The sequence below is a fragment of the Bufo gargarizans genome, chromosome 3 (assembly GCF_014858855.1).
Source record: "Bufo gargarizans isolate SCDJY-AF-19 chromosome 3, ASM1485885v1, whole genome shotgun sequence".
In the NCBI taxonomy this organism is placed as follows: Eukaryota; Metazoa; Chordata; class Amphibia; order Anura; family Bufonidae; genus Bufo; species Bufo gargarizans.
Genome location: NC_058082.1, coordinates 100,983,979 through 101,056,067, shown reverse-complemented (window position 1 = coordinate 101,056,067; position 72,089 = coordinate 100,983,979). Strand labels below are relative to the sequence as shown.

The 72,089-nt window shown below is 42.7% G+C and overlaps 2 pseudogenes; both read left to right on the top strand.

The window, feature by feature from the left end:
• The first annotated feature begins 27,389 nt into the window (after positions 1–27,389).
• Positions 27,390–58,266, top strand: LOC122931411 (annotated as a pseudogene).
• Positions 58,267–64,362: 6,096 nt separating this feature from the next.
• LOC122931410 overlaps positions 64,363–72,089 on the top strand; it is a 23,955-nt pseudogene continuing 16,228 nt past the window's right edge.

Genomic DNA, 72,089 nt, shown 5'->3' with positions numbered 1-72,089 from the left:
GGAGCACAAGGCACATACGTGAATGACACAGACAGCCCATCGATTTCAATCGATATTGTGCAGTATTTCCTTTTCCCTGTGGTGGCGCTGCAGGGGAAATGAGCACTGGCTGCTCGATTCCCCACTGCGTGTAGCTGACTGCTGTGTGCCCCAGCATAAAATCCTGTGATTACCTTACGGATGGAGTAGAGTTAACACTCTTGTTTTCTGAGATTTCTGAGTTGTGTTATCTAATCTAAGCAAACACCTTCAATTGCTTGACAGGGTACTGGTTATACCCACTCGACCCCCCCTTTCTTTCACAGGCTGCCCTCCACACACCATCCTGCCTCTACTTCCCACTCCAACCTTCTTCCCTCCAAATAAAAACACTGACACCTGGATGGAATAAATTGGCCACAGCAGCCTTTTATTAAACAAACATACATATAAAATTAACCCCACATTAACCTAACCATGGGGGAGGTCCTTGAAGCCCAAAACCTTGGAAACCATGCCGGGGTGGCCGACCTTACCTCCAGCCGTTGCACCTTAGCTCGGAAGCACCACGGTTGACACACCCCAACAATTCCCGCCACAGCCGCCAAGCAACCATGGGAGTCCAGCCCCCAACGTGGGGCCCTCCCATCCTCGTCCTCTGATAAACCCACCGACTCCAAGGACCTCCCACCGCCACCCTAAGCCGCCGTGACAAGAGCCTCCCCTTTACATCCCTTTTCTTCTTTTTTGTTTTCTTTCTTTTTTTTTTAAAATAAAAACCCCCATTAAGTGCAAACCAACCCTCAACCCAAACTCCCACACTGACGCCTATTTCCCATGGGCCCCCCAGCCCCCCCCCCCCAAACAGAAGGGTTGGTGGGCGGGAGTCTGTACGCACCAAAATGGCCCCTCTCCCCTACCTCGCTCCCCCTTTTAACCCCTCTGGCTCCCCCCACCTAACTCAAACGCACCAATCCCTTACTACTCACAGGGAGGGGTCTCCTTAAACCACCCCCTGTCATGTTCGCCTCCCCCTATGCTGCGCCCTAAGTCCAGCTCCTTCTTTTCAATGGTTTTTGTCTCAAGATAACACGATAAGTAAAGATTTTGAGTTAACAGCGGGAGTGCTAACCCTGCTACATCTGTATATACAGATACTGTATATACCTGCTACATCTGTATCTAAGCAAAACTATTCTACCAAGAAACCAGAGCAGACAACAAATTCAATAACTGATTGATTTATGATTTGCGATAATGTTTGAACTTTACACTTCTGGCACTTTATTTGAGCAGTCCATTAATATTGCATGTTTTACATTGAATTACTTTTATAGCAGGTACATGAGCCCTCCTGTGTGCCCTTCTTTTGGTATCACATTTGAATTAGCACTGCTTTCCTTTCCAATTTGATTCTGACAACATCTATAGAAAGTTCACCGACTGCAGCCACAAAATGTCAGGAAGCCATTATGTCAAAATTTGTAATTCTCTGTTATTTAGAATAATATGGTCTTAGGATGATCATTAGCGGTCATGGCTGCAGTCACCTTTTGAACTTGTCAGTCTGAGAAACCAGTCAGCCTTTTACATTTAATTTGACATTTTCTAACTCATTTCCAATGCTTTTAGAGTAAATGAAATGAACGTTTCCTAGAAAATTCCAGTAAAATAGTTATCAATGATCAGCCCCCATCTCATTTATCATCCTCTTAGGCCGAGATAACACTTCAATTATTTGGTCGGTTATTTACATCAGTTATTGTGAGCCGAAAACAGGGTCAAAAACACAGACTAGGTGCAAATCATATAATTACACTTGATCTCTGAATAGGCTTCACTACTGGTTTTGGCTCACAATAACTGATCAAAATAACTGACCAAATAACTGAAGTGTGAACTCAGCCTCACTCAGTTTCCGTGTCAATTGCATATTTTTTTTGCGGAATAGATGAGGACCGTGTGCTGTCCGCATCCGTATGTCCGTTCCGTAGCCCCGAAAAAAATATAGAGCATGTCCTATTCTTGTCCGTTTTACGAACAAGGATCGGCATTGTTACAATAGATCCACACAAAAAAAAAAAAAAAAACAATGCAATATGGATGGCAAAAGAATGTAATCCGTATTTTTTGCAGATCAGTGTTTTGCGGACCGCAAAACACATACAGTCGTATGCATGTAGGGTTTCTCAACTCCGGTCCTTGGGACCCACCTACCAGTCATGTTTTCAGGATTGGCAGGTGTCAAGCATCAGCTGTCACTGGCTAACATCAAAAATACACAGGGGAGTACCTCTGTCTGCCTATATCATCAATAAATTGTTTATGGCCTTTCTCTGTTCATATATAGTACCTTGCAGAAGTATTCACCCCCCTTGACTTTTTTCGTGTTTTGGTGCCTCACAACCTGGAATTAACCACCTCCGGACCGCCTAACGCAGATTTGCGTTCCGGAGGTGGCAGCGCTGCGCACAGTCACGCATATACGCGTCATCTCGCGAGACGCGAGATTTCCTGTGAACGCGCGCACACAGGTGCGCGCGTTCACAGGATCGGAAGGTAAGCGAGTGGATATCCAGCCTGCCAGCGGCGATCGTTCGCTGGCAGGCTGGAGATGTGATTTATTTAACCCCTAACAGGTATATTAGACGCTGTTTTGATAACAGCGTCTAATATACCTGCTACCTGGTCCTCTGGTGGTCCCTTTTGTTTGGATCGACCACCAGAGGACACAGGCAGCTCAGAAAAGTACCAGAAAACACCACTACACTACACTACACACCCCCTGTCACTTATTAACCCCTTATGAACCCCTGATCACCCATGATCACCCCATATAGACTCCCTGATCACCCCCCTGTCATTGATCACCCCCCTGTCATTGATCACCCGCCTGTAAGGCTCCATTCAGACGTCCGTATGATTTTTACGGATCCACTGATACATGGATCGGATCCGCAAAACACATACGGACGTCTGAATGGAGCCTTACAGGTGGGTGATCAATGACAAGGGGGTGATCACGCATATAGACTTCCTGATCACTTTCCTGTCATTGATCACCCCCCTGTCATTATTGATCACCCCCCTGTAAGGCTCCATTCAGACGTCCGTATGACTTTTACGGATCCACTGATACATGGATCGGATCCGCAGAACACATACGGACGTCTGAATGGAGCCTTACAGGTGGGTGATCAATGACAAGGGGGTGATCATCTATATAGACTTCCTGATCACCCCCCTGTCATTGATCACCCCCCTGTAAGGCTCCATTCAGACGTCCGTATGATTTTTACGGATCCACTGATACATGGATCGGATCCGCAAAACACGTACGGACGTCTGAATAGAGCCTTACAGGTGGGTGATCAATGACAAGGGGGTGATCACGCATATAGACTTCCTGATCACTTCCCTGTCATTGATCACCCCCCTGTCATTGATCACCCCCCTGTAAGGCTCCATTCAGACGTCCGTATGATTTTTACGGATCCACGGATACATGGATCGGATCCGCAAAACACATACGGACGTCTGAATGGAGCCTTACAGGTGGGTGATCAATGACAAGGGGGTGATCACCCATATAGACTTCCTGATCACCCCCCTGTCATTGATCACCCCCCTGTCATTGATCACCCCCCTGTCATTGATCACCCCCCTGTAAGGCTCCATTCAGACGTCCGTATGATTTTTACGGATCCACTGATACATGGATCGGATCCGCAAAACACATACGGACGTCTGAATGGAGCCTTACAGGTGGGTGATCAATGACAAGGGGGGTGATCACGCATATAGACTTCCTGATCACTTCCCTGTCATTGATCACCCCCTGTCATTGATCACCTCCCTGTAAGGCTCCATTCAGACGTCCGTATGATTTTTACGGATCCACTGATACATGGATCGGATCCGCAAAACACAAACGGACGTCTGAATGGAGCCTTACAGGTGGGTGATCAATGACAAGGGGGTGATCACCCATATAGACGTCATTGATCACCCCCCTGTCATTGATCACCCCCCTGTAAGGCTCCATTCAGACGTCCGTATGATTTTTTACGGATCCACGGATACATAGATCGGATCCGCAAAACACATACGGACGTCTGAATGGAGCCTTACAGGGGGGTGATCAATGACAGGGGGGTGATCACCCATATAGACTCCCTGATCACCCCCCTGTCATTGATCACCCCCCTGTAAGGCTCCATTCAGATGTCCGTATGCGTTTTGCGGATCCGATCCATGTATCCGTGGATCCGTAAAAATCACACAGACGTCTGAATGGAGCCTTACAGGGGGGTGATCAATGACAGGGGGGTGATCACCCCATATAGACTCCCTGATCACCCCCCTGTCATTGATCACCCCCTGTAAGGCTCCATTCAGACATTTTTTTCAGACTTCTTCTCACGCTTTAGGACCCCTAAAATGCCAGGGCAGTATAAATACCCCACATGTGACCCCATTTCGGAAAGAAGACACCCCAAGGTATTCCGTGAGGGGCATATTGAGTCCATGAAAGATTGAAATTTTTGTCCCAAGTTAGCGGAAAGGGAGACTTTGTGTGAAAATACAAAAAAAATTAATTTCCGCTAACTTGTGCCAAATAAAATAAAATTCTAGGAACTCACCATGCCCCTCACGGAATACCTTGGGGTGTCTTCTTTCCAAAATGGGGTCACATGTGGGGTATTTATACTGCCCTGGCTTTTTAGGGGCCCGAAAGCGTGAGAAGAAGTCTGGGATCCAAATGTCTAAAAATGCCCTCCTAAAGGGAATTTGGGCCGCTTTGCGCATCTAGGCTGCAAAAAAGTGTCACACATGTGGTATCGCCGTACTCAGGAGAAGTTGGGGAATGTGTTTTGGGGTGTCATTTTACATATACCCATGCTGGGTGAGATAAATATCTTGGTCAAATGCCAACTTTGTATAAAAAAATGGGAAAAGTTGTCTTTTGCCAAGATATTTCTCTCACCCAGCATGGGTATATGTAAAATGACACCCCAAAATACATTCCCCAACTTCTCCTGAGTACGGCGATACCACATGTGTGACACTTTTTTGCCGCCTAGGTGGGCAAAGGGGCACACATTCCAAAGAGCACCTTTAGGATTTCACAGGTCATTTTTTACACATTTTGATTTCAAACTACTTTGCACACATTAGGGCCCCTAGAATTTTTTTTTTTTGTCACAAGTTAGCGGAAAATGATGATTTTTTTATTTATTTTTTTCTAACAAAGTCTCATATTCCACTAACTTGCGACAAAAAATTAAAAATTCTAGGAACTCGCCATGCCCCTCACGGAATACCTTGGGGTGTCTTCTTTCCAAAATGGGGTCACTTGTGGCGTAGTTATACTGCCCTGGCAATTTAGGGGCCCTAATGTGTGCGAAGTAGTTTGAAATCAAAATCTGTAAAAAATGGCCGGTGAAATCCTAAAGGTGCTCTTTGGAATGTGTGACCCTTTGCCCACCTAGGCTGCAGAAAAGTGTCACACATCTGGTATCGCCGTACTCAGGAGAAGTTGGGAAATGTGTTTTGGGGTGTCATTTTACATATACCCATGCTGGGTGAGATAAATATCTTGGTCAAATGCCAACTTTGTATAAAAAAATGGGAAAAGTTGTCTTTTGCCAAGATATTTCTCTCACCCAGCATGGGTATATGTAAAATGACACCCCAAAACACATTCCCCAACTTCTTTTGAGTACGGCGATACCAGATGTGTGACACTTTTTTGCAGCCTAGGTGGGCAAAGGGGAACACATTCCAAAGTGCACCTTTCGGATTTCACCGGTCATATTTTACAGATTTTGATTGCAAACTTTTTCTCACACATCTGGGCCCCTAGAATGCCAGGGCAGTATAACTACCCCACAAGTGACCGCATTTTGGAAAGAAGAGACCCCAAGGTATTTTGTGATGGGCATAGTGAGTTCATGGAAGTTTTTATTTTTTGTCACAAGTTAGTGGAATATGAGACTTTGTAAGAAAAAAAAAGAATCATAATTTTCCACTAACTTGTGACAAAAAATAAAAAGTTCTATGAACTCACTATGCCCATCAGTGAATACCTTATGGTGTCTACTTTCCGAAATGGGGTCATTTGTGGGGTGTTTGTACTGTCTGGCCATTGTAGAACCTCAGGAAACATGACAGGTGCTCAGAAAGTCAGAGCTGCTTCAAAAAGCGGAAATTCACATTTTTGTTCCTATAGTTTGTAAACGCTATAACTTTTACCCAAACCATTTTTTTTTACCCAAACATTTTTTTTTATCAAAGACATGTAGAACAATAAATTTAGCTAAAACTTTATATATGGATGTCGGTTTTTTTTTGCAAAATTTTACAACTGAAAGTGAAAAATGTCATTTTTTTGCAAAAAAATCTTTAAATTTCGATTAATAACAAAAAAAGTAAAAATGTCAGCAGCAATGAAATACCACCAAATGAAAGCTCTATTAGTGAGAAGAAAAGGAGGTAAAATTCATTTGGGTAGTAAGTTGTATGACCGAGCAATAAACTGTGAAAGTAGTGTAGTGCAGAAGTGTAAAAAGTGGCCTGGTCATTAAGGGTGTTTCAGCTAGCGGGGTTGAAGTGGTTAACATGGATTGTTTGAGGATTTGCATCATTGAACATGTCCACATCTTTGAAGATGTTTTTTTTTATTGTGGAGCAAACAACAAATAGGACAAAATAACAGAAAAAGTCAATGTGCATAACTATTCACCCCCCTAAAGTCAATACTTTGTAGAGCCACCTTTTGCGGCAATCACAGCTCCAAGTCGCTTTTGATAAGTCTCTATGAGCTTCCCACATCTTACCACTGGCATTTTTGCCCATTCCTCCTTGCAAAACTGCTCCAGCTTCCTTCAAGTTGGATGGTTTGAGCTTGTAAACAGCAATCTTTAAGTCTGACCACAGATGTTCTATTGGATTGAGATCTAGGCATCGACTAAGCCATTCCAACATATTTACATGTTTTGACTTAAATCAGTCAAGTGTTGCTTTAGCAGTGTGTTTGGGGTCATTGTCCTGCTGGAAGGTGAACCTCCGTCCTAGCCTCAAATCACACACAGAGTGGGACAGGTTTTGCTCAAGAAAATCCGTGTATTTAGCACCATCCATCTTTCCCTCAACTCTGACCAGTTTCACAGTCCCGGCTGCTGAAAAACATCCCCACAGCATGATGCTGCTACCACCATGTTTCACTGTGGCTGAAAAGTAAAATTTTAGCCTCATTAGACCAGAGCACCTTCCTCCATACATTTTGTGAGTCTCCCACGTGCCTTTTTGCAAACTCACAACGTGCCTGTTTGTCTTTTGCTGAAAGTAATGGCTTTCTTGTGGCTTCTCTGCCATAAATCTCAACTCCATGGAGCGTACAGCTTATTGTCGTCCAATGTACAGATACTCCAGTCTCTGCTGTGGAACTCTGCAGCTCCTCCAGGGATACCTTAGGTCTCTGTGCTGCCTCTCTGATAAATGCCCTCCTTGCCCGGTCCGTGAGTTTTGATAGGTGGCCGTCTCTTGGCAGGTTTGCTGTTGTGCCATGTTCATTCCATTTGGTTATGATAGATTTGATGGTGCTCCTGGGGATCATCAAAGATTTGTATATTTTTTTATAACCCTGACTTGTACTTCTCAACAACGTTATCCCTTACTTATTTGGAGAGTTCCTTGGTCTTCATGGCAGTGTTTGGTTAGTGATGCCTCTTGCTTAGGCGTTACAACCTCTGGCACCTTTCAAAAACGGTGTGTATATATAATGACAGATCATGTGACACTTAGATTGCACACAGGTGGACATCATTTCACTAATTATGTGACTTCTGAAGGTAATTGGTTGCACCAGAGCTTTTTATGGTCTTTCTAACAAATGGGGTGAATACATACGCACATACCAATTTTCTATGTTCAAACAATAGTTTTATTTATATATTTTTCTCATTTCACTTCACCAACTTAGATTATTGTGTTCTGATCCATCACATAAAATTCAGATTAACAAAACATTGAATTTAAGGCTGTAATGTAACAAAACACGAAAAAAGTCAAGGGGGTTAATACTTTTGCAAGGCACTGTAGTCGGTCCAACATATGGAGGGTGGAATTCCAACGGGTGGAAACGTCGCATATCAGCCTGGGGGATACAGTTCTGCCGCTGCAGCTCAAGGAGGGTGTGCTTTGCAGTGTACGAGTGGCTGAAGTGCATGCAAAGTTTCCTGACCATTTTCAGGATGTCTTGCAGATGGGCAGAACACTTCAGGAACCACTTTACAACCAGATTGAGCACGTGCGCCATGCAGGACGCATGGCTCAGCCCTCCTTGACCGAGCGTCAACACCATGTTCTTCCTGTTGTCGGTCACCATGGTTCCGATTTTGAGTTGTCGCGGAGAAAGCCAGGATTTAATTTCTTCATGAAGGATGTGGAGCAGTTCCTCTCCTGTGTGACTACGTTTGCCCAGGCAAACTAGGTGCAGACCAGCGTGACACTGCCGTGCCCTGCACATGTGGTATGCTGGAGGGGCACTGTGAATTGTCCCTGCAGTGGAGGCTGAGGACACGGTGGAGGACGAGGTGGACATTATTGCAGGACCAACAGCGTGAGAGCGTGAAGGCGGAAGTGGCGTTACGTGACCAAGTTGCTGGTGTGGCTGGGCAGGAATAGGAGCAGGAGCATCAGGACCAGCAGATGATGTGAAGGACATAAAGCTCCCTTCGGCTGAGGTGGTGGAGCCTTGACTGCATGCAATTGGGTGCGTGCCACTGGGTGATGCAGCGGTTGCTGCGGCAGGCTGGACCACCACATTAGAGCCATGCTTCTCCCAGGCCACTTTATGGTGACATGTGTTCACGCAGGGCCATGGTGCCAACATTGGCACCCTGGCCACGTTTCACCTTCTACCCACTAATCCGTCGAATGGCCATGTTCACCTCCTCCGGCTTCCTAAGAAAAAATTGCCACACCGCCTAGTATGACATTTTCCCACCCACACTCTGCGCTGACTTCCTGCTACCGCTGCCTCCGTGGACCCCTGCACCACTACTCCCCCAAGCACTTTAACTCCCAACCTCCCACTGCTGCCACCCTACTGACTCACAGCCACGCTACTACTCTGCTGGCTCAGCGACTGCCTCACGTGCAAGCTGCCACCCTCTTCTCCTGATGATGAAGCTCCTTCTTCACCAGGCTCCCAAGTGCGATCGGCTACATCATCATCATCCGCTACTGTCTGCAGTCACTGATGTCCCCTTCAACTGTCTCAGGGCCAGGAGCCTGACCGCTCGCAACACCTGTTCCCACACGACTCTTCTAATTACTACTTGCCCGCCTACCGGAGGAAGCTGCGGATGTCTCCTCCATGGCTGGGCAGTAGCTGCTGACTGTCCTCTAGTACAGTAGCTCATCCTCGCTGAAAAGTGGAGCCAAGCCTACGGCATATAATACTTCTCGCGCTGAAAATGATAGAGGAAGGTTCAGGACAGATGGGGGCACAGGGCCTGCTCTTAGGCCATGCCAGCTAAGCGTCATGTCCGAGGAACCCACAGACCCTTGGCTGGGGGTGTCTGATGTCACTTGCGATGAACTCGAAGACCGAGTCAATCATTCAAGCACTGCTGGTTAAAACACGACCGCTAGATGATATCGGGAGCTCAGGCCTCTCGTTGCAACTCCTGCTGCCACCCCCTCCTCTTCTGCTGCCTGCGACAGAAATTTTTTGCCTACTGTCTGTTCCCTTTAAAAGGTCATCTGTCTGTCTGACATACTGTATGATAGAAGAATATATTTTATTTTTCTACACCACAGAAATGTCTGAAGTACAATGTAACTTCACAGTTGAATGCCAATTTGACATATATTTTATCTTTTTTCCTATTTCTACACCACAAAAAAAAAAAACAATCACAATTCACCGCAGAACGGGTGATGTGATGTACATATATTTTCTTTTTCTACACCACGTAAATGGCTGTGGTACAATGTAACGTCACTGCTGAAGGCAATTAAGACATATATATATATATATATATATATATACAGTGGGATGCGAAAGTTTGGGCAACCTTGTTAATCATCATAATTTTCCTGTATAAATCGTTGGTTGTTACGATAAAAAATGTCAGTTAAATATATCACATGGGAGACACACACAGTGATATTTGAGACATGAAATGAAGTTTATTGGATTTACAGAAAGTGTGCTATAATTGTGCTTTAAACAAAATTAGGCAGGTGCATAAATTTGGGCACTGTTGTCATTTTATTGATTCCAAAACCTTTAGAACTAATTATTGGAACTCAAATTGGCTTGGTAAGCTCAGTGACCCCTGACCTACATACACAGGTGACTCCAATTATGAGAAAGAGTATTTAAGAGGGTCAATTGTAAGTTTCCCTCCTCTTTTAGTTTTCTCTGAAGAGTAGCAACGTGGGGGTCTCAAAACAATTCTCAAATGACCTGAAGACAAAGATTGTTCACCATCATGGTTTAGGGGAAGGATACAGAAAGCTGTCTCAGAGATTTCAGCTGTCTGTTTTCACAGTTAGGAACATATTGGGGAAATGGAAGACCACAGGCTCAGTTCAAGTTAAGGTTCGAAGTGGCAGACCAAGAAAAATCTCGGATAGACAGAAGCGACGCATGGTGAGAACAGTCAGAGTCAACCCACAGACCAGCACCAAAGACATACAACATCATCTTGCTGCAGATGGAGTCACTGTGCATCGTTCAACCATTCGGCGCACTTTACACAAGGAGATGCTGTTAGCGAGAGTGATGCAGAGGAAGCCTTTTCTCCGCCCACAGCACAAAAAGTGCCGCTTGAGGTGGGCTAAAGCGCATTTGGACAAGCCAGCTTCATTTTGGAATAAGGTGCTGTGGACGGATGAAACTAAAATGTAGTTATTTGGCCATAACAAGGGGCGTTATGCATGGAGGAAAAAGAACACAGCATTCCAAGAAAAACACCTGCTACCTACAGTAAGATATGGTGGTGGTTCCATCATGCTGTGGGGCTGTGTGGCCAGTGCAGGGACTGGGAATCTTGTCAAAGTTGAGGGACACATGAATTCCACTCAGTATCAGCAGATTCTGGAGACCAATGTCCAGGAATCAGTGACAAAGCTGAAGCTGCGCCGGGGCTGGATCTTTCAACAAGACAACGACCCTAAACACTGCTCAAAATCTACTAAGGCATTTATGCAGAGGAACAAGTACAACGTTCTGGAATGGCCATCTCAGTCCCCAGACCTGAATATAATTGAAAATCTGTGGTGCGACTTAAAGAGAGCGGTCCATGCTCGGAAGCCATCAAACCCGAATGAACTAAAGATGTTTTGTAAAGAGGAATGGTCCAAAATACCTTCAACCAGAATCCAGACTCTTATTGGAACCTACAGGAAGCGTTTAGAGGCTGTAATTTCTGCAAAAGGAGGATCTACTAAATATTGATTTCATTTCTTTTTTGTGGTGCCCAAATTTATGCACCTGCCTAATTTTGTTTAAACAATTATAGCACACTTTCTGTAAATCCAATAAACTTCCTTTCACTTATCAAATATCACTGTGTGTGTCTCCTATATGATATATTTAACTGACATTTTTTATCGTAACAACCTACGATTTATACAGGAAAATCATGATGATTAACAAGGTTGCCCAAACTTTCGCATCCCACTGTATATATGAGAAGAAAAAGACTCCAGCGTAATTTGGATTAACTTGATTTCTTTTTATTGTATGGTACTGCGGCTTTAAATGTTACGTTTTGGCCATGTGGCCTTCTTCAGACTAATGCCGCTGGTGATGAGGAGAGATCTATTATATACAGTACAGACCAAAAGTTTGGACACACCTTCTCATTCAAAGAGTTTTCTTTATTTTCATGACTATGAAAATTGTAGATTCACACTGAAGGCATCAAAACTATGAATTAACACATGTGGAATTATATACATAACAAAAAAGTGTGAAAGAACTGAAAATACAGACGTGGACAAAATTGTTGGTACCCTTTGGTCAATGAAAGAAAAAGTCACAATGGTCACAGAAATAACTTTAATCTGACAAAAGTAATAATAAATTAAAATTCTATAAATGTTAACCAATGAAAGTCAGACATTGTTTTTCAACCATGCTTCAACAGAATTATGTAAAAAAATAAACTCATGAAACAGGCATGGACAAAAATGATGGTACCCCTAACTTAATATTTTGTTGCGCAACCTTTTGAGGCAATCACTGCAATCAAACGCTTCCTGTAACTGTCAATGAGACATCTGCACCTCTCAGCAGGTATTTTGGCCCACTCCTCATGAGCAAACTGCTCCAGTTGTGTCCGGTTTGAAGGGTGCCTTTTCCAGACTGCATGTTTCAGCTCCTTCCAAAGATGCTCAATAGGATTGAGGTCAGGGCTCATAGAAGGCCACTTTAGAATAGTCCAATTTTTTCCTCTTAGCCATTCTTGGGTGTTTTTAGCGGTGTGTTTTGGGTCATTGTCCTGTTGCAAGACCCATGACCTGCGACTGAGACCAAGCTTTCTGACACTGGCTAGTACATTTCTCTCTAGAATTCCTTGATAGTCTTGAGATTTCATTGTACCCTGCACAGATTCAAGACACCCTGTGCCAGACGCAGCAAAGCAGCCCCAGAACATAACAGAGCCTCCTCCATGTTTCACAGTAGGGACAGTGTTCTTTTCTTGATATGCTTCATTTTTTCGTCTGTGAACATACAGCTGATGTGCCTTGGCAAAAACTTCGATTTTTGTCTCATCTGTCCACAGGACATTCTCCCAGAAGCTTTGTGGCTTGTCAACATGTAGTTTGGCATATTCCAGTCTTGCTTTTTTATGATTCGTTTTCAACAATGGTGTCCTCCTTGGTCGTCTCCCATGTAGTCCACTTTGGCTCAAACAACGACGGATGGTGCGATCTGACACTGATGTTCCTTGAGCATGAAGTTCACCTTGAATCTCTTTAGAAGTCTTTCTAGGCTCTTTTGTTACCATTCGGATTATCCGTCTCTTAGATTTGTCATCAATTTTCCTCCTGCGGCCACGTCCAGGGAGGTTGGCTACAGTCCCATGGATCTTAAACTTATGAATAATATGTGCAACTGTACTCACAGGAACATCTAGTTGCTTGGAGATGGTCTTATAGCCTTTACCTTTAACATGCTTGTCTATAATTTTCTTTCTGATCTCTTGAGACAGCTCTTTCCTTTGCTTCCTCTGGTCCATGTCGAGTGTGGTACACACCATATCACCAAACAACACAGTGATTACCTGGAGCCATATATATAGGCCCAATGGCTGATTACAAGGTTGTAGACACCTGTGATGCTAATTAGTGGACACACCTTGAATTAACATGTCCCTTTGGTCACATTATGTTCTGTGTTTTCTAGGGGTACCATCATTTTTGTCCATGCCTGTTTCATGAGTTTATTTTTTTACATAATTCTGTTGAAGCATGGTTGAAAAACAATGTCTGACTTTCATTGGTTAACATTTATAGAATTTTAATTTATTATTACTTTTGTCAGATTAAAGTTATTTCTGTGACCATTGTGACTTTTTCTTTCATTGACCAAAGGGTACCAACAATTTTGTCCACGTCTGTATGTCATATGCTAGGTTCTTCAAAGTAGCCACCTTTTGCTTTGATTACTGCTTTGCACACTCTTGGCATTCTCTTGATGAGCTTCAAGAGGTAGTCACCTGAAATGGTTTTCACTTCACAGGTGTGCCCTGTCAGGTTTAATAAGTGGGATTTCTTGCCTTATAAATGGGGTTGGGACCATCAGTTGCGTTGTGGAGAAGTCAGGTGGATACACAGCTGATAGTCCTACTGAATAGACTGTTAGAATTTGTATTATGGCAAGAAAAAAGCAGCTAAGTAAAGAAAAACGAGTGGCCATCATTACTTTAAGAAATGAAGGTCAGTCAGTCTGAAAAATTGGGAAAACTTTGAAAGTGTCCCAAAGTGCAGTCACAAAAACCATCAAGCGCTACAAAGAAACTGGCTCACATGCGGACCGCCCCAGGAAAGAAAGACCAAGAGTCACCTCTGCTGAGGAGGATAAGTTCATCCAAGTCATCAGCCTCAGAAATCGCAGGTTAACAGCAGCTCATATTAGAGACAAGGTCAATGCCACACAGAGTTCTAGCAGCAGACCCATCTCTAGAACAACTGTTAAGAGGAGACTGTGTGAATCAGGTCTTCATGGTAGAATATCTGCTAGGAAACCACTGCTAAGGACAGGCAACAAGCAGAAGAGACTTGTTTGGGCTAAAGAACACAAGGAATGGACATTAGACCAGTGGAAATCTGTGCTTTGGTCTGATGAGTCCAAATTTGAGATCTTTGGTTCCAACCACCGTGTCTTTGTGCGACGCAGAAAAGGTGAACGGATGGACTCTACATGCCTGGTTCCCACCGTGAAGCATGGAGGAGGAGGTGTGATGGTGTGGGGGTGCTTTGCTGGTGACACTGTTGGGGATTTATTCAAAATTGAAGGCATACTGAACCAGCATGGCTACCACAGCAACTGGCAGCGGCATGCTATTCCATTGGGTTTGCGTTTAATTGGACCATCATTTATTTTTCAACAGGACAATGACCCCAAACACACCTCCAGGCTGTGTAAGGGCTATTTGACCATGAAGGAGAGTGATGGCGTGCTGCGCCAGATGACCTGGCCTCCACAGTCACCGGACCTGAACCCAATCGAGATGGTTTGGGGTGAGCTGGACCGCAGAGTGAAGGCAAAAGGGCCAACAAGTGCTAAGCATCTCTGGGAACTCCTTGAAGACTGTTGAAAGACCATTTCAGGTGACTTGAAGCTCATCAAGAGAATGCCAAGAGCAGTAATCAAAGCAAAAGGTGGCTACTTTGAAGAACCTAGAATATGACATATTTTCATTTGTTTCACACTTTTTTGTTATGTATATAATTCCACATGTGTTAATTCATAGTTTTGATGCCTTCAGTGTGAATCTACAATTTTCATAGTCATGAAAATAAAGAAAACTCTTTGAATGAGAAGGTGTGTCCAAACTTTTGGTCTGTACTGTATATAAATATGGAAAATGAGGACGCAGCACACTAGCATTAGGGTGCAAAATCAGGCCAACACGAACTGGCACCAAGGTCCAATTCAATGGAGAAAAGTAAAAAAAGTCAGCAGCACTCCGATGTAATCAAAAAGTGAACGTGGTTTATTCACCCAGTGTCAAATAGCAGCGATGTTTCAACCGCTTATAGCTTGAGAAAGACCGCAATAAGCGGTTGAAACGTCGCTGCTATTTGACACTGGGTGAATAAACCACGTTCACTTTTTTATTACTTCGGAGTGCTGCTGACTTTTTTTTACTCCCCCCACAAAAAAAAAGTATCACAATTCACTGCAGAACGACAATTAAGATGTATTCTTTTTCCTATTACTACACCCCAAAATTAGAAATATGACAATCACAATTCACCGCAGAATGGGTGATAGGACGTAGGTATATTTTCTTTTTCTACATCCCGTAAATGGATATAGTACAATGTAACTTCACCGCTGAATGCCAATTATGACAGATATTTTCTCTTTTTTTTTCCCTATTTCTACAATACAAAAAAATATATACTGTATATATATGACAATCACAATTCACCGCAGAACATGGGATGTACAGTACGTATATTTTCTTTTTCTACACTATGTAAATTGCTGTAGTACAATGTAACTACACCGCCGAATGGCACTTATGACATATACAGTATATATATATATATATATATATATATATATATAAGCGATGAAAAGAAGGGCAGCACTCCAATAAATAAAAATGAAAAAACTTTTTTTCTTTATATATATATATATATATATATATATATTTATTTATTTTATTTTTTCCTATTAATACACTCCCCTAAAAAAGTAAAACAATGTAAAATCAAAGCAGAATGGCTAATAGGATGTAACTATCTTTCCTATTAATATGCCCCGTAAAAAAGGCTGTAGTACAACGTAACTTCACTGCTGTATGGCACTTATGACATATTTTTTTTCTTTTAATACACCCCCCCCCCCCCAAAAAAGAACTTGCACCCCAATCACAAACAAGGTTTGTTGGAGTTACTGATGTATCATATACAGACGTGGACAAAATTGTTGGTACCCTTTGGTCAATGAAAGAAAAAGTCACAATGGTCACAGAAATAACTTTAATCTGACAAAAGTAATAATAAATTAAAATTCTATAAATGTTAACCAATGAAAGTCAGACATTGTTTTTCAACCATGCTTCAACAGAATTATGTAAAAAAATAAACTCATGAAACAGGCATGGACAAAAATGATGGTACCCCTAGAAAACACAGAACATAATGTGACCAAAGGGACATGTTAATTCAAGGTGTGTCCACTAATTAGCATCACAGGTGTCTACAACCTTGTAATCAGCCATTGGGCCTATATATATGGCTCCAGGTAATCACTGTGTTGTTTGGTGATATGGTGTGTACCACACTCGACATGGACCAGAGGAAGCAAAGGAAAGAGCTGTCTCAAGAGATCAGAAAGAAAATTATAGACAAGCATGTTAAAGGTAAAGGCTATAAGACCATCTCCAAGCAACTAGATGTTCCTGTGAGTACAGTTGCACATATTATTCATAAGTTTAAGATCCATGGGACTGTAGCCAACCTCCCTGGACGTGGCCGCAGGAGGAAAATTGATGACAAATCTAAGAGACGGATAATCCGAATGGTAACAAAAGAGCCTAGAAAGACTTCTAAAGAGATTCAAGGTGAACTTCATGCTCAAGGAACATCAGTGTCAGATCGCACCATCCGTCGTTGTTTGAGCCAAAGTGGACTACATGGGAGACGACCAAGGAGGACACCATTGTTGAAAACGAATCATAAAAAAGCAAGACTGGAATATGCCAAACTACATGTTGACAAGCCACAAAGCTTCTGGGAGAATGTCCTGTGGACAGATGAGACAAAAATCGAAGTTTTTGCCAAGGCACATCAGCTGTATGTTCACAGACGAAAAAATGAAGCATATCAAGAAAAGAACACTGTCCCTACTGTGAAACATGGAGGAGGCTCTGTTATGTTCTGGGGCTGCTTTGCTGCGTCTGGCACAGGGTGTCTTGAATCTGTGCAGGGTACAATGAAATCTCAAGACTATCAAGGAATTCTAGAGAGAAATGTACTAGCCAGTGTCAGAAAGCTTGGTCTCAGTCGCAGGTCATGGGTCTTGCAACAGGACAATGACCCAAAACACACCGCTAAAAACACCCAAGAATGGCTAAGAGGAAAAAATTGGACTATTCTAAAGTGGCCTTCTATGAGCCCTGACCTCAATCCTATTGAGCATCTTTGGAAGGAGCTGAAACATGCAGTCTGGAAAAGGCACCCTTCAAACCGGACACAACTGGAGCAGTTTGCTCATGAGGAGTGGGCCAAAATACCTGCTGAGAGGTGCAGATGTCTCATTGACAGTTACAGGAAGCGTTTGATTGCAGTGATTGCCTCAAAAGGTTGCGCAACAAAATATTAAGTTAGGGGTACCATCATTTTTGTCCATGCCTGTTTCATGAGTTTATTTTTTTACATAATTCTGTTGAAGCATGGTTGAAAAACAATGTCTGACTTTCATTGGTTAACATTTATAGAATTTTAATTTATTATTACTTTTGTCAGATTAAAGTTATTTCTGTGACCATTGTGACTTTTTCTTTCATTGACCAAAGGGTACCAACAATTTTGTCCACGTCTGTAGTGCAAACAACCTAAAAGCAATTTGGATCCCCAATAAGTGCAGCAAGGTGTAGTAGAATCGCTCTTTTTGCACCCTGTTCTCCTTTTATAGTGTAGATGATGCCTCCCTATCCTTTCCCTACACCTTGACTAATATTTCCCTAAACTTGTAAATCGCTTTTTTAGCACAATGAAGTCTTTCCTGGCACTCCCCCTAGTGCCTGCGTACGTCTCTCCCTGCACTAAGTACACTGGAAAATGGCAAAATCCAAAATGGCTGAGGCTATTTATAGAGCTGTAACATCACAGGGGCTGGCTGCTGATTGGCTGCAGGCATGGCATTGTGGGTGATCCTTCGTTCTCAGAGTTCTTTGCTCCATGTCCTAACACGTGCATCAGCCATTTTATGAAAAAATGGGATTCGTTACCACGAAGCGTGATTACATAAGGAGTCGGTGTAAATCAAATTTTTCCTGAAATTCTGAACTAATTCCACTTCGTCAACTTCGATTCGCTCATCTCTAATTCCCTTTAAATCAGGGGTGCACAACATTTGCTGGTAGGGGGGACACACTGTCAAACTGAACCAATCCCAAGGGCTGCAAATAAAAATTAAGGGGATATTACCAACTGAAGCTTTTAAAGTATATCAATCATCTATACCATAAATGTCTGATTATATTTCCATGACTCCTATCTAATTGAAAAATACATGGAAAAAACATGTGAGCAACCATTAGACACAAACAGCATGTCTATGGTCAGATTGTTGGGGGCTGCACAAAATAATATTGAGGGCTGCATGTGGCCCCCGGACGGTAGGTTGTGCACCACTGCTTTAAAAACATAAGACATTCCTTGTGAAAATATTTATCAAAGACTAAAACTCCCTACAGAAAATTGCTCATGACGCAACAATGTGTGACTTGTGGTCTTCTAGGAAAGGTGTAAGGTGCACAACCCACAATTTTTGAAAAATAGCCATTTGTCTTACTGTGTGTACATGTTTGAAATTGTTTGTAAAAACTTAATAAAAATTATTTGATTAAAAAAAACTATCTCAAGCAACACTAGTGTGCACATGTTCTTGCTATCCTTTCAGTCACATATGATCATTTTAATTCTGGGCCCTCATAGGTACTTCGGGTTACTGAGAGGTAATGCCCTTATCTTTTATCAACCTTGAAATAGCATTGCAGTTTCTATTACTCAAAGTTACAAGGCTAAAAAGGGCTCGGAACACAAAAGTAAAAGAGATTTACATGCTCAGAACATTTCACAGACAAATTGCCCTCTATTGAATTGATATTTTAATCCGACATTACATTTGAATCCCTTTCTCATCTAAATAACTCTCTGGTTTCTTTTTATCTAGCAGATTAACATGTCGGATTGTATTCATACCAAATGCAACAATCTTAGCTAACGTTATCAGCGCTGTTTTGTCTTTCTGCTGCTTATGCTATTGCATTTCATGGCTGGTTGTAGAACCTGGAGTGAAACGGTTAATGTAATTGCTCTCTGTTTAAGAATTGCTCTATGAAAGGAAGATATGTCATCCTTACCATAGTCTCAAGACATCACAATGCTAAGATCAAATATGTAACGGTACTGATGACATGAAACAGATCACTACACTTTTTTGTAACACAGTAGCAGTTGGTCTTAATATAAGACACTTCTTGGGAGGAACGTAGGTAAAATATGGCTTGCCAATATTCAAACCTGCTACCATGCTCTTGCTGTGATATTTCTAAACATTAGCCCAAGCTGGCAGATACATCTATCTTGATGTATGGCAAGAGGCTGCCTTTCACAGATGTATGGACATAGATTTTTCCATCATGAATCCCTGCTAAGAAAGTGTAACGAGTCATTTAAGATTGGAAATTGTGTGATTAGCTTTTTTAATAGTAATTCCCATCATATATTGTTATAGCATATTGCTAGGATATGCTATAACATTATAATCAACGTGGTCTGACCTCCTGGACCTCACCAGTCCTGAGAATGAAAAAGGGTACGCTCCGACGGATCCAGTCATGGTGCACACCTGGTATTTAATCATGTAAGATGTGACTAAAGCACAAGGGAACTCTGCATCATAATTTTATTTCTAATTTCTACAAATTATTAGTTATCTTAAAGGTTTAAGTGCCCAAACACATAAGAGCAACGTTGGATAAATCTGCCAGTTTTGGTGGGCAAGGCTGACTATCTTACAGTAAGTCTATGAGAGTGTGCCAACTCAACTCTGACGATGATGTCAGGGAAAAGAAAAATTTGGTAGCTGCTTATTCCTCGCTCACTATTGAGAACACATGCACTGTGTAACGTGCAGGGGGCCCAAGGCAGACCTCCAAGACGTCTTGCAAACAGAACACAGGCAAGATTCAGACCAGGGACCAACAGAATACTTTATTACACATGTAATAAAAGAACATGACAGTAACATATATGCAGGTTAGGTAATAGTGGTAGCACTACCACAGAACCAAGTGCACCGGCAAACCAGAGGCAAAACCCAGAGGGCAGAGAGCCAGTGAGCCCCGTTCTTTACAGAGCCCCTGGTGGTGGGGATAAACTGAGCCGAGGGCTCACTGGTTGCACCTCCAGCAAGGTCCCGGTACACTTGGCCCCTACCTGCAAAGAACCACACTGGTGAAACCACCAGCAGAACAGACAACAGGACTGGAACCCAAGCAAACACATGACATGGATCAGACAATAAACAGAAACCAGCACAGAAGCAGATGCCTGGACCCCATGAAGAACAGAAGCATGGCAGTCTCAGGCAGAGCGGATCACAGACAAGAGAGCCTCCCTCCGGAGAACCCAGGGACCCAGTTAGGCACTGCCAAGCTGTACATGGAACAGCATCAGAAGCATTTTAGCACTGCCAGGCTATCAGACGCAGTTAGAGCACTGCTAGGCTATCAGACACAGTTAGAGCACTGCTAGGCTAGACATGGAACAGAGAGGATCCAGACAGACAAAAGAGCAGATGGCAAACCCCCTGGGTCAGCAGCAAGGGGCTACACCCAGTAAGGCACAAGACAGACTGACCTCCTGGGTGAGCAGCAAGCTTTTACACCCAGCAAGACACAAGATACTGAACACAAGCCCCACAGCTCACAGGTAGATATAGCTGCATAATGCGGACACTTGACAAGACACACCCAGGAGATGTTAACCCCATCAGAACAGGAGCACCAGGACCACAGAACACACAAGCTGTAGTACAGGACACTGCCCCTGGCAACCAGCATACACGGAGGCCACAAAAACTACACTGCAGCCAGCACGCAGTCCTAAGCAACCAGCATACACAGGAGTCAGCCTGCAGCCAGTACGCGAGGAGCCTGCAGCCAGCCTACACGGCACCAGAGACAGGAACACCACAGAGATACAGACACACATTCACGGGCATAGTTCACATAAGACACCACAGCCAGCACGCAGCCCCAAGCAACCAGCATAGAGGGCCTGCAGCCAGCCTACACAGTCACAACTGTCACAGTGAGTATGGAGTATGCATTTGTATGGGGGTTGGTGGAAAAAGGGTGTTGTATGTTGATTTTCAACATGCCTATATTTTTGTTATAGGCCACTATCAGAGGTGTCTGTTGGCTAAGCTTAAGAAGCTGTAAAAATTTCTAACCCTTTGAATATGGTGACCTGATGTAGTTTTCGTTTATTAAACTTCTTTATGTTTTTTTTTATTTTAGATATTTCTCTATGTTTTATAGAGGCTGGCTGTCATTGACGTTTCAGAAGATTAACAAAAATTCTCTTATGGGTTACGCTATGCAGGGGTGTAGCTATAGTAGTCTTATCGGTTTCCATTGAGACTGGGCCCCTAAGCCTGGGGAGCCCACCAATTGCTGCACCACCAATTATGTACCGTATTGCCATCCTCAGGACGGTGATACAGGCAAGCGAGTGATGTCTACCTGCCTCATTTTCGGTCTCATAGTCTTCAGGCCTAGTTCCAGAAGTAAGTATTTGAGTTTATTGTATTTTATTAGTCATCATGCTTATGAGCTACCACGGGGGGTGGGGGTGGGATCACTATAGGGACATCTACTGCAGGCACAAAATAGGGGCATTTTGTACTTGCACACATAAGGGGACATATTCTTGTACTGGCACACATTATGGTGGGTGCTATGGGCACACTGGGGGCAATAAAAGGGAGTATTTGTTGCTGTGGCCTCCGCACTGCAAAAAAGTAGTGCATGCAGATGCGGATCGCAGACCCCATTCAAGTGAATGGGCCCTCGATCTGCATGCAGCTGCCCCACAGTAGGTGCCCATGCATTGCGGACCACAATTTGCGGTCCGCAGCACTGCACGGAGCCCTTACGTTCGTGGGTATGAGCCCTCATCAAGACTAAAACATTGGTAAAGTAACCAGAGGACCAGTCGTCAATGTTTGGTTGGTGTGGAACCCTTCTGACCGTCAGAACAAAGGGTTCTTGGTGCTTACAGCCCCTTTATTATTTATCCATATACAAACCGGATTCCAAAAAAGTTGGGACACTAAACAAATTGTGAATAAAAACTGAATGCAATAATGTGGAGATGGCAAATGTCAATATTTTATTTGTAATAGAACGTAGATGACAGATCAAACGTTTAATCCGAGTAAATGTATCATTTTAAAGGAAAAATACGTTGATTCAAATTTTCACGGTGTCAACAAATACCCAAAAAGTTGGGACAAGTAGCAATAAGAGGCTGGAAAAAGTAAATTTGAGCATAACGAAGAGCTGGAAGACCAATTAACACTAATTAGGTCAATTGGCAACATGATTGGGTATAAAAAGAGCTTCTCAGAGTGGCAGTTTCTCTTAGAAGCCAAAATGGGTAGAGGATCACCGATTCCCTCAATGTTGCGCAGAAAGATAGTGGAGCAATATCAGAAAGGTGTTACCCAGCAAAAAATTGCAAATACTTTGCATCTATCATCATCAACTGTGCATAACCTCATCCGAAGATTCAGAGAATCTGGAACAATCTCTGTGCGTAAGGGTCAAGGCCGTAAAACCATACTGGATGCCCGTGATCTCCGGGCCATTAAACGACAATGCACCACAAACAGGAATGCTACTGTAAAGGAAATCACAGAATGGGCTCAGGAATACTTCCAGAAACCATTGTCAGTGAACACAATCCACCGTGCCATCCGCCGTTGACAGCTGAAACTCTACAGTGCAAGAAGAAGCCATTTCTAAGCAAGATCCACAAACTCAGGCGTTTTCACTGGGCCAGGGATCATTTAAAATGGAGTGTGGCGAAATGGAAGACTGTTCTGTGGTCAGACAAGTCACGATTCAAAGTTCTTTTTGGAAATCTGGGACGCCATGTCATCCGGACCAAAGAGGACAAGGACAACCCAAGTTGTTATCAACGCTCAGTTCATAAGCCTGCATCTCTGATGGTATGTGGTTGCATGAGTGCGTGTGGCATGGGCAGCTTGCATGTCTGGAAAGGCACCATCAATGCAGAAAAATATATTCAGGTTCTAGAATAACATATGCTCCCATCCAGACGTCATCTCTTTCAGGGAAGACCCTGCATTTTTCAACAAGATAATGCCAGACCACATTCTGCATCAATCACAACATCATGGCTGGGTAGGAGAAGGATCCGGGTACTGAAATGGCCAGTCTGCAGTCCAGATCTTTCACCTATAGAGAACATTTGGCGCATCATAAAGAGGAAGGTGCAACAAAGAAGGCCCAAGACGATTGAACAGTTAGAGGCCTGTATTAGACAAGAATGGGAGAGCATTCCTATTTCTAAACTTGAGAAACTGGTCTCCTCGGTCCCCAGACGTCTGTTGAGTGTTGTAAAAAGAAGGGGAGATGCCACACAGTGGTGAAAATGGCCTTGTCCCAACTTTTTGGGGATTTGTTGACACCATGAAATTCTGATTCAACATATTTTTTCCTTAAAATGGTACATTTTTTTAGTTTAAACATTTGTTCCGTGATTTATGTTCTATTCTGAATAAAATATTAGAAGTTGGCACCTCCACATCATTGCATTCAGTTTTTATTCACGATTTGTATAGTGTCCCAACTTTTTTGGAATCCAGTTTGTACGTTTTTTTCCAAGTGGCAGAAAATTAACTGCATCACCTCCTTTCTGAAGATCTGACCACCTCTAATGAGACACTAATAGCCCTTCATTTTCAATGTTTTTGTCCCAGAAAAGCCTTTAAATACATGTGGCGACAGACTGGATATGCATGAGTCCAATTACCTTGGATGAAAGCCATATACATAATGCTAAAAAATGCAGTAGGTGACATATTAGACTCATAAAATAAAATCTAAATCTGACATCATTAGATGATTAACCACAAACCTATCACAAATACTTTCTTCACGGTGCCTATTATGACATCATTATTCAAATAATGACATGTCACATACCTAACAATATGCCCCATGAGTAATATCACAAGAATAACATTAATAATTCACAGTAATATACCTTGTATGTGACATCACAGATTGACCTCACAAAGACTAACTGCACCTTACCCAATCAGGACATCACCACTTAAAAATCGCATGGAACACAAAATGCAGATGATGTGACAATAGAAAATTTCTATATCAGAGGAAACGTCACAGGTTGTAAGCGGTACATATGTGGTGCTATATTACCCTTGTTTTGTAGCGCTGTATGTAATGTTTTCCACGTATGTCTTTAACAGTAAGATTGGAGGGAAGGGGTTAAGTTGAGAATTTGGCATGCGGGATGCCTAAGGCAGCAGAACGGCTAGGTGCTCCCCTGCCCCTTGCCACAAAACACTGAGGGAAGGATGGCTTAAGCTGAACTCTTGCACCAGAGGCCATGAGCCTTAAGCTACGCCCCTGACGCTACATAATAAAACTCCAACCAAAAGCAACAAACATTTTCATGTTTCTATTATAGATTTAGAGGTTCTTCAATGTCACCAAACTATTTTAAGCATTATTATTATCTAAAAAAAGATTTTTCTGAAGCAAACTCTAATTCCAAAGCGAGCAGGAACATACAGGTCCTTCTAAAAAAATTAGCATATTGTGATAAAGTTCATTATTTTCTGTAATGTACTGATAAACATTAGACTTTCATATATTTTAGATTCATTACACACCAACTGAAGTAGTTCAAGCCTTTTATTGTTTTAATATTGATGATTTTGGCATACAGCTCATGAAAACCCAAATTTCCTATCTAAAAAAATTAGCATATTTCATCCGACCAATAAAAGAAAAGTGTTTTTAATACAAAAAAGTCAACCTTCAAATAATTATGTTCAGTTATGCACTCAATACTTGGTCGGGAATCCTTTTGCAGAAATGAATGCTTCAATGCGGCGTGGCATGGAGGCAATCAGCCTGTGGCACTGCTGAGGTGTTATGGAGGCCCAGGATGCTCCGATAGCAGCCTTAAGCTCATCCAGAGTGTTGGGTCTTGCGTCTCTCAACTTTCTCTTCCCAATATCCCACAGATTCTCTATGGGGTTCAGGTCAGGAGAGTTAGCAGGCCAATTGAGCACAGTAATACCATGGTCAGTAAACCATTTACCAGTGGTTTTGGCACTGTGAGCAGGTGCCAGGTCGTGCTGAAAAATGAAATCTTCATCTCCATAAAGCTTTTCAGCAGATGGTAGCATGAAGTGCTCCAAAATCTCCTGATAGCTAGCTGCATTGACCCTGCCCTTGATAAAACACAGTGGACCAACACCAGCAGCTGACATGGCACCCCAGACCATCACTGACTGTGGGTACTTGACACTGGACTTCAGGCATTTTGGCATTTCCCTCTTCCCAGTCTTCCTCCAAACTCTGGCACCTTGATTTCCGAATGACATGCAAAATTTGCTTTCATCCGAAAAAAGTACTTTGGACCACTGAGCAACAGTCCAGTGCTGCTTCTCTGTAGCCCAGGTCAGGCGCTTCTGCCGCTGTTTCTGGTTCAAAAGTGGCTTGACCTGGGGAATGCGGCACCTGTAGCCCATTTCCTGCACACGCCTGTACACGGTGGCTCTGGATGTTTCTACTCCAGACTCAGTCCACTGCTTCCGCAGGTCCCCCAAGGTCTGGAATCGGTCCTTCTCCACAATCTTCCTCAGGGTCCGGTCACCTCTTCTCACACTTTTTCCTTCCCACAGACTTCCCACTGAGGTGCCTTGATACAGCACTCTGGGAACAGCCTATTCGTTCAGAAATTTCTTTCTGTGTCTTACCCTCTTGCTTGAGGGTGTCAATGATGGCATTCTGGACAGCAGTCAGGTCGGCAGTCTTACCTATGATTGCGGTTTTGAGTAATGAACCAGGCTGGGAGTTTTTAAAAGCCTCAGGAATCTTTGCAGGTGTTTAGAGTTAATTAGTTGATTCAGATGATTAGGTTAATAGCTGGTTTAGAGAACTTTTTCATGATATGCTAATTTTTTTAGATAGAAATTTTGGGTTTTCATGAGCTGTATGCCAAAATCATCAATATTAAAACAATAAAAGGCTTGAACTACTTCATTTGGTGTGTAATGAATCTAAATTATATGAAAGTCTAATGTTTATCAGTACATTACAGAAAATAATGAACTTTATCACAATATGCTAATTTTTTTAGAAGGACCTGTATATAACCCTGCAGAGCATTCTACAAAATAGGATATTTTTATGTCATAAACTGACTTTAATGAATATTTTCTTCAGAGAAGATTCATTGGTGTTCCATAACTTAAAAGTGATGATGCTGACATAAAGCTGGCATATAGGCAAAGTGAATGAGTGAAATACTTAGGGAATATATAACATTAAATCCTTATTTGTCATAAATCCACAAACTGGAAGAGGAGGAGCATGTAAGGCAGGAGGAAGCACTTACCGCTACTTCCACTCATGTTTGTTGCTACAGATAGTGCCTTTGATGGGTTTGCTGACAGCGATGTTGACATGACCAGCATTCTGCCGGCCTAAATCAATGGCAGCTTGTATGGCTATATGGCTATTACTCCTGGCTATTACTTTTGGGTCCACCATTGCGGCTGCTGCCATTTCTGATGAGAGCATGTGCTCTCTGTAGTCAAGCCTAGTATCTGTTTTGCCCATGCCCAACATCTATTTTGCTGCTGCACTTAAAGAGATCTCTTTGTCTGTTTGGGTCTGCTATCCCTCCAACTTCAGCTTTGCAGCTTGCTGGGAAGGAGATCATTGACTAGGTCCTGTTATGTGGATAAGGCCTGTTTCTAGTTCTGTGATATCTCTTGTTGCAGGAGATGTCATCTGGACTTATGAATTCTAAAGCTTGACGGTCAAGGCTTTACCCTTCATTGTGTAAAGTGGGCTGGATAGGGGGCCCTCAACTATTAATTCTGAGCTCACACTGGGACTACAGTCTTTGGTTTCTGGTTTTCATCTGACAAAAAAAAATACTTACAAACCCCATCATGAGACCTGTTCAATGTACCCATTCAGCAAGTCTGAAAATGACCGTTAGAAACCCTGATAAAACCCTAGATAAATGCTCTTCCACCTGTTTGTCTGCTGTGAGGCAGACAGTCCACTCCAGCCTTTTCCCGTGCAGAGAATCCACCGACATCTGCCAGAATGCTGAAGTTCATGGAACATGGAAAGTCCACCCTGACATACTCGCTGGTGTGTAAGGCTGGCATTATTGCCTCTGCTCGTGCTGGTGAAACAAGGTTTACTGACACTCGTAAGGATGAGCAGGAGCGATGCATCACCATCAAGTCTACGGTCATCTCCCTTTTCTACAAGCTTTCAGAAAACGACTTGGCCTTCATCAAGCAAAGCAAAGATGGCACTGGTTTTCTCATCAACTTGATCGACTCTCCTGGCCATTTTGACTTCTCCTCTGAAGTCATTGCTGCTCTCCGTGTTACTGATGGAGCTTTACTTGTTGTTGACTGCGTCTCTGGGGTGTGTGTACAAACTGAGACTGTGCTCCACCAGGCTATTATTGCAGAGAGTATCCGCCCTGTGTTGATGATGAACAAAATGGATCGTGCTCTTCTGGAACTCCAGCTTGAACCAGAGGAGCTGTTCCGGACCTTCCAACGTATTGTCGAAAATGTGAACGTAATCATTTCCACTCACGGTGAGAGAGAAACTCGCCCAATGGGGAACATAATGATTGACCCAGTTCTTGGTACTGTTGGTTTTGACTCTGGGTTGCATGGCTGGGCTTTTACCCTGAAACAGTTTGCTGAGATGTACGTAGCAAAGTTTGCTTCAAAGGGAGAAGGACAATTATCACCATCAGATCGGGCAAAGAAAGTGGAAGACATGATGAAAAAGCTATGGGGTGACAGGTATTTTGACCCATCTAATGGCAAATTCAGCAAGTCCGCCACAAATGCTGATGGCAAAAAGCTGCCAAGAACCTTTAGTTGGCTAATTCTGGACCCAATTTTCAAGGTTTTTGATGCCATCATGAACTTCAAGAAAGAAGAGACTGCAAAGCTGATTGAGAAACTGGACGTTAAGCTAGACAGTGAAGACAAGGATAAGGAGGGAAAAACTTTGCTTAAGGCTGTTATGAGACGCTGGCTTCCTGCTGGTGACGCTCTGCTTCAAATGATCCCCATCCATCTGCCTTCACCTGTGACTGCTCAGAAGTACCGTTGTGAACTTTTGTATAGGGGACCTCCTGATGATGAAGCCGCCATGGGCATTAAGAATTGTGATCCTAAAGGACCATTGATGATGTACATATCCAAGATGGTGCCCACAACTGATAAGGGTAGATTCTATGCTTTTGTATGAGTGTTCTCTGGTGTTGTGTCTACTGGCTTCAAAGTTAGAATCATGGGACCAAACTTTAAAGCAGTCGTAAACTGCTGTATGACCAAACGGCAGGGCGCAGAAGGAAAGGAACGCAGTATGGTTTCTGGAAGGCAGATTTTGATGTCCTTTTTTTTGGCACCATGTCCCATTTGAAGCCCCCCTGATGCACCCCTAAAGTAGAAACTCCATAAAAGCGACCCCATCTAAGAAACTACACCCCTCAAGGTATTCAAAACTGATTTTACAAACTGTATTAACCCTTTAGGTGTTCCTCAACAGTTTATGGAAAATGGAGATGAAATTTCAGAATTTATATTTTTGGTAACCTTGTCTCACAAAAATGTTATATAGATAAACCAAAAATCATATCTAAAAATAGTCCCAACAAAACTGCCACCTTATCCTGTAGTTTCCAAAATGGGATCACTTTTATGGAGTTTCTACTCTAGGGGTGCATCAGGGGGGCTTTTAAATGGAACATAGTGTAAATAAACCAGTCCAGCAAAATCTGCCTTCTAAAAACCAAATGGCGCACCTTTCCCTCTCTGCCCTACTGTGTGCCCGTACAGTAGTTTACAGTCACATATGGGGTGTTTCTGCAAACTACAGAATCGGGGCAATAAATATAGCATTTTGTTTCGGTGTTAACCCTTGCTTTTTTACTGGAAAAAATTGATTAAAATGGAAAATTTTCCAAAATATTTAAATACTCATATTTCATCTCCATTTGCCAATAACTCTTGTGTAACACCTAATGGGTTAACAAAGTTTGTAAAATCAGTTTTGGATATCTTGAGGGGTGTAGTTTCTTAGATGGGGTCACTTTTATGGAGTTTCTACTCTAGGGGTGCATCAGGGGGGCTTTAAATGGAACATGGTGCAAATAAACCAGTCCATCAAAATCTGCCTTCCAAAAACCACACGGCGCACCTTTCCCTCTACGCCCTACCGTGTGCCCATACAGTAGTTTACGGCCACATATGGGGTGTTTCTGCAAACTACAGAATCGGGGCAATAAATATAGCATTTTGTTTGGCTGTTAACCCTTGCTTTGTAACTGGAAAAAATGGATTAAAATGGAAAATTTGCCAAACAATCTAAATTCGGAAATTTTATCTACATTTGCCATTAATGCTTGTGGAACACCTAAAGGGTTAACAATGTTTGTAAAAAGATTTGCTTCTAAACTTCTAAGCCTTGTAATGTCCCCAAAAACTAAAATGTCATTCCCAAAATGATCCAAACATGAAGTAGACATATGGGGAATGTAAAGTAATAACTATTTTTGTAGGTATTACTATGTATTATTGAAGTAGAGAAATTGAAACTTGGAAATTTGCTAATTTTTCCAAAAGTTTGGTAAATTTTGTATTTTTTTATAAATAAAAAAGATTTTTTTTTTTACTTCATTTTACCAGTGTCATGAAGTACAATATGTGACGGGAAAAAAAAAACTATCTCAGAATAGCCTGGATAAGTAAAAGCGTTTTAAAGTTATCACCACATAAAGTGACACTGGTCAGATTTGCAAAAAATGGCCTGGTCCTTAACCCCTTAAGGACACAGGGCGTACAGGTACGCCCTTGTGCCCTGGTACTTAAGGACACAGGGCGTACATGTACGCCCTGTGCATTTTCGATCACTGCCGTGCGGCTGGCAGTGATCGGAACCCGGCGCCTGCTCAAATCATTGAGCAGGCACCTAGGCTAAATGCGCGGGGGGGTCCCGTGACCCCCCCATGTCGGCGATCGCGGCAAACCGCAGGTCAATTCAGACCTGCGGTTTGCTGCGATTTCTGCAGTTTCTGATCCCCGCGGTCCCTGACCGCGGGGATCAGAAACTTTAGGATTAAAAATTGTTTCCTGTATCCCTCCCCCCTGCACCCCTGAGTTGTTCGAGCACGGTGGGAGGTGCAGGGGGAGGGTTGCGGGCGGTGCGGGCGGTGCGGGAGGCGGGCGGTGCGGTAGGCGGGATCGCGATCCCCCGCCCGCCTCCCATTGCGTAATCGTTGGCGTCTAGTGGGTATACCAGGGTGCCAGCACATTGCTGGCACCCTGGTATAAACGGCTGACATCGGTGATGCGATGTCAGCCGTTTAACCCTTTCCATACAGCGGTCCGTACGGACCGCTGTATGGAAACGGTTAACAGTAAGAGGGAGCTCCCTCCCTCTCCGATCGGGGGGCTGCTGTGCCTTTGCAGTCCCCCGAATGGAGAGGGAGAGAGCTTCCAGGCAGCCCCCCCAAGCCCCGTCCTTACCCTTCCCCGTCTGCGCAGTTCTGGCCACTACTGAGCAGACGGGGAAGGTTCCCATGGCAACAGGACGCCTTCTCAGGCGTCCTGCTGTCCATGGTGCTGAACAGATCTGTGCTGAAAGCATAGATCTGTTCAGTGTAAGTAAAATACAGTGCAGTACTATATATATTGTACTGTACTGTATTATGCAGACATCAGACCCACTGGATCTTCAAGAACCAAGTGGGTCTGGGTCAAAAAAAAAGTGAAAAAAGTGAAAAATAAAGTAAAAATCAAAAAACACATTTATCACTGATTAAAAATGAAAAAAATAAAATTCCCTACACATGTTTGGTATCGCCGCGTCCGTAACGACCTGATCTATAAAACGGTAATGTTACTTTACCCGAACGGTGAACGCCATAAAAATAAAAAATTAAAAACTATGATGAAATTGGAATTTTGCCCACCTTACTTCCCAAAAAAGGTAATAAAAGTGATCAAAAAAGTCGCATCTACGCCAAAATTGTAACAATCAAACCGTTATCTCATCCCGCAAAAATCATACCCTACCCATGATAATCGCCCAAAAACTGAAAAAGTTATGGCTCTTAGACTATGGAAACACTAAAACATGATTTCTTTTGTTTCAAAAATGAAATCATTGTATAAAACTTACATAAATAAAAAAAAAGTATACATATTAGGTATCGCCGCGTCCGTATTGACCGGCTCTATAAAAATATCACATGACCTAACCCCTCAGATGACCACCGTAAAAAAATAAAAATAAAAACGGTGTAAAAAAAGCCATTTTTTGTCATCTTCCGTCACAAAAAGTGTAATAGCAAGCAATCAAAAAGTCAGGTGCACCCCAAAATAGTGCCAATCAAACCGTCATCTCATCCCACAAAAAATGAGACCCTGCATAAGATAATCGCCCAAAAATTTAAAAAACTATGGCTCTTAGACTATGGAGACACTAAAACATTTTTTTTGTTTTAAAAATGAAATAATTGTGTAAAACGTACATAAAAAAAAAAAATTGGATACATATTGGGTATCACCGCGTCCGTGACAACCTGCTCTATAAAATTACCACATGATCTAACCTGTCAGATGAATGGTGTAAATAACAAAAAAAAAAACGGTGCCAAAAAAGCAATTTCTTGTTACCTTGCCGCACAAAAAGTGTAATATAGAGCAACCAAAAATCACATGTACCCTAAACTTGTACCAACAAAACTGCCACCTTATCCCGTAGTTTCTAAAATGGGGTCACTTTTTTGGAGTTTCTACTCTGGGGGTGCATCAGGGGGCTTCAAATGGGACATGGTGTCAAAAAAAACAGTCCAGCAAAATCTGCCTTCCAAAAACCGTATGGCATTCCTTTCCTTCTGCGCCCTGCCGTGTGACCGTACAGCGGTTTACGACCACATATGGGGTGTTTCTGTAAACTACAGAATTAGGGCCATGAATAATGAGTTTTGTTTGGCTGTTAACCCTTGCTTTGTAACTGGAAAAAAAAATATTAAAATGGAAAATCTGCCAAAAAAGTGAAATTTTGAAATTGTATCTCTATTTTCCATTAAATCTTGTGCAACACCTAAAGGGTTAACAAAGTTTGTAAAATCAGTTTTGTATACCTTGAGGGGTGTAGTTTCTTAGATGGGGTCACTTTTTTGGAGTTTCTACTCTAGGGGTGCATCAGGGGGGCTTCAAATGGGACATGGTGTCAAAAAAACCAGTCCAGCAAAATCTGCCTTCCAAAAACCGTATGGCATTCCTTTCCTTCTGCGCCCTGCCGTGTGACCGTACAGCGGTTTACGACCACATATGGGGTGTTTCTGTAAACTACAGAATTAGGGCCATGAATAATGAGTTTTGTTTGGCTGTTAACCCTTGCTTTGTAACTGGAAAAAAAAATATTAAAATGGAAAATCTGCCAAAAAAGTGAAATTTTGAAATTGTATCTCTATTTTCCATTAAATCTTGTGCAACACCTAAAGGGTTAACAAAGTTTGTAAAATCAGTTTTGTATACCTTGAGGGGTGTAGTTTCTTAGATGGGGTCACTTTTTTGGAGTTTCTACTCTAGGGGTGCATCAGGGGGCTTCAAATGGGACATGGTGTCAAAAAAACCAGTCCAGCAAAATCTGCCTTCCAAAAACCGTATGGCATTCCTTTCCTTCTGCGCCCTGCCGTGTGACCGTACAGCGGTTTACGACCACATATGGGGTGTTTCTGTAAACTACAGAATTAGGGCCATGAATAATGAGTTTTGTTTGGCTGTTAACCCTTGCTTTGTAACTGGAAAAAAAAATATTAAAATGGAAAATCTGCCAAAAAAGTGAAATTTTGAAATTGTATCTCTATTTTCCATTAAATCTTGTGCAACACCTAAAGGGTTAACAAAGTTTGTAAAATCAGTTTTGTATACCTTGAGGGGTGTAGTTTCTTAGATGGGGTCACTTTTTTGGAGTTTCTACTCTAGGGGTGCATCAGGGGGGCTTCAAATGGGACATGGTGTCAAAAAAACTGTCCAGCAAAACATGCCTTCCAAAAACCAAACGGCGCACCTTTCACTCTACGCCCCGCTGTGTGGCCGTACAGTAGTTTACGGCCACATATGGCGTGTTTCTGTAAACGGCAGAGTCAGGGCAATAAAGATACAGTCTTGTTTGGCTGTTAACCCTTGCTTTGTTAGTGGAAAAAATGGGTTAAAATGGAAATCTAGGCAAAAAAATGAAATTCTCAAATTTCATCCCCATTTGCCAATAACTCTTGTGCAACACCTAAAGGGTTAACAAAGTTTGTAAAATCAGTTTTGAATACCTTGAGGGGTGTGGTTTCTTAGATGGGGTCACTTTTATGGAGTTTCTACTCTAGGGGTGCATCAGGGGGCTTCAAATGGGACATGGTGTCAAAAAACCAGTCCAGCAAAACCTGCCTTCCAAAAACCAAACGGCGCACCTTTCACTCTACGCCCCGCTGTGTGGCCGTACAGTAGTTTACGGCCACATATGGCGTGTTTCTGTAAACGGCAGAGTCAGGGCAATAAAGATACAGTCTTGTTTGGCTGTTAACCCTTGCTTTGTTAGTGGAAAAAATTGGTTAAAATGGAAAATTAGGCAATAAAATGAAATTCTCAAATTTCATCCCCATTTGCCAATAACTCTTGTGCAACACCTAAAGGGTTAACGACGTATGTAAAATCAGTTTTGAATACCTTGAGGGGTGTAGTTTATAGAATGGGGTCATTTTTGGGTGGTTTCTATTATGTAAGCCTCGCAAAGTGACTTCAGAGCTGTAGTGGTCCCTAAAAATTGGGTTTTTGTAAATTTCTGAAAAATTTCAAGATTTGCTTCTAAACTTCTAAGCCTTGTAACATCCCCAAAAAATAAAATATCATTCCCAAAATGCTGCAAACATGAAGTAGACATATGGGGAATGTAAAGTCATCACAATTTTTAAGGGTATTACTATGTATTACAGAAGTAGAGAAACTGAAACTTTGAAATTTGCTAATTTTTCCCAATTTTTGGTAAATTTGACATTTTTTTATGCAAAAAAAAATATTTTTTTTAACTTTATTTCACCAGTGTCATGAAGTACAATATGTGACGAAAAAACAATCTCAGAATGGCCTGGATAAGTCAAAGCGTTTTAAAGTTATCATCACTTAAAGTGACACTGGTCAGATTTTCAAAAAATGGCCTGGTCCTAAGGTGTAAAAAGGCTGTGTCCCTAAGGGGTTAAGGTGAAAATGAGCCCGGTCCCTAAGGGGTAAATAATAAAGATTAAGTTTATACTATATGTGTGTAATATTAATTGGTTATCTATCTATAAATTAACTTGATCAACATGTGGGTAATATGTGTACAAGTACTGATCAAAGGGGCTCAATTCACTCAATGTCAGGCAAAATATAGACTCATACTCAGAATTATCAATGGCAGGGGAACCTACAGTCAGGTCCATAAATATTGGGACATCGACACAATTTTAACATTTTTGGCTCTATACACCACCACAGTGGATTTGAAATGAAACAAACAAGATGTGCTTTAACTGCAGGTTGAGGGTATTTACATCCAAATCAGGTGAACGGTGTAGGAATTACAACAGTTTGCATATGTGCCTCCCACTTGTTAAGGGACCAAAATAATTGGACATAATAGTAATCATAAATCAAACTTTAACTTTTTAATACTTGGTTGCAAATCTTTAACTACCCTAGTCTGAAGAAGTCAATTACAGCCTGAAGTCTGGAACGCATAGAAATCACCAGACGTTGGGTTTCATCCCTGGTGATGCTCTGCCAGGCCTTTACTGCAACTGTCTTCAGTTCCTGCTTGTTCTTGGGGCATTTTCCCTTCAGTTTTGTCTTCAGCAAGTGACATGCATGCTCAATCGGATTCAGGTCAGGTGATTGACTTGGCCATTGCATAACATTCCACTTCTTTCCCTTAAAAAAACTCTTTGGTTGCTTTTGCAGTATGCTTTGGGTCATTGTCCATCTGCACTGTGAAGCGCCGTCCAATGAGTTCTGAAGCATTTGGCTGAATATGAGCAGATAATATTGCCCGAAACACTTCAGAATTCATCCTGCTGCTTTTGTCAGCAGTCACATCATCAATTAATACAAGAGAACCGGTTCCATTGGTAGCCATGCATGCCCACGCCATGATACTACCACCATCATGCTTCACTGATTAGGTGGTATGCTTAGGATCATGAGCAGTTCCTTTCCTTCTCCATACTCTTCTCTTCCCATCACTCTGGTACAAGTTAATCTTGGTCTCATCTGTCCATAGGATGTTGTTCCAGAACTGTGAAAGCTTTTTTAGATGTTGTTTGGCAAACTCTAATCTGGCCTTCCTGTTTTTGAGGCTCACCAATGGTTTACATCTTGTGGTGAACCTTCTGTATTCACTCTGGTGATTCTTGACTTTGACACACATACACTTACCTCCTGGTGAGTGCTCTTGATCTGGCCAACTGTTGTGAAGGGTGTTCTCTTCACCAGGGTAAGAATTCTTCGGTCATCCACCACAGTTGTTTTCCATAGTCTTCCGGGTCTTTTGGTGTTGCTGAGCTCACTGATGTGTTCCTTTTTTTTAAAGAATGTTCCAAACAGTTGTTTTAGCCACGCCTAATGTTTTTGCTATCTCTCTGACGGGTTTGTTTTGTTTTTTCAGCCTAATGATGGCTTGCTTCTTTGGATCTCATCTTGAGAGTTGACAGCAACAGATTCAAATGCAAATAGCACACTTGAAATGAACTCTGGACCTTTTATCTGCTCATTGTAATTGGGATAATGAGGGGATAACACACACTTTGCCACGGAACAGCTGAGAAGCCAATTGCCCCATTACTTTTGGTCCCTTAACAAGTGGAAGGCACATATGCAAACTGTTGTAATTCCTACACCGTTCACCTGATTTGGATGTAAATACCCTCAAATTAAAGCTGACAGTCTGCAGTTAAAGCACATCTTGTTTGTTTTATTTCAAATCCATTGTGGTGGTGTAAAGAGCCCAAAATGTTAGAATTGTGTCGATGTCCCAATATTTATGGACCTGACTGTAACTTGTCTTACATATATGCTCAGGGCTATTAGGATATACAATACTCATTTGATGGATATGCCACAACAGACGTAGCATAAAAAAAGACATTCTTGATGTTTGGCAAAATTAAGGAAAACAGTAAGGGTTCATGCACACGGCCGTATGTATTTTGCGGATCCGCAAAACTATGGATGCTGTCCGCATTCAGTATTTTGCAGAAGGGAACAGCCGGCCCCTAATAGAACAGTCCTATCCTTGTTCGTTATGCAGAAAATAATAGGACATGTTCTATTTTCTTACGGAACGGAGATGCGGACATACGGAAACGGAATGCACATGGAGTGCCTTCAGTTTTTTTGGGTGGACCCATTCAAATCAATGGTTCCGCATACGGCCCATCTCCTAGTGAATTCGATCCTCCCCCTGCTTCTGGCGTCAGAAATCTCGCGCCTGCGCCGTCCGTCTCTGCATTCGGCTGCATTTGGCGCAGGCGCAGTGGAAATGTCTGACCCCTCCCTGCTCAGACATTTCCACTGCGCCTGCGCCGAATGCCGCCGAATGCAGAGACGAACGGCGCAGGCGCGAGATTTCAGACGCCAGAAGCAGGGGGAGGATCGAATTCACTAGGAGATGGGCGTGCTGGAGCAACGAGCTGGGTGGCAGTTTATGAAGGTAGACGGAGCCTCTAGGTGCTGAAAAGACACCCACATAGCACCTAGAGGCTCATTTGCATAAATATAAAAGTGCTTTTTTAAACAAAACGGCTGAACAGAATAAGATAATACTTAGCTTGTATTGTACATCAGACACTAGCGGATCGCTAGTGTCTGAAAATGAAATGGGTGCAAAGCAAGTGGTAGAAACCCTTTAAGGGTGTACATGAGACAAACAAGCAGGTATGAAGTATTCATTATTGTATCCAGCAAAATTGCTAATTATTTACCAGAACTTTATAATTTATTTCTCCTCAGTCAGGCCCCTTTCACACAAACGAGTTTTCCGCACGGGTGCAATGCGTGACGTGAACGCATTGCACCCACACTGAATCCTGACCCATTCATTTCAATGGCCTGTGTACAGTATGTGAGCATTTTTTTACACGCATCACTTGTGTGTTGCGTGAAAATAGCAGCGTGTTCTATATTGTGCGTTTTTCATGCAACGCAGGCCCCATGGAAGTGAATGGGGCTGCGTGAAAAAAAGCAGTGCATCCGGATGTACTGCGTTGCGTTATAAATGCAAGTAACTAAGCAACAGTGAATGGATTTAAGACAGGAAGTTCAGTTTCTAGTCTAAATTCTCTTGTAGCATATATTGAGGGTAGCGCCTCTTTTAGACTGAACACGCCCATCTACCTGGGACTTCTGAGCAGAGTACGTTTGTAGCTGGTTCCCACACTGCCCTGAATATTGTAGGCTTAAGTAAGTCCAAAGAGAGGCAGTATACTAGTGTTAGGGACCCATCTGTGGAAGCCACCTTGACGCCTGGTAGATGGGCCCGACAAATGTTTGAGCAAATATGTGCGCTAAGGTCCTCTTTACTGTAGTACTATGTGGTAAATGTATTTTAATGATGGTAGTAGGATGTAACGTGATTCATTTAATTAAAACAGTGTGTTCATATATTAATTTTTTTATTTTTATTGTTAGAACAAAGGACAGCCTTGAAGAGGAAGGTGATGAGTCTGCACCACAGCACACAAGCACCTGTGAGGAAGACACTACATCTGGGCCACCTGCAGAAAGTGTGGAGACAAGCACATCAACAGCCACATGTGGTGCTAACTCTAGACAGGGTTCCCCCCCAGAAGACGCCCCATGCAGGAGGACCATTTGGAACATTTTGCAAAAAGTCTGGTGCATCATTTGAGGAGTGTGCCACCACACCTTTTGCTAAGAACTGAGGCGGCTCTCAGCATTGTTGTGGATGCTGCCATTCCTCCTCATGATCCGTCAGACATATTTTTTGACTTGGAAAATTGGAGAACACACTGTATGGGCACATGTCTGGGCCCCAGCCAATTTCCCAAGTTCCACAGGGGCCGCCACAATACCCTACAAGTAGGGATCATTATTGGCCACAAAGTAGGCCATACAGGCAACCGTATGGTGATACTACATATGGCCATCCTGACCTCTCCGCCTCCCAAGTTGCTACATCCCAGCACTCTATCCCTCCTTCCCAAAGCACCTACCTCATTTTCAGGCTGCGCCAGGTTCACCCAGCCGTTATCTTAATTTGTCATTTGAGGTATTAGTACATATTTCACATACCGTGTTTAAAATGAAATTTATTCCTATAAAATGAAAACCTATCACCCACCACACAAACCAAAACTCGGCCACAAATATACCTTTCCACTAATATAATGCATGCTGGGGGTTTTAATATATGTTGGCAGTAAAGGTGAATGTAGAGGATGGATCAGTTTTTTTTCATGCGCGTGAAAAGTGCATGTAAGGCCTCATGCACACGACCGTGGTGTGTTTTGCGGTCCGCAAATCGCAGATCTGCAAAACACGAATGGCGTCCGTGCACATTCCGCAATTAGCGAAACGGCATGGACAACCTTCAATATAAATACCTATTCTTGTCCGCAAAGCATGGACAAGAATAGGACAGGTTATATTTTTTTAGCGGGGCCACGGACCGGAGCATCTTTTGCTGTCCGCATCTTTTGCCGCCCCATTAAAGTAAATAGGTCCGCATCCGAGCCGCCAAAACGGCGGCTCGGATACGGACCAAAACAACAGCCGTGTGCATGAGGCCTAATCCGGGAAAAACGCAATAATGCGATGCAATCGCATACGATTGCGACCCAATCGCATACAAAACTGACAGCACTTGCAAGCAAAATCTCACGATTTTCCCTAAACGCACCCGGACTAAATCCGTGACGCCCCTGTGAAAGAGGCTTCAAAAAGTCCTCTGACTGGTTACACTTTAAAATTGTGGTCTGAAGATATCAGATGTGAGGTGAATGAGGTGATAGACGGTCATGTAGCAATATTTATTATGTGCTAGTTTTTTTTTGTTTGTTTTTTAGAGAGGTAGGTATGCTATGGTGAAGAATCCTGTCTAGGGTGTGAGAGCTTGGTCTACTAGCACTTGGGGATGGGGACTACTGCAAAAAGTTTTTTTTTTCTTTTTGTCATTATCTGGGGTAGGTTTGAATTTCATATTTCTTATATGATGGTTAAATTATTATCATGGAATATTAGGGGAATGGAATGTCATATAGACTGCAACAACTGGTGATTTTCAATTAGATATCAAATTAATTTGAGAGTGGTGATATGCTTGCAAGAAACACATTTAGATGCGGAAATCTTGCACTATGTTAAAAAAAAGTTGGATAGGACAAAGCTTTCATGCAGAATTTGCACTGTGTATCGATCGTTATACATAAAGATATCAGTTTTCAGTTTTTATTTTTTAAAAGGGAGGGGCAGAACATTTCTCTTTTTGGGCTCTTAGGACAGGCAAATTTGATACTGGAGAGTATTTATTTTCATCCACCATTTTGGTTAGGTAGACTACTGACGTTTAGTGGTAATTGGGGATTTTAACATAGTTATAGACTGTAATCTAGATAGATGGTCTCCTGTCAATCAAAAACGTAATCGTCAAAAATATTTCCAGATTAATAGCTTAATTAGGCTGAGTGGATATCTGGAGTAAATCAAATCCAATGAGGATGTAATGTGTGTTTTATTCAAAGATGTATGACACCTTTTCCAGTATTGATATGCTTTTAGCAAATCAACAGGGTGCCCTTCTTGTCAAACACATGACCTACGCAGCTAATGGGTTGTCAGACCAAAATATTATCGGGATAGAGTTGGGAATTTGGTCAGGCAATGTAACAAAGAGAGTAAGACTTTTTCAGTTTGGCTGGATAAATATGAGAAAGTCCATTGCTAGGCAACTGAAGTCAGTTTTTGTAACCAATTCTGGGTCTGCCGGAGTCCATATTGTTTGAGTTACAGCAAAATATTTTTTTAAGGGGTGTTCTGGGGTTTAATCACTGGTATCAGGGAAAGGCAGGTACACTTCTCCAGACTAGGGTACTTGAAAAATAGTTTTTTGGGTTATTTAGGGGGAGATTTATCAAAACCTTTTCACAGCTCCTTTGGAAAATGAAAGGTTGTATCTGATTGGTTGCTATGGACAACTAAGCCAGTTTTACTTTACACCAGCTTGATAAATCTCCACCTTAATGTTCTGAAGTATTGTATTACCCATATAGTTGTATATGGATTAGTCAGGGTTAAGAACCCTTGTAAGAGACTAGGAAATTGACTTAGGCTCGCTCCTAGTTCTTTATATTGTTACCTGAGGACAAAAGAGGAGCTACATATGCTCACTCCTCAGAAGACTAGTCATGATTCCCAGAGAATTACTATGTCTGAAACATTTGCATCAAGAAAGCAATTTCTACTCTACAGTACTCCAAAGAGAAAATAAAGAATAAGAAGGTCCAGAATCTGCATGGCCATGCACGGGAGTCAGTCAGGTATTCACCGTTGAAGGCTGACAAAGCCTTTACTGCAGTGAGAGGGACATTGCTAATACACCCTTCCACACTTTGACACTGGCCAGCCATATCTTATTTCTGTACTCTTCAGTTTTGCAAGAACTTTATTGCCAGCCTTAGATTCTACAGAGAGAGAGGGAGCGGGAGGGAATAATACATTGTTTATATCCATACATTGTTATTGGGGAAGATTTGCACTGTGAATTGCCTGGAACTGTGTTTTGATACTGTTGGATGTACTACAACTCCTATTCTGCACTGTAGTAAAGAAAGACTTGTATATTTCTCTACAACTGGCCTGGTTACTGATTCTATCACTATTAACTAGCCACAGCACCTACATCTCCTGCCTTACATTCGTATACGACTCACACCACCAAGGGCACCCAGCTAACATCAAGCAGGAGCCACAACATCAGGGTGTGCCTCGAGAAAAGAAAAGGCGCCCCCTCCTGTCAGTGCCCCGACTCCAGTGTGGCCGTTGGTGTGAGGTTTGCCATTGTGATTTATGAGGATAACTTTTGCAGCCAGAGCCACTACCATTACAATCCTACTCTCCGCTCTCACTCTGCGGCAACACACAGAGAGAACCGGAAAGCTCTCGTCTGCAAAAGATACAAAAGGCTGAGATATGCTGTTGTACTGAGCCCTGTAATATGAACAAGCAAAAATGGTGAGAAATCCAAGGAGTAGTAATAGCTTCATCTCCAACGACCTAAAAATATTGGGGAAGGTAATGTACAAGATAAACAAATCACGGAAAAAATATATAAAACATCCTGCACGATATGATAATGAATGTTGCGGATGTACATGGCTACATTTATACAATCACAGAAAATAATGCACTATAATAATACAAACCGGATTCCAAAAAAGTTGGGACACTATACAAATCGTGAATAAAAACTGAATGCAATGATGTGGAGGGGCCAACTTCTAATATTTTATTCAGAATAGAACATAAATCACGGAACAAAAGTTTAAACTGAGAAAATGTACCATTTTTTTCAATATGGTGTCAACAAATTTCATGGTGTCAACAAATCCCCAAAAAGTTGGGACAAGGCCATTTTCACCACTGTGTGGCATCTCCCCTTCTTCTTACAACACTCAACAGACGTCTGGGGACCGAGGAGACCAGTTTCTCAAGTTTAGAAATAGGAATGCTCTCCCATTCTTGTCTAATACAGGCCTCTAACTGTTCAATCGTCTTGGGCCTTCTTTGTTGCACCTTCCTCTTTATGATGCGCCAAATGTTCTCTATAGGTGAAAGATCTGGACTGCAGACTGGCCATTTCAGTACCCGGATCCTTCTCCTACCCAGCCATGATGTTGTGATTGATGCAGAATGTGGTCTGGCATTATCTTGTTGAAAAATGCAGGGTCTTCCCTGAAAGAGATGTCGTCTGGATGGGAGCATATGTTGTTCTAGAACCTGAATATATTTTTCTGCATTGATGGTGCCTTTCCAGACATGCAAGCTGCCCATGCCACACACACTCATGCAACCCCATACCATCAGAAATGCAGGCTTCTCAACTGAGCGTCGATAACAACTTGGGTTGTCCTTGTCCTCTTTGGTCCGGATGACATGGCATCCCAGATTTCCAAAAAGAACTTTGAATCATGACTCGTCTGACCACAGAACAGTCTTCCATTTTGCCACACTCCATTTTAAATGATCCCTGGCCCAGTGAAAACGCCTGAGCTTGTGGATCTTGCTTAGAAATGGCTTCTTCTTTCCACTGTAGAGTTTCAGCTGGCAACGGCGGATGGCACGGTGCATTGTGTTCACTGACAATGGTTTCTGGAAGTATTCCTGAGCCCATTCTGTGATTTCCTTTACAGTAGCATTCCTGTTTGTGGTGCAGTGTCGTTTAAGGGCCCGGAGATCACGGGCATCCAGTATGGTTTTACAGCCTTGACCCTTACGCACAGAGATTGTTCCAGATTCTCTGAATCTTCGGATGATGTTATGCACAGTTGATGATGATGATAGATGCAAAGTATTTGCAATTTTTCGCTGGGTAACACCTTTCTGATATTGCTCCACTATCTTTCTGTGCAACATTGTGGGAATTGGTGATCCTCTACCCATCTTGGCTTCTGAGAGACACTGCCACTCTGAGAAGCTCTTTTTATACCCAATCATGTTGCCAATTAACCTAATTAGTGTTAATTGGTCTTCCAGCTCTTCGTTATGCTCAAATTTACTTTTTCCAGCCTCTTATTGCTACTTGTCCCAACTTTTTTGGGATTTGTTGACACAGTGAAAATTTGAATCAACATATTTTTCCTTTAAAATGATACATTTACTCGGATTAAACGTTTGATCTGTCATCTACGTTCTATTACAAATAAAATATTGACATTTGCCATCTCCACATTATTGCATTCAGTTTTTATTCACAATTTTTTTAGTGTCCCAACTTTTTGGGAATCCGGTTTGTAGATGCAAGCATAACATATGGACTAAGGCTAGTTTCACACTAGCGTTCGGCTGTCCGCTCGTGAGCTCCGTTTGAAGGGGCTCACGAGCGGACCCGAACGCTTCCGTCCAACCCTGATGCAGTCTGAATGGATGCGGATCCGCTCAGACTGCATCAGTCTGGCGGCGTTCAGCCTCCGCTCCGCTCAGCAGGCGGACACCTGAACGCTGCTTGCATCGTTCGGGTGTCCGCCTGGCCGTGCGGATCCGTCCAGACTTACAATGTAAGTCAATGGGGACGGATCCGTTTGAAGATGCCACAATATGGCTCAATCTTCAAGCGGATCCGTCCCCCATTGACTTTCAATGTAAAAGTCTGGACGGATCCGCTCAGGCTAATTTCACACTTAGCTTTTTTTTGCAAATATAATGCAGACGGATCCATTCTGAACGGAGCCTCCGTCTGCATTATTATGATCGGATCCGTTCAGAACGGATCCGATCGAACGCTAGTGTGAAAGTAGCCTAAGCCCTCACTCTATTGATAAAATATGAGACACTTGGTCAATACATTTTGATCAAAACGCATCAAAGCCCACCTACCAAATGACAAGGTGTTCTCAGTTCAGGCGGGTCCTACACTAAACCTGCCTATGCCGTTATGCATTTATGTTCAGGAGCGCAGACCCCGCACATATAGTGTGCTGCTCCTAGTTACCTCCATGTGCAGGAGTAGCACTCATGTGCACTTTTACCCCACCTATTAATAGGCAACCTTGATTAAGGTGGTACAGATATAGGTATGTGTGCTCCTCCTCCCACCGGTTGCTGCACATGAAGGTAACTAGGAGCGGGGTCTGCGCTCCTGAACAGGATTGGATGCTGACCCATTCATTTCAATGGGTTTTCAAAAAATGTGGACAACACTCCCTGTGCTGTCCGCATTCGTATGTCTGTTCTGTAGTTCCACAAAAAAGGTAGAACATGTCTTATTCTTGTCTGTTTTTCAGACAAGAGTAGGCATTGTGCATCGGGCAGTTGCCAACGTCTGGGGGTATCCCTTACCCTTTAAGAGGTTTTTACAATATATGTCCCTCTGATAGAGCAAGTTGCCATGACACCAGTTGCATTGAAGCAGCGAGGACATAGAGTCCCCTTTAAGTATGGTGATGTTGGTATCCAGATGTAGGATTGCCAGATGGTGTAAGGGATGCCTATAGTGTCCCCTGGGTGCGGATTTATCACTTGTCACGGTGCTCCTACCTGGTTATCCTTGGATCCCAGATGTGGTTGTCCAAAGCAGTGATAAAAGAGCTGATTAACTTGGATAATGAAGGAATAATGGAGTCCAGATTTATTAACGTTGAACGCGGCTTTACTTGGCATAAACTTGCATCAAGGCCGTCTCCTCCTCCCTGTACCGATACTATAAATTAGCATACAGGCCAGGGGCACAGAGCCCCAACGGAGCAGCCGATCTGAAAAAAATAATCGCAGGGACATCTACTGATCATGCCCTATACTACCAGGTGATATTATTGTTATGTCAGGACCAAAGAAAGGTCCTCTTTAAGGTGTAAGATGGTTAGATATTATTGATTGGGTTGGCCCTTGACCTCAGGGCCCTACACGAAGGATATTTCAGCGACTGCCAAAGATTCAGGTTGTTCAATAGGAACAGATATTTACTCAGGATTGAGGCAATTAGTGTGGCAGTTACAGTCTCTCTCTCTCTCTCTCTCTCTCTCTCACAGTGGGTACAGTCTTAATGGTTACACACAACAGCATTTACAATGCACAATGCTTACACCTTACTGCCTTCTTGGCAGAGACATTACACATGTGTACTTCCTTAGCCTTTCTCTTGTCTCTACATGTGTCCTTCCTTACATTTTCTCCTGGCTCAAGATATCCCTAGAAGAGTGGCACAAGATGACCAGGTAGCTCAAACATGTTTTTTTTTTCATAGCTGGTCATTGTGCACCACTCATCTTGGGATATTTCAAGCCAAGAGGAAAGGTAAGGAAGGACACATGTTGAGAAAAGATGAAAGGTGAGAAAGGACATATGTACATGCTGAGTGGTTACTCTTCCTGGAAGAGGCACTATACTTGGTGGTTATAGTAACAGGCAACAGTCTCTGTTAACACACTGCACTGGCAGTGGACAGTCTCTTATAATGCACTCCACTTAGGTAGGACAGGACTTACAATTTATCACAGGTCTTGCAATCTGCAGTGCATAGTAGTAGGCCACAATGCAGAACACAATATCATTCACAGTCTCAGTGTGGGTTACTTCACCACACACCAAGCGCACACAGCTTTTCCCTTATCAGGCATTCAAAAGTGGCAGACTGGCTTCTCACACTGCAAGGTGTCTGACTGACTTATCACCCACATGATGCACTGAATAGCAGTCTACAACCATTAGCAAGGTCCTCATTAAAATGGCTCATCTGCTATAATAGTGGCCAGGGGTCTGGTCCAAAACAAGTTGCAGGCTCCACTTTCAATACTCTGGGTATGAATCGCCCACACACACTTCAGGCTGCGATCACAGTCCTCCGGGTTTCTCTAAGGCAGTACAGCAGACACAATGCAATCATTAGATGTGGTATATATATATATATATATATACTACACATTGTTGTATCTCAGGGACATCACCAGGTTCAGGTAGCCCAATTACCACTAGCACCATTCACTGTAATACTAACTGTAAGCAGCAGTGTCTCAGCATGTCTCTCTAGCACACTGTTCAGCTACAGTCACTACTTCTGCAATAAGATGCTTTGGACATCCATCTTTTAAACCACCTCTGGTTCTCCTCCTTTTATCACCACTGGACTTCTAAGCTAAGAAAGAGCAGATGTTCAGTTCAATACATTACAAGTTATACAAAATCTTTTCCCACAAGTATGTATCAGTCTCATCGGCTCCTTCTGCTCTATACCTTGTTTCCTGCAGACTGGACTATATATTCAATTTCAAGTTCCCTTTAAATGGCAAGCTATCACAAACATTAATTGCCCGGTGCGCTATTGTGGCACCATCATTTAGTAGAATACTGATATGAGACATAGAATATGGAAAAGCCATGTGAGCCTTTTTGTGACATCATTTCACAAGTAAGTCCTCTTTCACACTACCGTTTTTTTGTTTTGTTTTGCAGGCTGTTTTTTGTGTTCCATATACGGTCCGTATACGGAACCATTCATTTCAATGGTTCCGCAAAAAAAAACTGAATGTACTCCGTATGCATTCCTTTTCCGTATTTCAATTTTTCCGTTCCGTTGAAACATAGAACATGTCCTATTATTGCCCGTACATCATGTTCCGTGGCTCCAATCAAGTCAATGGGTCCGCAAAAAAACTGAACACATACTACGGAAATGCATCGGTATGTCTTCCGGATCTGTTCCATTTTTGCAGAACCATCTGTTGCAAATGTTATGGCCAGCCCAATTTTTTCTATGTAATTACTGTATATGCCATACGGAAAAACGGAACAGAAAAACGGAACGGAAACTGAAACACAACAGAAACAAAAAAACGGAACAACGGATCCATAAAAAACAGACCACAAAACACTTAAATAGCCATACGGTAGTGTGAAAGGGGCCTAAATGTCAACTTGTCACAAAGATAAAGAGTGTGGTGTCCCACTGTGAGGTCCTGGGTGTTGGACCCTCACTGATCAGATACTGATGACCTACAGTGGGATGCGAAAGTTTGGGCAACCTTGTTAATCGTCATGATTTTCCTGTATAAATCGTTGGTTGTTACGATAAAAAATGTCAGTTAAATATATCATATAGGAGACACACACAGTGATATTTGAGAAGTGAAATGAAGTTTATTGGATTTACAGAAAGTGCGCTATAATTGTTTAAACAAAATTAGGCAGGTGCATAAATTTGGGCACCACAAAAAAGAAATGAAACCAATATTTAGTAGATCCTCCTTTTGCAGAAATTACAGCCTCTAAACACTTCCTGTAGGTTCCAATAAGAGTCTGGATTCTGGTTGAAGGTATTTTGGACCATTCCTCTTTACAAAACATCTTTAGTTCATTCAGGTTTGATGGCTTCCGAGCATGGACAGCTCTCTTTAAGTCACACCACAGATTTTCAATTATATTCTGGTCTGGGGACTGAGATGGCCATTCTAGAACATTGTACTTGTTCCTCTGCATAAATGCCTTAGTGGATTTTGAGCAGTGTTTAGGGTCGTTGTCTTGTTGAAAGATCCAGCCTCGGCACAGCTTCAGCTTCATCAGTGATTCCTGGACATTGGTCTCCAGAATCTGCTGATACTGAGTGGAATCCAAGCGTCCCTCAACTTTGACAAGATTCCCAGTCCCTGTACTGGCCACACAGCCCCACAGCATGATGGAACCACCACCATATTTTACTGTAGGTAGCAGGTGTTTTTCTTGGAATGCTGTGTTCTTTTTCCTCCATGCATAACGCCCCTTGTTATGGCCAAATAACTCAATTTTAGTTTCATCAGTCCACAGCACCTTATTCCAAAATGAAGCTGGCTTGTCCAAATGTGCTTTAGCCCACCTCAAGCGGCACTTTTTGTGCTGTGGACGGAGAAAAGGCTTCCTCTGCATCACTCTCGCATACAGCATCTCCTTGTGTAAAGTGTGCCGAATGGTTGAACGATGCACAGTGACTCCATCTGCAGCAAGATGATGTTGTAGGTCTTTGGTGCTGGTCTGTGGGTTGACTCTGACTCTTCTCACCATTCGTCGCTTCTGTCTATCCGAGATTTTTCTTGGTTTGCCACTTCGAGCCTTAACTTGAACTGAGCCTGTGGTCTTCCATTTCCTCAATATGTTCCTAACTGTGGAAACAGACAGCTGAATTCTCTGGGACAACTTTCTGTATTCTTCCCCTAAACCATGATGGTGAACAATCTTTGTCTTCAGGTCATTTGAGAGTTGTTTTGAGACCCCCATGTTGCTACTCTTCAGAGAAAATTAAAAGAGGAGGGAAACTTACAATTGACCCCCTTAAATACTCTATCTCATAACTGGATTCACCTGTGTATGTAGGTCAGGGGTCACTGAGCTTACCAAGCCAATTTAAGTTCCAATAATTCGTTCTAAAGGTTTTGGAATCAATAAAGTGCCCAAATGTATGCACCTGCCTAATTTTATTTAAACAATTATAGCACACTTTCTGTAAATCCAATAAACTTCATTTCACTTCTCAAATATCACTGTATGTGTCTCCTATATGATATATTTAACTGACATTTTTTATCGTAACAACCAATGATTTATACAGGAAAATCATGACGATTAACAAGGTTGCCCAAACTTTTGCATCCCACTGTATCTTGACCTATCTCTGATGACCTATCTTCAGTTAAAACGTTTCAGAAAACCACTTTAACCCTTTAACAAACAAAATGCATTTGTGCATAAAATGGTTGTCTCAATAAAGACTTATATGGGCTAGACCCCCAAGTAGAGATGAGCGAATTTCTCAAAACTTCCATTCGGCCAGTTCGACAAATTTTTCGAAAAACTTTGGTTCGATCCAAATATATTTGTGGTGAATCACATTAAAAAAACAGCTATATCCTGGCTGCTGAGAGCCTTTATAGCGGTGTAGAACACTGTGCCTTGCAGTAACACACATAGGGAGTCTGCTGTGGTAGTGAAACAATACTGTGAGCCAGTATGACATGCAGATGACAGGTGTCGCTCTTAGAATCACTGCACACTTCACTTATTTCGGCAGTTACGGGGCAAAAACTGACCAAATAACTCAAGTGTGAACTCAGCCTTACAGTTCAATGTTAGCGTCAAGAAGAAGCGCACTCCTTTTACAGCTTCGACAGCTGATTCCACATAGATGTCTATGGAACCCGTTCAAATAAACGCTTATACAAGTAGAGCAACCCGACAGAGTGGAGAGGATGTCAGCAGTAAGTTTGTGTTGACATCACTGATTATTTTGCCCTTCCTCTGGTCAGTCAGAACAATAACCCACAAAAAACAGATCCTGTCTGTGAAGCATCCGCCTTCACTCAGTCAGCATTTGGTCAGTAATCCATCAGTATTGCTAAAGCCAATTCTGATGCAAAATAGGGACCATGGCATGTGGCCAGCTGTTTCATAGACAGGATCCGTTGTGCAACTCATTTTTCAGATCAGAAGAAGGGTCAAAAATGATGATGTCAGCCAGGCCAAAAGGCAAAATAGTGGCCCAGTCATAAAGTGGGAAGGGCGGGATCAGCATAAGAAGTCCACAGAGTGGCCCTATGACATAGTGGTGAGTCGTATTGAGCGTGAATATTCGAATTACAAATTTTAATCGTGAATATTGTCACTTCGAGAATTTATGAATATTTTGAATATAGTGCTATATATTTGTTTTTTTGAATATTTCGTAATTTTTTCATCATATAGCAATAGCACCTCTCAATCAGTATTTGGCGGAAACAGGTATATAGCACGTCTCAGGCAGTATTTGGTGGAAGCAGGTATATGGCACCCCTCAATTAGTTTTTGGTGAAAGCAGATGTATCGCAGCCCTCAATCAGTATTTGGTGGAAGAAGGTATATAGCAATAGCACCCCTCAATTAGTATTTAGTGGAAGAAGGTATATGGCACCCCTCAGTCAGTATTTGTCCACATGTTTGGCGAATCGCAAACTAGCAAAGTTCACACACACTGACCATTTCTCTTCTGTCCTAGATGAGTCCTATCCAGGAGAACTGAATTGTAAATCACTATAACAAGGATGGTTTAAATAGATTTTATCGCTCATTTGAGACTGAGCATACTGAGAAGTATACATAAAACATGGCTGAAGGTCTGAAAGAAGTTTTGTGTTAAAAGAATAAGAGACTCAAAACACAAGTTGCTGGTAGCACTGAGCAAGTAACAGCTACTGTATATTCTAACTATGCATTCTACTAGATATTTTTGTATATCAGTTTATTTCTTTATTGCAATCATTTTTATTGGGCACTAAAAGTAAAAGTGGAGTGCATGCCTGCATGTATAATAGGCAATAGTTGTACACCCCCAAAAAAAGCATGCACATATAAAATACTCCAGCACAACCAAATTGTAACACAAAAGATAGGGCTGATATAAGCATGGAAGCATTTAATGCTCTCATACTCTCCCTGTATAGCGCAAGGCAAGGGCTTTTTTGTTTACAATGGCTTGGCACACTGCTAGGCGGAGGCTTCCACCCAGCTGTGTTCCCGGTGACAGCACCTGCTCTGGGCGGGCTCACTGCTTGGCGGAAACCTCCACCTGGCAGTTCCTATGGAGAGCCAGCACAAGGCAAAGGAGAGCATAGGAGCATGAAGTGCTCTGATGCTTATATCAGGGGGGCTGGAGGGGTGAAGATGGGGATATGCCTGGGTTAAACTCTGAACCCGGACAGCCCCTTTAAATCAAATGATATCAAAACAAACAAAATCGACTGGTGTTCCCCTCAGATTAGAAATACAAAAAATGTCATATAAGACCAAAAAGTAAAAACGAGATTACAAAGTAGGTCACATATAATAGCCCTCAAAAAATGGCACAAGTTAAAAAAAATATATGAGGATTGCCTCTGTGAATGCCCATGTGGGTAATGAGCCCACTGCTGTATGTATTCCTCAGACTTTATATGAACGTGAATGCAAATTTTAGCTGTTTTAACTTTATTTTCCTGCTTTGCTTAATAAAGACTTGTACTACAATATGGATTTTTTTGGGTGTAGAGAAGTGTATTACTTTGTTACAAATGATTTGTACTGAGAAGTATGTGATGGGTAGATACTTTTTCATGAGGATACTGCATAGATAGGACACAAGGTTATTGTTATACAAATGAAGAGTTGAAAACAACCTTGCTCCTCTTAAAAAGAAAAGATGTACCCTTTGAATAAAGCACTGTTGCTATGGGTTACCATTGGGGTGTCAATGCCACTTAAGTTGTACTGTTGAACTGTTTTGTGACTGAGGACACTGCTGTGTTTATTGCGAGCGGTTATATCTCCCTACAATTAAAGGGAATGTGTCATCAGAAAATGACCTATTGTTTAAATCACGTTTTTATATTTAACATATATTTAAATAATTTGTGCTGATGTTATTTTTAATTTTCCATGTCAATATCTACACTGAGCAAAAATATAAATGCAACACTTTCGGTTTTGCTCCCATTTTGCATGAGCTGAACTCAAAGATCTGAAACATTTTCTACATACACAAAAGACCCATTACTCTCAAATATTGTTCACAAACCTGTCTAAATCTGTGTTAGTGAGCACTTCTCCTTTGCCGAGATAATCCATCCCACCTCACAGGTGTGGCATATCAAGGTGCTGATTAGATGTAAGCCGTGTACTGGGGTGGGCTCCCCAGGATACAGCAAAGTCACAGACAAGGAAAGCGACACTGACACCAGCTTTATATGCAAGAATATAAACTTTACTGTGGAAACAGTATTAACACTAGTGATGAGCGGGAGGTGCGATATTCGATTTCGCAATATTTCGCGAATATTCAACTGAATATTCGTGTTATATTCGTCGAAATCGAATATTCGTAATTATTCAAATTATCGCAAATAATATGCGATTTAATTAATCGCGTATTGCGATTTTTTTCTTTTTTTTTCTTTTGATAGTATAAGGCAACGTTCCTATGACTAATTGACTATGGCTAGGCTAATATGTGTATTTTACGAATATTCTTAATATTGCTCTAACTTCGTCTTTTAGAATATTCATAATATTCTAAAAGACGAAGTTAGAGCAATAGTAAGAATTTTCGTCAAATATACATATAGATTGTAATTTAGCTAATATAGTGCTATAATCCTTTTTTTTCCCTCAAAGTTTTGTAAAATATGTACACTATTAAAAAAATTACTATAGCAGTATATTAGCTAAATTACAATCTATATGTGTATTTTACGAATATTCTTAATATTGCTCTAACTTCATCTTTTAGACTATTCGTAATATTGCTCTAACTTCGTCTTTTAGAATATTACGAATACACAGATTTAGACACATTTGTGAACAATATTTGAGAGTAATGGGTCTTTTGTGTATGTAGAAAAAGTTTCAGATCTTTGAGTTCAGCTCATGCAAAATAGGAGCGAAACCGAAAGTGTTGCGTTTATATTTTTGCTCAGTGTATATTTTACACAACAACCATAAAATTCTGCAGTTTTCACACTGGCCACTAATCCTAATAATAGGCAGTATTTCTTGGTCTGTACAGATCACTTTACTGCAGTTCCCTACTTATCTGTTATTCTAATCCTGCCTATAATGATGCCACCTCTGTGTATAGATAATACAGGATTCACCATTTACAATAGGCGATTGTCGAAGCTTATTTATTCTTTGTACAGTGACCTCTGCACAGATCACAGAGCATGCCTAGAAAACTCTCCCATAGAAGTCACTGACCATTGTGTATGTTGCCCACGTGGTTGCCATAAAGCAATTTTCTTAATGCTTTCTAAATGCTGTTTAGAACTGCTAAGGCAAGATGGCCGCCTCCCTAATCATGGTCAGGAAATAGAACAAAAAATTTGCAATTAGTAAATAAAAACAGACTAGAAAAAAGGATATTTGTTACTATCTGATTTTAACTGGCAGAAGAATTTTTGGTGACACATTTACTTTAAGTGCCATGTAAACAGCACAATGTATTGTATGCCATCCAATATACCATGTTGTGTGCCTTTAAGCCACTGTCAGATGGTAACAAGGAAAGAGAACAGTGTAAATGCACTATTGTATCCTTCCCCATCCCTTGTAGATTGTAAGGCCTCGAAGGCAGTGTCCTCTCTCCTTCCATACCAGCTTGTATCTTGTCGTGTTCATGCTTACTGCAGTTGTTTTATATTATGTATGTATATCCCTTTCGTATGTACAGCGCCATTGAATGAATGGCTCTTCAATACAAAATAATAATATTGTGATTAAAACTCAATATCGTGCAGCCACCTTCCTTGTTGCCAGCCTGAGAAAAGTCCAGCTAGAGTGTCAAAACTCAAAGAGACTGGATGCATCCCAAGCCTGCCAAGAAAGCGAGCAAGCTAGTAACTTTTAAAGAGTCATTGTGGCAAATTGAATAAGTCTATAGACAGGAGCGTAGTTAAAGGCTCAAGATCCCTGGTGCAAGAGTTCAGCTTGGGTCACTTGCCTGAGGCAATCATTTCATCTCGCCTATTGCGACCACTGAGACCCCTATTGTTACATGACATGGCTAGACACTTTTGTCTTTTTACCATGTATTGGTTGATTTAGTTCGGTGATAAAGGTTGCATCTTAGGCCACATCCACCAATATTAGATGCAGATAATTTTTCTAAACATAGATGTGCCAAATTGCATGACATTTTACAACAGAATATAGATGCACTCACATTACTAAATGTGAACCACTGACTTTACCAAACCTATTGCTACTAACTAAGGTCTCAGGCACACAACCAGTGTTTGGGTCCACATCCCAGCCGCATTTCTTGTGGCTCACATGCAAACCCACTCACTTCAATGGGGCCGCAAAAGATGCAGACAGCGCTCTGTGTGCAGTCCACATCTGTTGCTCCGTTACGTGGGCCTGCAAAAAAAAACAGAACATGTGGACAAAAATAGGCATTTGTATTATGGGCAGCCTGTTCCATTTGGCAAATTGCGGAACGCACACGGGCTGGATCCGTGTTTTTTGAATCGCGGTCATGTGCATGAGGCTTAAGACAGTTCCCTAATTAAGAGAGTTGTAGCCATGCAACTCTTCCTCCACATGGAACTGTAACCACTAAGCCAGTTGCCTCTTGTTAAAATCTGGATGCCCCCTGTGTTACTTTGCCATCCAGGAGAGGGGAATCACAAACACCAGTCATGGGCGAAACCTCCTTTACTAAGGTCTGAAAACCCTTACATTTTGGCATAGTCAGACAGGATTTTGCCTTAGGATGATCATCTTCATCTGCACTGTTCCCCTTTGGAGCAACCACGATGAGCATCCTGAAATGAAGCAAAAAGGACATCCTGCAATCTGTTTAGGCAGAAAGATTTAGGGGTGCAATGTGCCTGTACCATTCCCTCACAGGTACCAGGCAGAGTTGGCCTTGAGCTTCTTGGAAGGAGATGACCGTCAGGTGGTGATCGTGGTCCCCCCGTGATCAGAGTTGCATGATGAAGCAGATCCTTGCCAAACTGGAAGTGCTTATCGAATAGATTACGTATGTGACTGATCACTGTAAGAAGTTCTATACCCGCAGCCAGTGTGCGGAGGAAATAGTCCAGCAGGTGAGGTGCAACCACTGTTGATTAGGAGAAGTAAATAGGACCTTGATGGTCTGATACAGTGCCTAAAACAAAAATTGTGCTATGAGATCAATTTTGGTCAGTGCTGCAGAAAGGTTTTGTGAATGAACTTGCCACATGTTTGGATAAGCTCAGAGGCTAGTCTAATTCACCATTGCAAGAGTCAAAAGAGTGGCAAACTCTGGCTGGACTACACGCTTATGTTAACTCACAGGCCCCATAGGTCAAAGTAGAGACTCCTCCTGATGTGGTCTGGCTTTACGCAAATGTAGCTGGGTCTATCCAGGAGTCAATCCAGGAGAAGGCAACCTAGTCAGCTGAAAGGAGAGGAGCAATAGTGCCAGAGATTGATTCTCTCAGACACAACGTGAAGGTGACCACCTGTTTCTTTTTCTGTGGCTTGTACAGTGTCAGTATGTTCTGCAGCTGTGCACAGAGTTTGCCATTTCTCAACAGTCCTTGTATCCATCTGGGCTCACAATCCCTTATCTAAAAGTACAATACAAAAAAGGAACGGGACGCTAAGTATAAAGGAGAAAAATAGTTGGTGTATGCCTAATAGTGGGTTAAGGCCATATGATGTATATATACAATCCAAAACAAGAAAAGGGCATGCTTACCCAGAAAAATCAAGTCATGTGTATTTAAATCAATTTATGCAACATTTCAGGATGACCATGCAGGAACCCAGCAATGTCAGTCAAGAAGGAGAGGGAGGGGCTGGCAGAGGAAGCAGGACGAGCAAAGGTGAACTAAGTGGCTTGGTCCACAGTGTCCATCAAAAAATCGTAATTGCGCAAAAAAAGCGTAACTTTATATTACCATTTAAGCAGTTCTCCTATATATCCAGTGAAATATAATAAAGAATGTGACCATGACATTGTCTTGTAGAGATACCAGTCATACAAAAACGTTAATATTTTTGCAAACCCAAATGAAAACGTTTACAAAAGAAACATAGGATGCCAGAAACAGCTGAAGAGTAGTGTTGATCGCGAATATTCTAATTGCAAATTTTTATTGGGAATATCAGCACTTGCAAAGATATAGAATATATTGATATATATTCGTAATAGCAAATATTCTAGATTTTTTTTCATCAGTAACCTCCCTTCTTGCTTGTGGGCCAATGAGAAGGCTGTAATGTCTTTGTCTGAGCTTAGTAACATCCCTAGCAACCAATAGGAAAGTTGCCTACCCCTTACTATATAAGAACCTCCCCAGCAGCCATTTTCTGCTGTTTTTTTGCAGTTCTGAGAGAGAGAGAGAGAGCAGTGACATTGCTGTGCTCTGTGCTTTCATCTGGATCCTATTCCTTATCTAATTACATTAGATAGTTAGTTAGCTTATATACTGTATATAATACAGATAGTTAGTGGGAGATAGTCAGTGTAGGTTAGATAGTGATATGGTGTAGCTGGTTCCAGTGTTAGGTAGTGTGATAAGTTCTGCTGTCCGTACATACAGTGGGATGCAAAAGTTTGTGCAACCTTGTTACCGTAATCGTCATGATTTTCCTGTATAAATCGTTGGTTGTTACGATAAAAAATGTCAGTTAAATATATCATATAGGAGACACAGACAGTGATATTTGAGAAGTGAAATGAAGTTTATTGGATTTACAGAAAGTGTGCTATAATTGTAAACGAAATTAGGCAGGTGCATAAATTTGGGCAATTTTATTGATTCCAAAACCTTTAGAACTAATTATTGGAACTCATATTGGCTTGGTAAGCTCAGTGACCCCTGACCTACATACACAGGTGAATCCAATTATGAGAAAGAGTATTTAAGGGGGTCAATTGTAAGTTTCCCTCCTCTTTTAATTTTCTCTGAAGAGGTGCAACATAAGGGTTCTCAAAACAACTCTCAAATGACCTGAAGACAAAGATTGTTCACCATCATGGTTTAGGGGAAGGATCCAGAAAGCTGTCTCAGAGATTTCAGCTGTCTGTTTCCACAGTTAGGAACATATTGAGGAAATGGAAGACCACAGGCTCAGTTCAAGTTAAGGCTCAAAGTGGCAGACCAAGAAAAATCTCGGATAGACAGAAGCGACGAATGGTGAGAACAGTCAGAGTCAACCCACAGACCAGCACCAAAGACCTACAACGTCATCTTGCTGCAGATGGAGTCACTGTGCATCGTTCAACCATTCGGCGCACTTTACACAAGGAGATGCTGTATGCGAGAGTGATGCAGAGGAAGCCCACAGCACAAAAAGTGCCGCTTGAGGTGGGCTAAAGCGCATTTGGACAAGCCAGTTTCATTTTGGAATAAGGTGCTATGGACTGATGAAACTAAAATTGAGTTATTTGGCCATAACAAGGGACGTTATCCATGGAGGAAAACGAACACAGCATTCCAAGAAAAACACCTGCTACCTACAGTAAAATATGGTGGTGGTTCCATCATGCTGTGGGGCTGTGTAGCCAGTGCAGGGACTGGGAATCTTGTCAAAGTTGAGGGACGCATGGATTCCACTCAGTATCAGCAGATTCTGGAGACCAATGTCCAGGAATCAGTGACAAAGCTGAAGCTGCGCCGGGGCTGGATCTTTCAACAAGACAACGACCCTAAACACTGCTCTAAATCCACTAAGGCATTTATGCAGAGGAACAAGTACAACGTTCTGGAATGGCCATCTCAGTCCCCAGACCTGAATATAATTGAAAATCTGTGGTGTGACTTAAAGAGAGCTGTCCATGCTCGGAAGCCATCAAACCTGAATGAACTAAAGATGTTTTGTAAAGAGGAATGGTCCAAAATACCTTCAACCAGAATCCAGACTCTCATTGGAACCTACAGGAAGCGTTTAGAGGCTGTAATTTCTGCAAAAGGAGGATCTGCTAAATATTGATTTCATTTCTTTTTTGTATGCACCTGCCTAATTTTGTTTAAGCAATTATAGCACACTTTCTGTAAATCCAATAAACGTCATTTCACTTCTCAAATATCACTGTGTGTGTCTCCTATATGATATATTTAACTGACATTTTTTATCGTAACAACCAACGATTTATACAGGAAAATCATGACGATTAACAAGGTTGCCCAAACTTTTGCATCCCACTGTACATGCTGCAGACATAGTGCTGTCATGTCACAACAATACTTAGTGCACCAATCAGTAATATGTAGTCAGACCTGGTAAAATGTGAAGTTGCATGTATTGCGCAAAAAATATGCTCATCATTAGTGCCATTTTGCACAATCGCAAAAATAATGACGAGATCACAAATTCTAGAATTCGCGAGTTTATTGAGAATATTATGCGAAAAAATTCGCAAAATATCACTAAATCTAATATTGCCTATGCTGCTCATCACTACTGAAGAGCACATAGAATATGAAGAACGGTTCGCTGTAATCTAACCCTGTTTTGAGCATGTAATTATGTTATTTTGTACTTTTAGTAAAATACATTCATTTATGAACAGGAACATGCCAGATGATGATATGATTGCTAATGAGGCTGTCAATGAGCTGCTAGCTGGCACCCTGCCCAAGAGCACATGCCATGAATTTCTCTGCAGGAACTGGTCCAGCACGGCGGTTAATGTTAATGAGGGACCTTGTGGGTCAGAGGATTAGTGTTGCCTCACACTGTATTTTCACATCTCTTCCTAGCTCAGACCTGACACAGATGGATACTGGAAGTGATTATCATCTATGGTCCAATTCACAACATTTACAGATAGCCCACAGGCAGAGAGTGCAGCTTTTCTTAGCAGCAACATGAAGTCAGGTGGGGAGTATTAAAATAGAGCAAATGATATCAGAAAAACATATAATTAGTGTTACAAGTGTAGGACAGGTAAGAGTGACACAATGCCATTAACCACAGGACGCTAAATAACAGTAGACAAGCGTAAGTTCAAGACAGGCAGCAGACGTGTAAATGAAATCAGAAAACATACATGTTTACTATACACGCCTGTATCCAGGGCCGACTCTATAATAAGGCAGACCAAGAGGCTGCTTGAGGGCGCAGAGAATGGGGGGGCAGCGCCAGGGTGGAATTTATATATATATTTTAAATTTATAGTTTGTTTTTTTAAATACATAACTTGCGGACCTGCCCCGACGGGCCCGGCTGCCCGCCCCAGCCTGCAGGTGTACCGTGCGGCGCCGGCCCTCACCTCCTCACAGAGCGGCACGCAGGCTCAGCAGCAGCACGGCATCAGAAACACAGACAGTCAGGGGGGTGTTACTGCCGAGTGGCGCTGCGGCGGCGGGCGGCAGGCAGCAGCAACTGGTGTAGACTGGGGAGTGGAGGTCTGTAGACTGGAGGCGGAGCTGTTGGTGGTGAGTAACTGTGTGTGATTGAGTCTGTGAGACTTTAGACAGTGACAGACTCACACAGCCAGGCCCAGACCAGACCGTCTGGACTGCCGTAGGTGGTACAGACAGGTAGGTAGGTCAAGGTGATCTCATTGAGCACAGGCTGCGCAGAAAACAGAAGAACATTAGTGGGGGTGGAGTCAGGGTGAGGCGGGTGACATTACAATGTGACATAAATGGAGGGGGGACAACAAGACATTTGGACAAATGTCTCTGAGTAGTCTGTGCGGCCCGCAGGGAGAAATGTATGTGGCATGGGGGGGGGGGGGGTGAAATGGACATGATGGAGGGGGGAGAAATGTGACAACATGGATGGAGGGGGGAGAGAAATGTGACAACATGGATGGAGGGGGAGTAATATGGCAACATGGATGCAGGGGGGAGAGAAATGTGGCAACATGGATGGAGGGGGAGAAATGTGAGGGCTGATGTGACATAGGTGATTTGACATGGGGGGTGAAATGTGACATGAAGGGGGAGAAATGTGACATGGGGGGCTGATGGCTAACATGGGGGCATAATGGCTGACATGGGGGGCTTATGGCTGACATGGGGGGGCTGATGGATGACCTGGGGGGCTGATGGCTGACATGGGGGTCTGATCTGAGGCATTGGGGGTCTGATCTGAGGTCTGATTAACATTGGGGGTCTGATTGCTGCTCTGACCTGAGGTGTAATGGAAAATATTTTTTTCTTATTATCCTCCTCTACAACCTAGGTGCGTCTTATGGTCCGGTGGGTCTTATAGGGCGAAAAATACAGTCCCTTAAACCAGCGATTGTCTGAAGCAGAGCGAAGATACCAGGACCACACAGAGGAGAAGCCAGCTGATGCAGATGGGACCAGGGCCAGGTGAGCTGCGGGGATGGGCGTGGGGGGTGCCAAAATGTAGCTTTGCTTGTGTTGGCAAAAATCCTTGCACCAGCCCTGCCTGTATCACACATGGAAAATTATTCTGACCTAATTTAATTTCCTATTCCATAAAATGTTTATGGTTTATTAAATGGGATAATAAAAAAAATGGGTCAAAGGCAGAGAATGTGTCAAAATAACACAAAATCCTTTAGACACCGGTTCAGTCCTCCTCCGTTCCAGTACTCCCCACTGAGCTTTATTTACATGGCAACAGCAGTGAGGTGCCCATATATCCACTGCAGTCAATCACTGGCCTCACTGGTATACAGCACAAGATCACTAGCTATTTAAACAAAGCCTGGCAGGGAGGACCGGAGCGGCGGTGCTAGAGAGAAGAGGGATTTTTCAAAAAATGGACAGTCCTAAAAAAGGTAACTCTTCCCCAGTCTCCATCTGATGCCTCTGTGATTTTGAAGTTTCAAAGCAAATGTTTCTAATTTGCTAATATTCATATTCTGAACTGCAGTGATTGATTTCTGGAAAAGTAAAAAAAAAAAGGAGGTGGCAACCCTAGGTGATGTTGGTCCAAAGGGTCAAGGGTACCACCTGTCTAGCCATATGGGACTGTCTGATGGAACCCTGACCTACATGACTATCCAGAATTTGCTGCACTGGGCGTCTACCAGACCCTGAATATGGTGTGGCACCACCCAATGATGACATTTGCTGGTAAGACCACTCCAATTTATATCAGATAGGGCAGTGTTCATAACACAGTAGCAGTTTTGATATCCTAGTGACTTTTCATATGTTTGTATTATTTAATATACAGTGATACCTCGGTTCACGAACTTAATTCGTGAACTGACTCTGGTCGCGAACCGAGGCACATTTTCCCATAGGGTTCAATGTAAATCCGGTTAATCCGTGCTGACCTTTTTTTGGGGGTTTTTGAAGCACAAAAATATGAAACAAATTACAATACACATTAGTACAGTATAGTAATGTATAAAGAGAGGACACTAACCTTGCTTGAGATGACTTCTGGCATGGAAGAAGGCAGGTGGGAGGCAGTTATTGTTTGGAGGGAGAGTCCCCCTCCATAAGGACATCAGGGGGATCTCCTTCAGGGGTTTCCTCTCCTTTGTCTCCTAGCTGCAGGCTCAGTTTGTCTGAAAAATCTGTCCAATGTCACTTGTCTCTTCCTGCGCTGCATAACCCTCCGGAAATGAGAGACCACATTCATTATCATTCATGAGATTTAGCACTCTGTTCACGACAGTTATGTTGGGGTGGTGCTTTAAAAAAAAATCATGGCACTCATTCCATTTTTCATAATGGATTTTATGGCATCACTGCTAACCTCCTCCCTTTCTTCTTCTTCCTCAGTGGAATGCTCCTCAAGAAGTGCCTTCTGCTGCTCACCGTGGAGTTCAGAAAGTTCTTCCGTGGTCAGCTCCTCCCTATGTTCCTCAACAAGCTCTTCCACATCAGCACCATCAACGACCAGACCCATACTCTTGCCCATGGACACAATTTCCTCCACTACCTCTGCATCAGACCCTTCAAAGTCATGTTCACGTTCAGCGACACATTCTGGCCACAGTTTCCTCCAGGCTGAATTTAGGGTTCAGGGAGTGACCTCTTCCCAGGCTTTGTCAATGAGGTTAATGCAGTGGACAACATTGAAATGTTTCTTCCAGAATTCTTTCAAAGTCAAGGACGTCTCTTCAGTGACATTAAAACACCTAGTGAAGAGCGCCTTTGTGTACAGCTTCTTGAAGTCGCAGATGACTTGCTGGTCCATGGGCTGCAGAAGTGGTGTTGTGTTGGGGGGGAGGAACTTTACCTTGATGAAGTCATACTCAGCATCCATATCATCCACCAAGGCTGGAGGGTGTGCCGGGGCATTGTCCATCAGAAGAAGGCACCTTTCAGGCAGCTGGTTATCAGAAAGATATTTTCTGACGGTGGGTGCAAACACCTCGTGCAGCCATTCCATAAACAATTGCCTTGTGACCCAAGCTTTGGCATTGGCTCTCCACATGACGGGCAGTCTGGCCTTGTTCACAATTTGTTCCCTAAATGCACGAGGGGTCTGAGAATGGTACACCAGTAGTGGTTTAATTTTTAGATCGGCGCTTGCGTTGGCACACAGCAAAAGGGTCAATCTGTCCTTCATGGGCTTGTGCCCTAGTAGGGCCTTTTCCTCCTGCGTGATATAGGTTCTGTTTGGCATTTTTTTCCAGAAGAGCCCTGTTTCATCACAGTTGAACACTTGTTGAGGGACGTATCCTTCTGTCTTCATGAATTCCGCAAAGTCTAACTTGTAGGCTTCTGCTGCGGCCTTGTCAGAACTGGAAGCCTCACCATGTCTAATCACACTGTGGATGCCACTTCTCCTGCGGAATTTTTCAAACCACCCCCTACTGGCTTTAAATTCGTCACTTGCTGCACTTGTAGAGGGGCTTCTTTGCAGTAAATCACTGTGCAATTTCCTGGCTTTCTCACAGATCATAGCTTCACTAACGCTATCACCTGCCAGCTGTTTCTCATTCAACCACACCAACAAAAGTTTTTCAACCTCTTCCAGAACTTGCGTCCTCTGGTTGGTTAACATTGTTACTCCTTTTGCAACATCAGCTCCTTTGATGGCGGCTTTGTTTTTCAGAATAGTCGAGATTGTTGACTTTGCCATCTTGTACTCCGAGGCCAGATCAGTCACACGAATACCACGGTCATGCTTTTCTATAATTTCCTTCTTCAGCTCAATGGTTATTTTCTTCACAACCTTGCTGTCACCTTTACTACTGCTCTGCACTTTCTTTTTGCCACCATGCTGCACATTCTTGTCACCTGCATTTCCACTTTGCACATTGTCACCTGCATTTCCACTTTGCACATTGTCACCTGCATTTCCACTTTGCACATTGTCACCTGCATTTCCACTTTGCACATTGTCACCTGCATTTCCACTTTGCACATTGTCACCTGCATTTCCACTTTGCACATTGTCACCTGCATTTCCACTTTGCACATTGTCACCTGCATTTCCACTTTGCACATTGTCACCTGCATTTCCACTTTGCACATTGTCACTGCATTTCCACTTTGCACATTGTCACTTGCATTTCCACTTTGCACATTGTCACCTGCATTTCTGTTCTTGTCACCTTCATTGCTGCTCCGCACTTTCTTTTTTCCACTATGCTTCTTGGGAGCCATATTGGGTGTCCAGTGAACTGTACAGTACTGTATGTGCTAAAAAGCACACCAAAAAGCACTTAAAATGTTTGCAGAGTACTCACAGTACTTCTTTCTGTGTCTCTTCTTCTCTCCACGGTCTTCCTACAGGAAGTCACGACCATGTGACAGCCTGGAAATAGCATTAAAATGGCCGCGGCTCCTGTTCGTGAACCGAGGCGGAGTTCGTGAACCGGAGCATATTTTTATGAACTTTTCTGTTCGTGAACCGAGTTGTTCGTGAACAGAAGCGTTCGTGAACCGAGGTATCACTGTATGTCACTGATCAGTGCTGCCTCATTTTTAGTGTTACATTTTTTTGACACTTGGTGTAAGTTTTATCTGCATTACCGTTAAAGCTAAATTTTCATTTTATTATTTTTGCCTCTATATTTTTACCTTTCTGGTAGAGTTCAGGCAGTACAGTAGACAAGCGAAAGTTCAAGACAGGCAGCAGACGTGTAAATGAAGTCAGAAAACTAACCTGCTCAATATGAGGGAATACAGATCAGCAAATATCTTTTAGCTAACTTGTCCTTATTGATTAAGTGCAGGAAAGTGGGGGAAGGGCAGTTCGAAGGCATGTGATGAACAGATATTGGCAGGAGAGCAATTACATTGGTGTGCATTAGCGCTTTATAAACTAGTAGGTTAGCACAGGAAAACCATGGCAGTGAACAATCTGGGGAAGGTTTATAAAACTGTCTAAAAGAAAGACTGTCTATTTTGCCCATAGCAACGAATCACAGCAAAGCTTTAATTTTTCAAGAGTAGAATACAAAATGAAAGTTTTGCGATGATTGGTTGCTTTTTTTTTTTTACCGGAAATCCATCTATGAGCCAGAAGGAACCCAGAATGTTTGTGTATCAGATGGACAGTCTATTAATTTTAATAGAAGCTGTGCAATGTTTAATTTGCCCTGAGGTGGCGCTGCAGCATTTGCTTCCAGATTTCCTTCCAGATTACGACTGATCATTAGGAGTCCTGGCAGTAGCATACTCTGTGATCATCTTGTAACAAAAAATGAATTGTCAACATTTTTATCTAATGATATGTTCTGTTTGATATGTTTTATTTGATCCTATTATAGTTAAAATTTTTCCTACAGCAAAGGACTTATTCTATGCAATATTTGCAATATTGAAATGAAAGAAATAAGATTACAGATGCCCCAATATTGCTTAATTCCTTGCTGAGATATACTCTGATCAGTTACATTCGGCCAAACAGTTCTGACCTATGGTTGCATGAATGCCACAAGAGCTCTGAAAGTGGGCTGTGGTATTTGTCACCAGTCAATAGCAGAAGATCCTTTAAGTTCTGTAAATTGTGAGGTGGGGCCTCCACGAATTCAACTTCATTTTTCAGCACATCCCACAGACATTTGATTGATTAGAGGTCTGGGGAATTTGGAGGACCGTTAACACCTTGAACTCTTTGTCATGTTCCAGAAATGATTCTTAAATCATTTTTGAAGCGTAGTAGGGCACATCATCCTGCTGAAAAAAGTCACTGTCATTCGGAAGTATCATTGCCATGAAGTGGCATATACTTGGTCTGTAAAATGTTTAGGTAGGTGGTAAGTGTCAAAGAAACATCCACTTGAATGCTAGGATCAAATGTCTCTCAGCAGAACATTGCCTAGACTATCACACTGCTTCTCCAGCTTGCCTTCTTCCAATAGTGCATCATAGTATCATCTCTTCCACAGGTTAATGATGCACATGAACAGGTTGTCCAGATGATGTGAAACAAAATGTGAATCATCAGACCAGGGAACATTCTTCTTTTGCTCCATGATGCAGTTCTGATGTTCAAGTGCCCATTGCAGGCCCTTCTGACAGTGGACAGGGGGAAGCATGGGTACCCTGACCAGTCTGTGGCTATGCATGTTTGGGTAGGGGGGTGTAAAAAAAAGAAACCGAAGTAGCATTTCTAGACAAAAGTGTTAGGTTTTAAGATAAACTAAATTTAATACATTTTGGTGCAAGGTACACCAACATAGACTCCACCAAACAAAACTAACCTCTAATATTACCCCATGATAAACTCTCCCCATAAATTACAGATCAGAACTGATGGCATCACAAGAAACCAGTGTACGATTATCACTGGCCTTAGCTACAGGTTAAAGAGCACTTTTCAATTTAGGTTTTCATTTTCAGGGCTGAATCTCTGATCAACAATGGAACCTCCATCAAAGACTGCTTTATAATTACAGAAAGGTAATCCTCCTGTTAAGGTGATCTATACTGTAGCCCTTATTCTTTTACACTGTGTGTGACCTTTAAATAAATGATTTGTAGATTCTCAGACATTTCCTGTTTCAGGGAATAAAGGCTAAGCACACTTTATAATCATGTTTTTATTCCCCAGTACATCTAAAACAAAGAAAAAACAATGAAATGATTTAAAACCCTCTTTTTTTGTCCTCAGCTGTTGTGTAGAACTATGTGTCGACATGGTTATGAGCTACGCATAAACCCTTTCTAGCCATTTGTTACTCAACTCCCTCTATCAGTTTTTTATACCATACAGACAACAGAAGCAGGGTCAAATAATTCCCCCAGAGTATTAGAGTCGGTAAACTGGCAGAAACTGGGTACATGGCAGACAGACAGAAAAGCACACCTTCACTGAACTAGGAACCTAAGCTCTGGTAAGGAGTGAGAGGGCAGAGCACCATTTATAGCAGAAGCTGATAACAATTAGAAGAACTACACACAGCAAAGAGAGGAGGGAAGTGGTGTTAGAAGAAATGGGAGTAGTAACATTTATCTTAGGATATACATGTGTTTATCCTATACATGTTTAAATTCACTTACTTTAGATTTCTGCTCCACAAATCATCATTGGTGCCAGACAAGTTAGAGTCTCTCAACGTATCTCTGAACTGACCACACATCAGTCTTGAATTGGATGGGCTACAGGAAAGCATTGAACTGATGCTATGGTAGGTAAGTTCTTCAAAACATGACCAGATGAGGGCTAGAAAAACACAACTATAATCTAACAAATCTCTGCTGCCCCATAGATATTCTTTTATGTCAGCAGTCTATCTATTTTCTAATGACTACTCCCTGCAGCAAGCATATAATATTTCATGCTGGTTCTACGTAGCTCAGTGGCCTGCAGATATTAGACCTGAACAGAACAGCTTTAGGATGTGGTAAAACTAAATGTTTGCATGTATTGCTAACAAACTGTGCCATCACCAGAATCTGTAAGGCTATATTCACAGTAGTGCATATTCTTATAGCAGACCATGATCTTACTGTCCAGGGCTTAACTGTCTATCTAGCAATTCTGGCAAATTTTCAGATGGACTGGTGCCAGAGTGGGCTGCCTGCTGGGGCATTGCTAGGCCAATACATCCAAGCCCCAGATGTTTTGTACAGGTTCCCGAATGTAGTAGCTGCCACACAATTGTATCACCTTTCTCAGAACGGTGATAAAGTTGAATAGTGCCGAGGGGCATGGGAAGTGATGTGTCACCACCAGACATCTGAGAAGCTCTGACAGATGCCTTTCAGAACCTCCTCCTTGAGCTTCCTTTGTTTTGCTTTCAGTTCCTCATCTCGTTAGCCTCTCTCAGCTGTCATGTAGTTGTACTGATTGCATCCCTTTAAATTCCTCCCCATAGTGCATCAGTTTGCGGTTTATATTACTTCCTGGAGTGTGTGTGCATGCTGATCCTACTTCTCAGTCTTCTACAAGATAAGTGTTGTGCATTCATTTGTGTTTTTCTGTTTGCTGGATCCCAGGTGACCCTGACTCCCTCCGTATCTAGTGTAGGGAGCCGGTGGTCGTGTCCCCTCACTATTATAGGGTGTTCAGGTGTTATACAGTCGAGGTATGAGGATATGCGCTCATCTACTATTGGGATTTTCGCATAGGCTGAGCAGTCAGGGAGAGAGCCAGGTCTGATGCAGGGGTCTCCCTTTTTGTTCCTTAGTTTTGGATCCAGTCAGTCGTTTATTCATTTTGTGTTTCCTTGTTTCCTGTACACCTTCCGTGACATTATAAACCGCCAAAACCGTCTCAAGCATGGATCCGGTTTCACTTTTGACTGAACGCTTCCAGGGTCTTTCATTGAAGGAAGCAGATCTCCGTAAGACTCTTTCTCAGTTTCAAGTGACCGGTTCAGCTTGCATTCACGGAGTTTGTTCTGAGCCTAAGATCTCGCTCCCGGATACGTTCTCTGGGGGTAGTGAGAATTTTGTGCGTTTTGGAGAGGCTTGCAAACTCCATTTTCGCCTTCTTCCCCATTCCTCTGGTGATGAGGAACGGAGGGTGGGGATCATTATATCGCTGCTCAGGGATAACGCTCAGTCCTGGGTCTTTTCGCTGCCGGTGGGGGCACGGCCCCTCCGTTCAGTGGATGAATTCTTTTTAGCCCAGGGTCAGATATATGATGATCCGGATCGTATTGCTTTGGCTGAGTCTAGACTACGTCTGTTATGCCAGGGTAAACAATCCGCAGAGATATACTGCTCAGAATTTCGGAGATGGGCAGCTGATACTGGTTGGAATGATCCTGCACTCCGAAGTCAATTTTGCCATGGTCTTTCAGAGGGATTGAAAGATGCATTTGCCTTTCATGAGAGGCCTACCTCCTTGGACTCTGCCATGTCTCGGGCCGTTCGTATTGACAGGCGTCTTAGAGAGAGAGGAGAGATCACTCTTTCCTGTCATACTCAATCCCAGGACAGTGCAGCGGTCTCATTCAGTGCGCAGGGGTCTCAGTCGCTGTCAACCCCTTCTGAGCAGGAGCCCATGCAGCTGGAGTTGATTGCCTCTGACAATAGAAGATTCAGTCCGCAAGGGAAGGTTTGTTTTTGTTGTGGAGGTATAACTCATTTGGCAAATGTTTGTCCCTCTAGGAGATTCAGGCAGTTTTTTGGGAGTAATGAAGAAACAAAAAGGAAAAAATCCATAAAAATTGTTCCATCTGTTAACATTGGCAGGGTTGAGGCGGAAATTGAAGGTTTTCCGTTTGCTTGTAGTTCCCGTTTTGTCCTGCCTGCCAGGGTGGCGCTAGAGAGCAAGAACATTTTTTGTGAGATTTTTGTAGATAATGGAGCAGCTGTCAATCTCATTGATAATCAATTTGCGATAACTCATGGTTTCCAGGTATGCACTTTGGGAAAGGATATTCCTGTTTTTGCTATTGATTCCGCTCCACTTTCTCAGAAATCATTAAAGGGCATATTTCACAATATCCGTTTAATTGTGAGTGATGCTCATGTTGAGGATGTGTCATGTTTCGTCCTTAGCGGATTGCCTACTCCTCTAGTGTTGGGGCTACCCTGGATCACTAAACATAACCCCACCATTGATTGGCAAGCAAGGCAAATAAATGGTTGGAGTGACTTTTGCAGAGAGAATTGCCTCACGACATCTGTTTCTGAGGTTTCTACTAAGACTGTACCATCTTTTCTCTCTGAGTTTTCGGATGTCTTCTCTGAGAGTGGAGTTCAGGATTTGCCCCCACACAGGGAGTACGATTGCCCTATTAATCTCATCCCAGGCGCTAAGCTGCCTAAATCTCGTTTATACAATCTCTCCCAACCTGAAAGGGTCGCTATGCACGCTTATATCTCTGAGAGTCTGAGAAAAGGACACATACGACCTTCGAAGTCACCTGTTGCTGCTGGTTTTTTCTTTGTTAAGAAAAAAGATGGTTCTTTAAGACCTTGTCTGGATTTCAGGGAGCTGAACAGTATCACAATTCGTGACCCCTATCCGCTTCCTCTGATCCCGGACCTGTTTAACCAGATTGTTGGGGCTAAAGTTATTTCCAAATTAGATCTAAGAGGGGCATACAACCTGGTCAGGGTCAGAGAAGGAGACGAATGGAAGACGGCCTTCAATACCCCTGAGGGCCATTTTGAGAATTTGGTTATGCCTTTTGGTTTGATGAATGCTCCAGCCGTTTTTCAGCATTTTGTGAACAGCATTTTTTTATCATTTATTGGGGAAATTTGCATTAGTGTATTTGGATGACATTTTGATTTTTTCTCCTGATTTCAAAACTCATAAGGAACACTTATGTCAGGTCTTGCTCATCCTGCGGGAGAATAAATTATACGCAAAACTGGAAAAATGTGTGTTTGCGGTTCCAGAAATTCAATTTCTGGGGTTTCTTCTCTCCGCTTCTGGTTTTCGAATGGACCCCGAGAAGGTCCGCTCTGTGCTTGAGTGGGAGCTTCCTGAGAATCAGAAGGCGCCGATGCGTTTTTTGGGCTTTGCAAATTATTACAGGAAGTTTATTTTGAATTATTCCTCTGTTGTTAAACCACTCACTGATATGACTAGAAAGGGGGTAGATTTTTCTTCCTGGTCGGTAGAGGCGCGTAAGGCCTTTTCTAATATCAAGGAGAGTTTTGCTTCTGCTCCCATCTTGGTACAACCTGATATTTCTCTACCCTTCATAGTTGAGGTTGATGCTTCTGAGGTGGGTGTGGGTGCGGTCTTGTCTCAGGGTTCCTCTCCTGCCAAATGGCGACCGTGTGCCTTTTTCTCGAAGAAACTCTCCTCCGCAGAGAGAAATTACGATGTGGGAGATAGGGAGTTGTTGGCCATCAAGTTGGCTTTTGAGGAATGGCGCCATTGGCTAGAGGGAGCCAGACACCCTATTACCGTGTTTACTGACCATAAAAATCTTGCCTACTTGGAGTCAGCCAAGCGTCTGAACCCGAGACAGGCCAGATGGTCTTTGTTCTTTTCAAGGTGTTATCACGTTCCGCCCTGGGGTTAAGAATGTGAAGGCAGATGCCCTGTCACGTTGTTTTCCGGGAGGTGGGAATTTTGAAGACCCGGGTCCCATTTTGGCTGAAGGTGTGGTGGTCTCTGCTCTTTATCCTGAATTGGAGGCAGAGGTGCAGGCAGCCCAGTCAGAGGCTCCTGATCTTTGTCCTCCTGGGAGGTTGTTTGTGCCTCTCGCTTTAAGACACAAGATTTTTAAGGAACACCAGGATACGGTCCTTGCTGGGCACCCGGGGGCAAGAGCCACAGTGGATCTCATCGCTCGGAGATTCTGGTGGCCGGCGCTTCGTAAGTCGGTTGAGGGTTTTGTGGCAGCCTGCGAGACCTGCGCTCGTGCCAAGGTCCCTCATTCACGGCCATCAGGTCCTCTCCTTCCCTTACCCATTCCTTCCCGTCCTTGGACACATCTGTCCATGGACTTCATAACGGACCTGCCTCGTTCCTCGGGGAAGACTGTGATTCTGGTGGTGGTGGACCGTTTTAGCAAAATGGTGCATTTTATCCCTTTTCCTGGCTTGCCCAATGCTAAGACGCTGGCGCAGGCATTTATTGATCACATTGTCAAATTGCATGGTATTTCTTCAGACATAATCTTTGATAGGGGCACGCAGTTTGTTTCCAGATTCTGGAAGGCTTTCTGTTCTTGCTTGGGGGTTCGGTTGTCATTCTCTTCTGCTTTCCACCCGCAGTCAAATGGCCAGACAGAGCGCGTCAATCAGAATCTGGAGACATATCTGCGCTGTTTTGTGGCTGAGCATCAGGAGGATTGGTGTTCTTTTTGTCCCTTGCTGAGTTTGCTTTAAATAACCGTCGTCAGGAGTCCTCTGATAAGTCACCATTTTTTGGTGCATATGGGTTTCATCCGCAGTTTGGGACATTCTCGGGAGAGGGGTCTTCTGGTTTACCTGATGAGGACAGATTCTCCTCGTCTTTGTCATCTATTTGGCAAAAGATTCAGGATAATCTAAAGAGCATGAGTGAGAGATATAAGCGTGTGGCGGATAAGAGACGTGTGCCTGGTCCGGACCTGAATGTTGGTGATCTGGTGTGGTTGTCTACTAAGAATATCAAATTGAAGGTTCCCTCCTGGAAGTCGGGTCCTAAGTTTATTGGGCCTTACAAAATCTTGTCTGTCATCAATCCTGTTGCCTACCGTCTTGATCTTCCTCAGACTTGGAAGATCCATAATGTTTTTCATAAGTCCTTATTAAAACCTTATGTCCAACCCATTGTACCCTCGTCTTTGCCTCCTTCTCCGATTATGGTTGATGGTAATCTTGAATTTCAGATCTCTAGGATTGTGGATTCTCGTGTTGTCCGCGGTTCTCTCCAGTACCTCGTTCATTGGGAGGGTTATGGTCCTGAGGAGAGGATGTGGGTCCCAGTGACGGACATTAAGGCCACTCGTCTCATCAGGGCTTTCCATAGGTCCCATCCTGAGAAGGTGGGCTCTGAGTGTCCGGAGTCCACTCGTAGAAGGAGGGGTACTGTCACCACCAGACATCTGAGAAGCGCTGACAGATGCCTTTCAGAACCTCCTCCTTGAGCTTCCTTTGTTTTGCTTTCAGTTCCTCATCTCGTTAGCCTCTCTCAGCTGTCATGTAGTTGTACTGATTGCATCCCTTTATTTTCCTCCCCATAGTGCATCAGTTTGCGGTTTATATTACTTCCTGGAGTCTGTGTGCATGCTGATCCTACTTCTCAGTCTTCTACAAGATAAGTGTTGTGCATTCATTTGTGTTTTTCTGTTTGCTGGATCCCAGGTGACCCTGACTCCCTCCGTATCTAGTGTAGGGAGCCGGTGGTCGTGTCCCCTCACTATTATAGGGTGTTCAGGTGTTATACAGTCGAGGTACGAGGATATGCGATCATCTACCATTGGGATTTTCGCATAGGCTGAGCAGTCAGGGAGAGAGCCAGGTCTGATGCAGGGGTCTCCCTTTTTGTTCCTTAGTTTTGGATCCAGTCAGTCGTTTATTCATTTTGTGTTTCCTTGTTTCCTGTACACCTTCCGTGACATGATGTCTGAGGTGTAGATGTTGAACAGAAACAGTGCCAACACAGTCCCCTGAAGAGCCCCTGCACTGCGCTTGGCACAAACCAGGATGGACCAGCCATGTAGACCATTTTCCATAAGACTGAAACTGAGGACACTATGGGGCATGTTTACTACTGGTGGTACTGTGGGGGCTATCATTTTTATTAT